The following is a 72,089-nucleotide window of genomic DNA, read 5'->3' as shown; positions in this document are numbered from 1 at the left end:
GTCTACACTCCTTGGAGTAGAGCAGACGTTATGGCTCTTAAAGCTGCTTTGCCCGACCCACGGAAAAACCCGGACGCTTTTTATGAAGAAGTGGAAGGAGCTATTAGCTCATGTACTGTGAGTCTGCCAGATATTGACATGTTTTTTGGACTTATTTTGCCTCCTGATATGTGGAGATCAATTCGGAAGGTAGATGATAATGTAGCCTATAGTGATACTTGGGTGCATTTAGAGCAAATAGATGTGGCTAGAGAGCCTGCGCAGAGACCACAACAGGAGATATTAGATCTTCCCAAAGCTATTGTGAATAAATTGAAAACTCTTATACCCCCTAAGAAAATAGATTGGATTACATTAGCGTCTTGTAAAGAGAAAGTGGATGAGTCAGTTTCTGATTTCTATACACGATTTGAAGAGACATTCCATGATTTTAGTGGGCAGTCATTGACAGATGACACGGGTAAGCATCTGTCCGTCGACACATTTGTCGCTACCATGTTGCCAGAAATAGCTAGTCGCCTACAGGCCAGAGTTCATGGACTACGTCTTCCCCAGTCTCCCTTTTGACTGTGGCTCAGTATTATGAGCAACAGGAATTGGAAGTAAAAGGCAAGGAGGATAAAAAGGTTAAGGATTTAAAAACGAAAGTTATCTTGGCTCAAGTCTATGGTCCCTCATTTAGAGGTGGTGGTAGAGGTGGACGTGCAATGTATCACCCTGGTGTACCCCCTTTCCCTCGAGTAACTTTGTCTTCTGATCAGTGTGCTTATTGTAAAGAAATTGGACATTGGCGTGCTGCATGCCCCCTTTTGCAAGGTCGGCAGTATCAGCGGGGTAGAGGAAGTGTGAGAAGCCGCCCAGGGAACATAGGAAATAGGGGAGGCATGGATAATCGTACCAGAATTGAGGCAGTTGAACACAATCCAAATTCTTTTAATACCAATACCAAATGTCTGATTATTCGGTTGATGGTCCTAATGATTCTGATTATGCATAGGAATGCCTAGGATGGGGTAAGGAACCGGTTGAGGTCCCAACAGATCAGAGGGGTCCCTATGTCGATGCAAGCGTCTTGGGTTCTACTGATCAGTTTCTGGTTGATACAGGAGCTACTCGTAGTGCTCTGTCTAAACAATTGGTTCCTAGGGCTCCCTTGTCTGGCACAATGATAACATCGATAGGACACCTACACTTAGCCCACTGTTACAGCCACTTGCATTTAGTCTTGATAAAATCACTGCAACATGTCCATTCCTGCTTTCCCCTAACACGCCGGATAATATTGTGGGTATCGATATGCTTAAACATTTTCGTGCTACAATACATTGTTTCCCAGAGGGTGTGCGTGTTATTTTAAATGATAACTATCCAATGGTTGAAAGGTCTTCTCTTATTAAAGAGGATATTGCTTTGGCATCGTTACCTAGTACCTTGTGGGCTACATCAGATACCGATGTGGGACAAATGGTTATCCCACCAGTACATATTCAAGTGAAATAAGGTGCTTCTTTGCCTCGACTACCCCATTATAAAATATCTCGGGAAGGCAAAGAAGCATTGATACACATTGTTCAGGATTTGATTAGGGTGCGGGTTGTGGAAGAAGTCCCTTACAATACCTGTAATAGCCCTATTCTTCCTATTTTTAAAGAAGACACAGATTCTAAAATTTATAGATTCATCATTGACTTGCGATAGGTTAACAAGATCGTAGTGCCCCAATATCCGGTAGTCTCTGACATCACGACACTTCTTACTATGGTTCCTCCTACTGCAACTACATTTAGTGTGATCGATTTGAAGAATGCATTCTTCTCGATACCTATTCATCCTGACAGCCGTTATTTGTTCGGCTTCACTTTGAATAATCGATCATTCAGATTTTGTAGAGCTCCACAAGGGTATACAGAGAGTCCTAGCATTTATAGCCAGGCATTGAAAAGGCAGCTTGATTATTTCCCTGTGCCAAAAGGGGCGGCTCTTATTCAATATGTCGATTACATCTTGTTGGCTGCTGATACCCCTAAACAGTGTGAAGAAGGAACACTGTTATTGCTATCATACCTTGCATCTCATCATCACTAAGTCTCTCGGAAGAAATTGCAATATTGTAGACAGCAGGTTATCTATCTAGGTCACCTCCTGTTTAAGGAGGGACGTGCACTTACACCAGATAGCATTCAAGCTATTTTAGACACGCCTGTGCCCCGTACTCAGAAGGATTTTCGTGCACTGATTGGCCTTACTTTTTTCTGTAGGCAGTGGATCCCTAGCTTTTCTCACATTGTTAAATTCTTGTTGGCCCTTTTGACTAAAGACATTCCGATGCCCCTCCGATGGACTACTGAATGCCAGCACGCTTTCCAACAGTTGCGTCAAGCTCTTTGTTCTGCACCAGTATTAGGAACTCCAGACTACACTAAGGCTTTCACACTCTATGTACACGAGAGGGACGGTTGGACTCTCTCAGTTTTAACCCCTTCACTGCTTCTGTCGGCCAACGGCCGTCGCGAGCACTACCTCCGTAGTGCTGCGCATGTCTGTTTGCTGACATGACCACTCCCACTTGATCCAAGCGCCGCACCGCGGCGGAATTTTGGCCGAGGTTAAGCGGTTACCACAGACACACAGTGATAAGCAGGGTCCTTGTGCATATTTCTCAGCTGTCCTTGATCAAGTCGCCCGTGCATTGCCTGGGTGTTTTTGAGCGGTGGCGGTGACAGCTAAGTCCATACATCAGAGTGAAGGAATAGTCTTGTCACATAGATTGCTTGTGCTAATATCCCATTCAGTTGATGCTCTTTTAAATCAAACAAAAACACAGCATTTGACTAGTGCCCGCTTGACCGGATATGAATTGACACTTTTGGCTCCTCATATCACACTGAAAAGATGCTCGACTCTGAATCCTGCTACATTATTGCCATTTCCAGCCACTCAGTCTCAGTCACAGGAGTTACGTGATTGTATATCCCTTACTGAAGAACAAACAAAGGGTTGTGTTGATCTACAAGATACGCCCCTTTCTAGTTTTGATGGGAAACTGTGGGTTGATGGGTCCTACTTGAAGTTGCCTGATGGTACAACATCCACTGCCTATGCAATCACAACACTTCAGATAGTAGTTGAGACAGCTCGCATTTCACAGAAGTCAGCTCAAGCAGCCGAGTTGATAGCACTGACAAGAGCATGTGAGCTTAGTACAGATCTACTTGTTAACATCTACACCGATAGCCGATATGCTTTTAGAGTGGCTCATAATTTTGGGCAACTCTGGAAGGAAAGAGGCTTTCTTACTTCACATGGGATGCAAATAGTACATGGGGAATTAGTACACAATCTCCTTACTGCCTTGACATATCCGAAGAAAGTGGCAATTGTTAAGTGTAGCGCACACAAGAAAGTGACAGATAAAATAGGAAAAGGCAATGCTTTTGCGGATCACACAGCTCGTGAGACTGCAATGCAGCGAAGTACTACACCCATGTATGTAGTTAAGTCACAGGCTGAGTGTTGGCATGATGTCTGGCAAGAGGTACTGAATATGCAATGATCTGCTTCTGTTGAGGAATTAGACCAATGGTCTAAGGAGGGAACATTGGATGATGAGGGCTGTTGGAGGAATAAAGAAATGACAAAATGGAAGTTACCCACAGCCTATTTACATCCTATGATTCACATGGCACATGGGCCGGCACATGTTGGAGCGTCCTCAATGGCAAAGCAACTTATGCAAGTTTGGGATCATCCAGATGTTGCCGGCATAGCTAAAAAGATAGTCCAGTCTTGTCTGATTTGTCTCCAATATAATCCTGGAAAGGCAACACAAACTCCAGCAGGAGGGTTTGCCATACCTACTACACCTTTTGAGGTCCTGCATATGGATTACATAAAGTATGTCTTGGTAGTGGTTTGCGCCTTCAGTAAACGGGTGGAGGCATACGCTACGAAAGATAATACAGCTTTTACTACAGCAAAGGAGCTCCTAAAGGAGTTTTCCCCCCGATTCGGCATTTGTCGAGTTTTGTGGAGTGACAACGGACCCCATTTCATTGGGCAAGTTGTTGATTACCTCATGAAAGGGTTAGGAATTAAACAGAAGTTCCATGCTGCTTTTCACCCACAATCAGCAGGGCTAGTGGAACGTTACAATTCTACCCTCAAGCAAAAATTGGCCAAAATACAGGCTTCCACATCTTTGAAATGGCCTGATGCACTGCCATTAGCGTTGCTAATAATTAGATTGATACCACATACACGATCTGGCCTCACACCGTATGAGGTGGTTTTTGGAAGGCCAATGAATATTTGGGGGATTCCTAAGCCACGACCTATACGTGATGTACCCTATGTATTGATGAACGACTACATGTCTCAGTTGACTGACAGTTTGTCTTCTATTTATCAACAGGTTTGGGAGACTCTTCCAGACAGGTCGCAAGGTGAGAGCCATAATCTATGGCCTGGGGACTTTGTCCTAACAAAGTCCTTTCAGAGGACCAGCTCCTTGGAGCCTCATTGGCGTGGCCCTGTGCAGGTGCTCTTGGCTACCAGGACTGCAGTTCGAGTGACCAACCGGAAAAACTAGGTCCACGCAACCCATTGTCGGAAGGGGTTGCAGGACCTAGTGAGCCCAGCTGTGTTGGCAGATCATCGCGACATCCTGGACACAGAGAAAGGACAAGCCAAGACACCTGAAGGACCTGAGGAAGTCTTCCCGGACCACACGATCCCTGGTACATCTCGATATCAGCTGCGACCCCGGAAAAGAGACACTTTGTTGCTGAAAAAGACTGTTTGAGCCACTGTCCTGGGTAGTGAAAGACTGAGTTACAAAGGGGGGTACTCTTTTAGTGGCTATTCGTCTAAACCTCATCCAAGAAACCAACGTCTGCCCAGGACCTATGGGCACCATCTGTTCTGCTGTTCAACGGCAAGATGAACATGCCTGCTGAGAAGAAGTCAACTGCTGCAAAAGTTTGTGATCGAAAGAGTATGTTCATTATTGGACTCACTTTGATTTGTGTCATCATTGCTACAATAACATGGGTTGAAGAGGGAGTAGCTCCTGCTCGACAACTACTAACTGCTACTACTCCTGTCCCCATTGAGCACCAATATTTTACTCTTCCCTATCATGAAAAGAAGCACCGAATGTCATATCTCAATAACACTTTCATACAAATGTTGCATCATACCCATAATGCTACGAACATTACCAACTGTTGGGTGTGTGGAATGATGCCAACTCATCGGAAAAAGGGAGGAACGCCTTTCATTCCTTTGCCGTTTTCACACAATGGCTCCTGCAGAGCCTGGTTTGCACTATTGTGGGCTCCTCATATTGGTAATATTATCAACTTTGATGTAGGAAGACTTAACGCTCAGTTAAATAGAGTCTGTTACCCTGATGAGGAAGGAGATCCACAAGCTAAAGGAACTGTATGGGAAATGGAGGAGTATCGCTATGGAAATTCCTCCACGCACTATGTTTTCCCTAACACTTGAACTGTCAAGGGTAATGGGCCTCCTGTTATAGCTGTTACTAGAGCTCGAGCAGACCTTTGTGTGAGCAGTATTGGCAGTATCCCTGTGGGAAAAAGTGACTGTACTACAGTGCTGAACATTACTGGAATAAACAATAGTAGTCTTTTGTCATCACATAACACCTATTTCATTTGTGGAAGTAAAGGCTATTACCAACTACCTATTGGGTGGTCAGGTAGCTGTATTGTGTCCTTTTTGCTACCTCCTGTGTTTTAGGCACCTGCATCCTACCACAAAGACTATAAACTGTTTAATTACATTTCTAAGATCCGATTTAAGAGGACAATAAATGATGATGAGGTGGATCAAACTGATACTGCATTGCAACAGTATATTGACTTTAATTTGGGACTATTCTTCTTTGTTGGTGCGGCCTTAAACAACAGAAAAATAAGGTGCTTAACACGTGTTGTAGAGGCTGTAACCAATTAGACAGCCATGGCACTTGGAGACATCACGGAAGAACTACAAATTGCGAGAAATGTGGCACTCCAAAACAGGATGGTTTTGGATGTGATCTTGGAAGACCGTGGTGGAGCATGCCACATTATTGGGAGCGGCTGCTGAGTCTACATCCCTGACCACGCCCCTTCAGTTTTTGCAGCAATTTCTAAACTGCACAAGATAGTTACTGAAATCCATCAGGATTCAGGAACGTGGACTTTGACTGGATGGCCATGGACTATGTTTACTGTGTGGGGCTAGAAACTATTGTCAGCTCTATGTATATTTGGTGCAATCCTTTTTATCTGTTGCCTATCTTTCCAATGTGGCCCGATGCTCTGTTCCCTTTGTGCTTCTACCTGTACCTCATGTATACCAGCTAAACAAAATGTCAAGAATGTAAATACCCGACTAGTAACAGACCAAGAAATTAGTGAGTTAATGATGATGTCCATGATATCTTCCATGCTTCTTCTAAATCATAGAGATGTCTTCAGTTAATGCTAAAAGGTCCGTCTGTGGAAATCGAAAATAATTGCTGTTAGCATGAGTTTGCAGCATCCATTTTGTTAGCCTTATGATTCTGCCGTCGTCACTGTTGCCTGCTTTTCTACTCTGCTAGAGTCATCAACCTTAGTTAACTCCTTTTGTACTAAGCCAGAGCAATGTATGAGCTCAGAAAGGCCTGTAGCTGCTAGAATGCACCTGTTTGAGAATGTAACTGTCTATCATATCCTTCTGATGTAAGCAGTTCTGTTTCCCCTCCCACTTTGCTGACTAAGTGATATTCATCTGCCCATGTTTGCCAGTATCTATTCCTGTGTAGGCCTGTACCTTCTATTTGTAACTACATGATTACTCTGCAACAAACTGTATATAAAAGGCCCATGGTTTCTGTATTCCATGTACTACCTCCTACAGCACCTAAGAGTGTTGTATTGATGTAGTCCCACTCATGAGTGATTAATAAACTTGTTATTTTGAATTCCAGCTTCAGTGCCAATCTCTTCTTTGTTAGTATAAGGACCTGTGGACAAACTTAAGGGTGAACCCTGCCCCTGAAAAGGCACATTTCCACACTTGCACTATCGCTCTCGGCTGTCCGAGGTCCGGTACTATTTCTGGAGGCACAGCCTCTGTCACCTGGCGGCTGTAAAGTATATCCTCACCCCAGGTCGACACTTCCCAGACACGTTTGCAGTCCAGTTTACACCGGCACACTTGAGTCCTGGGCCAGCTCTCCTGTAGGTTCTGTTGAGCCCCCATCTGGAAGCAATCATGCACACAGTCACCACTGGTCACCTCTATGTCGATTCTGTTCCCGGGGGCATAATGGCGGCGTCTTACCGCCTGACGTGCTGTCTCGCCTCCTTTCGATCGCTGCTCCACCGCTCCAGCACACGCAGTCTCTTGGGGGTCCTAAAATGGCTCAGACGTCACCGTGAGTGCACGCAGGTCCGAATCGGTCTGCTGTCCGCTGCCTCCTTCTTCGCTGGAGCAAGATCGTCACCTCATGGTAGGGCTTCGATAGCGAGTCCCGCACCGCAATCTGCATGTCTCGTGTGTCCGGGCCGTGGGCTCCGACTCTGGGCATCTCGGCAACGCAACTCCGCCCCACGTCGTCGCCGCTTTCCAGGGTCTGCTGAACATGTGGGCCCTGCTCCGTCACACACCAGCAGACACTTCTCCGGGCACTATTTTCGGTCTTCAGCCTCAGGACGGTGCTCCGGCATCCTCGTTGATCTTTTAGGAACTACAGCTGCCGGATTTTATACGGAATTTGCAGGCTTTCCAAGTGGCCCCGGCGGAGCTCTCACACTACGCAGCCACCTTGGCAGATGCCAAGCCACACCCCCTACCCAAAGTTATTGCCTGACATTTGACCTCTGTTTTTGAAGCACAGCAAAGGCTAAAAGCTGAAAACAATACGTAAAGGCATCTTTATTGCTTATTCCCCTTCTTAACTCCAGCATAATTATTTTGGGGGTGCTGCAGCACACCCAGCACCCTACTTCCAGCACCTATGTTTCTCCCAACCACATCATAGCCATCACCTCATACAAATATTGCTATTGTAAAGTGTTGAAGGCTTTCTTGACATCTATCAACTATATTAAGGTGTCTGGGTGAGTGTTTGATGAGGAATCTAATACTTGAAATAGTCTCTTAATGTTGGCCGCCATGTTGCACTCTGGGATGAATCCATGCTGGGAGCAGTCTGTTTGCTGGAATTTTGTTAACTTTATAATTGTTGTGAAGCATTAAGGGAGATCTGTATGATGTCTGTAGGATGATATTTCCATTCCACCTCTACCCTGTTTGTGGAGAGATATTATTATTAGCACCTCTTTCATGGAGGGTGGAAAGATGCATTCCTTTTTAGGTCGAGCCTACACAGTGCTTACGCTGTTAGGCGATCTGTTGTCTGTACTTTGTGAGTTCTGACTCCTCCCACGCTTTGGGTTGGCTCCTGTGTCTGTCATTGAAAAATAGTAGCCTTCAAATGGCTAATGGTAGGTGTATGTCCCACCTTTTTTAAAAGTTCACTCCCAAGGAGTATTGCTGCAGGTACGAGCAGCGACACACATGCAGTCCCTACGTGCAGTCTGGTGCATTATTACTGCCTTTCAGTTGAACGGACTTGCAGTAAATTTGCACATGTGGGGATAATGTTCACTCCGATGGAGCGTGCACTTTACTGTACTTATGCTGGGCTCTGCATGCTTTCAAGTTTGCACGTGCTATCTCTTATACTGATTGGGCCACGCACTTTGCGCTGCAGTATCGTGACTCAGGTCTGCAACTTCCTGTTTTTTTAATCTGCACATCAAGAAGTTTGTAACGATTTTATGCCATTTGTTATTTATCTGTGATGAATTCGGTATTCAGTCACATAGATAGGAAAGTGAATGGAATGCAACCGCCACTATTAATGCGGTTAACTGTAAAATTTTATTTATCATGAAAATTACAAATATATTGCCACTATGCAAACAATCAGGTCCTCTCCTCTTACCATCCCCGACTTCCATCATGACTCACACTACTCTAAGATGGCATCTACGCCAATTTCTCACATTTGAAAATATACTTCCTTGACAACATTCGGGTCAAATCGTACTTCCTTTATAAACTTCCGACTTTACATTGACGTCCACATTACACGTGTTTGGGGTCCGCAGAAATACTAATTCCCAAAACAAGTTGCTGCAAGCTGCACCTCAGGTGCGTACTCCTCTGATGGCCAATATGGCTTGCATCTCTTTTTCCTTGTTCTTATCCTGCTAGAGGGTTTCCTTGGTGCAGTTGACCCTTCCTTTCCTTTTCCTTCCCGCTGCAGACCTTTCCACAGCACAGGAGCGCAACATCCGACCCGTCTATATGTGGGTCGAGAGATGTAGTAAGCAAAGCTTGACTCTTCTCACACTTTTTCTCCAATACCAAGTGTGTTCATAGTATAATTATGTACCTAATTCCTTTTAGGACACATGCGCGTTTCATTGCTCATAGTTTAATTAGGACCAGACTAGAGACATGACAGACTAGAGACATGATGGTACTCTCCAACTTGATTTAATGATGCATGCCTATGGTGCCCCTGGGGTTGACTTTAACGCTAGGCTGCACGAGCGCAGGTGGTACCATGTACTTCGTCCTACACGGGATATTTAGCACACACCTTGCTTCATGATATGCTCCACCACAATATGGTAATGAAGACCGACTTGGACCCCCTATCCTCCATACGGAATATGCACAAGGTACTGAACACACCAGCATTCAGGGTCCTCACTATTACTAATCTGTAGTATCCTACTCGTTCTTGTTATGCCTTTAACATCCCCTGCTCAGCGAGTGTGTTTGTGTGTGTGCCCACGGAATGTTGGAGTGATGATGCATTTGGAATGTTGTGTACCTGAGAGGTTGGAAGTGACAGTTGAGAATGGACTGAGCAGCATTAAGGCTGTTCCTGATGGGGCTGCTTCACAGAGCTTTACTACCTGCTCTACAGAACCTATCTACCTACAGTTCTGGAATTATCAACATGTAACTATCTTCAGTAAAGCTTCCTGAGTTTCATCCTTCCTGCATGGTCCTCGTTAATACATTTATTTGGCGAAGAGTTGATGACAAACCTACGTGATACAGGCGGATCTCAGGGACCTGGGGAACATAAGAGGACCTGAAGATGGAAACAACTACAAAGACTACATTTTCTGCCACCGCAAACAACAGAATGAGGTATCCACAAGAAAGGAAGTACTCCAAACAAGGAACACGGGAGTTCTACTTTGAATAACAAATACGTCTACAAGAAAGAAAAAATGTCCTCACAGAAAAGAAAAGAAGACAACAAGATACAGGTAGAGATGAAGCACTACGCCTTTCAGCCCCACCAGTGTCCTCACCAATAGACAGTCCCAGCCCAGGCATTAAGTGCTCATATGAATTACTACCCATTGACTCTGTATTTTACCACCTATGTCTTTCCATCAGACAGCCCCTATCTAAGTGTGCTGCACTCATTGTCATTTTGTCTCGATCTGAGAATTTACCTTTGCAGTCTGTACTACTTTTTCAACGACTCTCAGACAGCTGTCTATGTTTTTCAAAAGGACTGTTTCAGTCATCAAACATGCCTGTCTACATCTGGTAAATCCTTTTGACCCTGTTGACTTTCTATAACATTAAGGATAAGGGAAGATCGGTCCTGTCAACAAGTGTGGGAAGTGTGGCTACTTCCCGCAGAATTTCACTGCAAGTAACACAGCGTTCGCTAATGCTGTGTACATTGGTGTGCTTGGTGCTGGCCGTAATCTGTCTTTTCAGTGCCTCGGTGTTTGGATATGCACAGCTGCTCTTGGCTTATTGTGCTTTTTTTCACACTCAGTGCAGGTGACTGTAGCGGGAATGGGAGCCTGGGGGGCAGCCGAGCACCGCGAGGTCTGCCGCCCGGAGAGGTTGGGAGGGAGGAGAGGGGGGCGTGGCCGACCGGCCATTTTGTAGTATTTTGGGCTACATTTGAGGGATAGCCCAAATGTAGCCCAAATCCAGGGACAGTAGCCCAAGGGGTATATAGGTAAAACGCGCGATAACCCAGCCACCATTTTAGACTTGGTGACCTGGTGGCTGGGTGCGCTAGTTTAAAAGTTTTTTGGCGGTTTGTGGTGTAGAGATAGAGAAGTGTTGAAGTACGTCATGTCGGTAGGGGATTTTCGTGTATTGGAGGCGATTCGTTTGTTGAGCGAGGCGGGGAGAATGGACCTGCTGGTCCAAGACTCTAATTGGACGAGGCGCCCGGCGAGGCGCGCGTCCGCGGGGGTGGCAGCCGCCGTCGCGGCTTGTTCGCCACCCGGGAGTCCGTGGAGAGGAGCGGTGAGTGACCGAGGCGGCGCGGATGTCAGGAGCGCCGCCTCCGGGTCTGCGGGGGTAGCGGAGGGGGGCTCGAAGGGCATGGAGGCGGGGAGGGGGCGGGGTCGCGCGGCGCGACGGGGGAAGGCTCCGGACGCCTGTCAGGCAAGACCCAGGTCGTACGCGGGCCGCTCCTCGAGCCGGGGAGCGGCCGTTGCCACGGTGACGCCGGGAGCGCGGGGACGCTCTGCGGAGGGCCGGGAAGGTCAGAAGGGAGGCTCGCGGAGCGCGCGGGGGCGGGAAGAGAGATCCGACGTCGAGGAGGGGGAGGGGATTGGGGAAGGCCCCGGGGAGAGAGCAATGTTGGAGGGGATATCTGGGGCCGGCACAGCGCGGAGGCGCGTGGCCCCGTGGTTGCAGGCGACGGAGCGGGGGAGGGGAGAGATGCGGGGGGGGCGGGCGGCGCGGGCCTGGAGAGGGCAGGCTTTGATGGGCAGGCCAGTCAGAAGGTGGTGAGCCAGGTAAAGGAGGGGAGCGCGGCCTTTATTGGGGTGGCGTTCGCGTCAGGCCACGAGGGGGACGAGGTGGAGCCGGGGAGGGGCGGGGGGGGGCGAAGAGAGGGCATGGGAAAGGAGAGCAGGGGCCAGGGGTTTGGCGGGGCGCGGGGACGTCGGGTGGGGGCAGGCAGAGGGGGCCGTGGGGGGGGAAACAGCAGGGGGTGCATCCCCAGTGTTATTCGAGTCGGAGGGCAGCGAAAGGGACTGGGGTGGCCTGGATATTTTTGAGTCATGGGCGGAGGGGTTGGGGGGGGCGTCGGGGGTAGGGGGCGGGGGCATGAGATTGGGCGAGACGGAAGGGAGGGGGGAGAGGCGTGTTGGGGGTGGCACGGACGGGGGGGACCGAGCAGACTAGGTGCAGGGTGGAGCAGGCAGGGGGAGTGGAGCGACGGGGACGACGGCGATGGGGAGGGCGACGAAGTGGCGGACATGAGCGCGGTGGGCAAGGCGTGGGTCGCGGAGGCGTCGGGGGCTGGCAAGCGGGGATGGGATGGCAGGAGGAAAGTAGGTAGGCCCAGCACACCAGACCATGCCTTTTCCTTGCAGGTAGCGGAGCGACAGCTGGATCAGCGCGGGGTAGCGGACTTGGCAGGGCTGGGAGCGGCCTGGCGACGCCAAGGAGAAGGGAGGGTGGAGCCTCGGGCGGCGTGCCCAGTACCTGCGAGGGATCCCGACGCGGCTGGCACAAGTAGGCCCGAGACGGGCTCGCCAGCCCCAACACCCACAGGGTTACAGCGCCCCGGGGGTCAGAGACGGAGGAACACCGATAGGAAGGTTGTTTGTTTTCCTAAGCAGCAGGTGGCATGTCCAGCGGGGAGCGCTGGGGGTGCAGGACAGGAGGAATTGGACTATGAGGAAGAGAGTATGGAGGAAGGAGAGTTGCGTGAGGTGGGGGACGGTAGGGACGGGGGGCCGAGTAATGTTGTGGCTAGTTTCTTACAGGTGTCACGACGCCAGGCGCAGCCCACGGGTCGGACATCGAGGTGGGAAAGCAGCTCGGCCCCCAGGACTGGACGACGAGAGGAGCGACGGACGGAGACATTGGCGCCAGGTAATGCACATTTGCTCGGGCGGCCAAGGATGGTGTCGAGAGGTGTGGGGGGGGGCGGGGGTGGAGGGGGGGGGGGGTGGGGGAAAGATTGCGCAAAGGTACGTATGTGGTAGATGTGGCTGTGGGCACGGACGGCGTAGGACAGGGTGACAGCGGGCAGACTAAGAAGGAGGGGACAAGCGAGAAGGGGACAGGGGACGCAAAGGCAGAGGAGGCAAAACTGGAGAGTAAGGAATTGAAGATAAAGCGGTTACCATATATGGGAGTGACCAAGCCCTTGGGGGCGCACTTGATGTTGGCAACGAAGGAACGGATCTGGAAAGGGGAGTACGTGGAGATACTCAAACTCCTGCACAGAGAGGTCAGGGCAAAAGAGGGCTCTAAGGAAGAGGAATTTGAGCTCGCAAAAAGGCCTAAGGTGCCGCTGACAATAGAAAACTGGACAGCGGCTTTTCTGATATATGCCAGCGTGTATTGCGAGAAGTTTCCGGAGAGGTCAGTGGCCATGTTTAAATACATGGACGTCATTAGGAAGGCACAGATTACGGGGGGTGGATATGCCTGGGCTCAGTATGATGAGGAATTCCGGGCGCGCATGGCATGGGATGCGGAGGCAAAATGGGGAGAGTTGGATACGGATCTGTGGCAGCATACCATGGGCCTGGCTGGGTCGGCGAAGACTATATTTACGGCCAGCGGGCTGCCGCTTGTGTATCAGCCCTTTCGAGGGGGTCCCACCCGCGGGGGGGTGGGGGGAGCCGGCAGAGGGACGACAGGAGACAAGGGGGCTTGCTGGGACTTTAACAAAGGCCTATGCACGAGAGAGTACTGTAAGTTTCGGCACGAATGCTCAGGCTGCGGCAAACGACATCCGCTGGTCAAGTGTTGGGGGACACCAGGTCCGGGACACAGCGGTCAGCAATGGCAAGCGGGAGCCCCTAAGGCTGGAGCCCAGCAGCAGTCACAGCAGGGAGGGGGAGGGAGGGGGGCGAGGGGGTCTGGGGCCAAAGGCTCGTACTCCGGTTCGGTTAGAACAGTTGGTAGGGGCACTGGGGGGCTATCCGGACAGGGCGGCGGCGGAGAAGCTGAGATTGGGGTTTCAAGAGGGTTTCAGGCTGGGGTACGAAGGGCCAAGGGTCCGTAGATGGGCGGACAATTTGCGATCAGCGAGAGAGCATCCACAGGTGGTGCAGGCGAAACTAGATAAGGAGGTACAGGAGGGCCGCATGGCGAGACCCTTTCGCGAGTGGCCTTTGCCCAATTTGATTGTGTCGCCCGTTGGCGTGGTACCTAAAAAGGAGAGGGGCCAGTTTCGCCTTATTCAGCATCTGTCATGGCCGGAAGGGGAGTCGGTCAATGACTTTATTGCGGACAGCGCGGCCACTGTGTCCTACTCATCTGTTGACGTGGCTATGGCACTGGTGGTGTCCGCGGGCGCAGCAGCACAGATGGCAAAGTGCGACATCAAATCAGCTTTCCGGTTGCTGCCAGTTCATCCAGATGACTGGGATCTGTTGGGCATACAATTCGGCGGTCACTGGTATGTGGACAAGGCATTGCCGATGGGCTGCTCCATGTCCTGCGCACTTTTTGAATGTTTCAGCACGTTCCTACAATGGTTGTTTACGGAACGAACGGGTCACCAAGGCGTAACGCATTACTTGGATGACTTCTTTTTTGTCGGCACCTCAGACTCCGCGGACTGCCAGCAGGGTCTGGACAGATTCCATGAGATCATGGGGGACATGGGCGTGCCGCTGGCCCCGGAGAAAACGCAGGGCCCCAGTACGGCACTGGCTTTCCTCGGTATTGAATTGGATTCGATCCAAATGGAGGCGCGCCTCCCGGACGACAAGAAGCGAAACATGTTGAGCTTGCTGACCAGTGTGTTAGCGCGACAGAAGGTGACGGTCAGGGACATACAGGTGTTGCTGGGACATCTCAATTTTGCTTGTAGGGTGGTCAGAGTAGGGCGGACTTTCTGCAGGCGACTGGGGCGCGCTTTGGAGGGGCAGAGGCCTCCACACCATCATGTGCGGCTGTCAGCAGGGGTGAGAGAGGACTTGCGAATGTGGCAGTTTTTCCTGCACCAGTTTAATGGGGTGCCTTTGATGAAGGAAGTGGACATGGTATGGGACGTACAGATTTTCTCGGACGCAGCGGGGAGCAAGGGATTTGGTCTGTATTGGCAGGGGAGATGGTGTGCGGAGCCCTGGCCCGAAGAATGGTTGGAGGGAGGCAGGAGCATCGCGTTTTTGGAATTCTTTCCCTCAGTGGTGGCAGTTACACTGTGGGGGGTTCTGTTGGCCCACAAAAAGGTCACGTTCAGGATCGACAACATGGCAGTGGTCCAGGTGGTGAACAGGCAGTCCGCACGGGATGCGCAGGTGCTTAAGCTGTTGCGGGTTTTTGTGCTGGGGTGCTTGAGGCATGATATTGCGTTTCGCGCGGTGCATGTGCCAGGAGTGGACAATGACATTGCGGATGCCTTGTCTCGTTCACAGTGGGGGAGATTCCGTGGGCTCGCCAAGGACGCGGACGTGAACCCGACCAGGATGCCGAACCAACTATGGTTCGGTTATGGGACCCCTGGCCCGAGAAATGTCTATATGGATTGTGGGGCACTCGTTTGTGAGGAGGGCCCAATTGCAGGCGCAGGAGAGCTATTTTGGGGAACAGTTGGGTTTCAATAAAGATGTGTTCTCTGTGGGGTGGAGGGGTAGGAGGGGGATGCGTTGGAAGGAATTGGTGCCGGTGTTGAACGGGATTTTACGGGCAGGTCGGTGCCCAGATGTATTGGTTCTCCACTTGGGGGAGAACGACATGGTGAAGGAGACATGTTTGGCACTTATGCGGGCAATGAAGAAGGACCTGGCTTTGATTAAGGAGAGATGGGCGGGTTGTTCTATTGTGTGGACGGAGTTTGTCCCCCGGAGGAGTTGGAGGGGGGCGGTGAACCCAGGTGCGGTGGATAAGGCGCGGCGCAAACTTAATACGGAGATGGTGAGGTTTTGTCGGCATGTGGGGATTGGCCGAGTGGCACATGGGGATATTCGCTACGATGCGCGGGAAATGTTCAGGGATGATGGGGTGCACCTGTCCAGGATGGGAATGGACCTGTACCTTTTGGAGTTGAGGGAGGTGTTGGCGCGTCTGCTGGGAGTTTACAGAGGTTAGGTCATGCGGGGTCGCGGCGCGTGGGGGGGGGCAGAAAAAGGGGAGGAAGAGGCGCAGTCGCCGACACTTCCCCCCTTTTCCTGGGTGGCGGGGTGGTTGACAGTTGGCCGGGATTGGCTAGAGTTTGTTGTTAGAGTTTTGGTAATGTGGGTCCAGGGACAGGTAAAGGGTAGACAGGTTGGATAAGTTTAGATTAGAGGTTGGATAGTTACAGTTGCATTAAAGGCAGGTAGGGGTTACGGTCAGGGGAGTTTGGGAGTTGGGAAAGGCTACATGGTGTAGGATTGGGTTATATGTTGGTTAGGAATGTTATGTTGTATTTTTGGGGGATGGGGGAAATGATGGGGGGATCGTAGGGGTGGGGGGAAAACACAAGGGGTCAGGAGGTTATTGTATAGCGAGGCGTTAGTTTTGTAAGGCAGTGGCCAAGGAGTTAAAATTGTGATATGCACCTGTTTCAATAAAGCGGCCTTTTTCACACACAATAAAGTGTTTGGTGTCGGATTGCCCCCCTCTCCCCCCTTAATCTCCCAATGGGAGCCTGGGGGGCAGCCGAGCACCGCGAGGTCTGCCGCCCGGGCAGGTTGGGAGGGGGGAGAGGGGGGCGTGGCCGACCGGCCATTTTGTAGTATTTTGGGCTACATTTGAGGGATAGCCCAAATGTAGCCCAAATCCAGGGACAGTAGCCCAAGGGGTATATAGGTAAAACGCGCGATAACCCAGCCACCATTTTAGACTTGGTGACCTGGTGGCTGGGTGCGCTAGTTTAAAAGTTTTTTCCCACCCACCCTCCCTATGGTTTGTGGGGTTTCAGGGGTCATGGTACCGGGGGTTTTGGGGTTGCATTTTTGCGGGTTTGGGGCAGCATTTGTTGGAACAGGTACATAGGGGCGTTTGGATGTATTGTCGCTTGGAGCAGGTGCAAGCGGGGTGGTTGACAGTTGGCCGGGATTGGCTAGAGTTTGTTGTTAGAGTTTTGGTAATGTGGGTCCAGGGACAGGTAAAGGGTAGACAGGTTGGATAAGTTTAGATTAGAGGTTGGATAGTTACAGTTGCATTAAAGGCAGGTAGGGGTTACGGTCAGGGGAGTTTGGGAGTTGGGAAAGGCTACATGGTGTAGGATTGGGTTATATGTTGGTTAGGAATGTTATGTTGTATTTTTGGGGGATGGGGGAAATGATGGGGGGATCGTAGGGGTGGGGGGAAAACACAAGGGGTCAGGAGGTTATTGTATAGCGAGGCGTTAGTTTTGTAAGGCAGTGGCCAAGGAGTTAAAATTGTGATATGCACCTGTTTCAATAAAGCGGCCTTTTTCACACACAATAAAGTGTTTGGTGTCGGATTGCCCCCCTCTCCCCCCTTAATCTCCCAAATGCTAGTGAGTACGTTTCTTTTCATTTCAGTTTGTCCCATCTGAGTCATGGCTCAACGTGGCAGTTAAACCGCTGCTTTTTGGATTGGTATCCTAATGGCACATCAGAAATAGTGCGCGCATCTCACCTTATTTTAGATGCCGTGCGCGTCACCTCAAGAATCCTCAGTGATGTTGAGATGTTCATCCTCGTCAGTTTTGCCTGCGTGACTCAGTTTGGCGCATTTGCACACCAGGAGCCATCTGGCCTTGCGCATCGTGCGTGCCACCATCTTTTGGTTGGCGGCAGCACGCACCCAGCAGAACTCGGATCCACTTATTTGTTTTTGCCTTTCTCTACAGCGCTGTGTTTGCGCTGTTTCTTTGTCCTCATCCATGGAGGTCATCAATGTTTGTCGGTGTTCTCTGTTTACTGTCCTGAACACTGGCACATCTTAGGACCAAGAAAATGGTACTTACATGGTCGAGTGCTGAAGTCTGACCCTTCATGCTCTTTGGAACACTTATTTCAGCTGGCAGTGCATGAGGGTGACAACGACACATTGCGCTCTTTCTGCCAGTGCACGAGGGTGTTACAAGACATTGTCAGCTCCTGGTTTTGTCTGCAAAGCGTGCTTGCTCACAAACGCTGGTGTGTGTCACAGCATTACGGTGACACGCACACCCTAAACTTTAACTGTCTCTTTCAAGTCTCTGTCAGCCGTTTGCTACACCTGCAAACCCTGTCTGCTTACGAGCTCCAATGTGTGTGACACAGGTCTATGGTGACGCACATCTTTATCTTTGACAGTCAGCAAATGTTAATGTGTTTCAGTATTTAAGCCTATTGTATGCTTTGCTGTGTTTTCACCATATGCATTTTTATTCTGGCTTTTGGTACATTTCATGTAGGAATTGTCTTATTCACACGTATCCACCATGGTATTGTGTTTTACGTTCTTGGACTCTGGGTACACACTCAAAGTGGTTCATTGGTCATTTTACAAGTGTATGTTCTACACTTTACGTTCCCCTACATAGGGATGATAATGGGTCATAGTCCCATTTGTTCTCTTTACATTTGCCTTTTATGGGTGTTTCCCCCATTTACTCTGGTTCTTGTTTTCAACCCTCATACAGGGTACATGCTTATGGGTTTTGGCCCCATTCTCTCTGAGTACATTTGCCTACATGGGCTACTTTAGGTTTCTACCCTCACACAGGGTGTGTCTGCTTGGGGCTAGTCCCATTCACATTAGCTTATGCCCTCAGGTCGGAGTATCTCATGGTTTTTAGTCCCATCTACAGCGCTAACCTTCCCTATGCCTGGGGATAGGTCATGGGTTTAGTCCCATTTACGTTAGCTCTTCTTACACTTTTACCCTCACTCAGGGTGTGTTTAATAGTCCCATTACAACATTTCACTCATGTGACCTCTACACGGGGGTTGTCCTTTCACGGGTTTTCACATTATGGGTCACAGTCCCATTTGCTGTCATTTAATAAAAATGTCATGCTTACATAATTTTACATTGTTGTACATACAACGTTATTCTCATTATCATTTTATTATTATTATGAAAGTAGGGAAGTTGAATTATACTTATTTGTATTTTTATTCTTCTCCTCTGTTTTCATACTTGTTCAGTGATCCTCGTGATGTTCTATCTTTTCCCATCCTTGGAACCTGAACTATACACTTTGTTAGTTATTCTACCTCTGCCTTTAGTCTTTCTTCTTGTGTAGCGTTTTTCTTTTTCTTCCTTGTTCAAGAGGAGATCTCTCCCTCTCTTGTTCGTGTGTCTGTGTGTCAGTCTTGTGTCCAGTTTGCGTCGTGCCTCGTCTTTCCTTCCTTGCTTGCCTGCCTGGCAAGTAGGTGTGTTTGGGGGTAGTCTTTGGTGCGACTATGTCATTCTGCTCCTTGTTGTTTCTTTTGCATGTTTATTGTTTTCTTCTCTTTTGTTATTCGTTGTTGGAGAGTATGGGTCATTTCTTTTTGTGTATACTTACCCATTGCTTCCAATTAGTTTTCCTCCTACCATCTCTTCACCCTCTCCTTTCTGTCGTCTTCTTGACCTTACTTTCTTTGTTACATTTTCATTCCTTACTGCACTGGGTTATTTATTGTTACATCCCCTTTAGGTATCGGACCTTTGCTTCCGTTTTGTAAGAAAGGGGGATATGTAGTATCCTACTCGTTCTTGTTATGCCTTTTACATCCCCTGCTCAGCCAGTGTGTTTGTGTGTGTGCTCACTGAATGTTGGAGTGATGCTACGTTTGGAATGTTGGGTGCCTGAGAAGTTGGAAGTGACAGTTGAGAATGGGCTGAGCAGCATGCAGGCTGCTCCTGGTGGGGCTGCTTCACAGAGCTTTACTACCTGCTCTACAGAGCCTATATACCTACTGTTCTGGAATTATCAACATGTAACTATCTTCAATAAAGATTCTTGAGTTTCATCCTTCCTGTGTGGTCCTCAATACTACATAATCCTTTTATATTGTCAAGTGTCCACACTAAATTGGCTTCTGTTAGTACCTTTTACCTGACCATTGTTCCATCTATCCTTTCCCTGATCCTTTGACATATACCATGTTTGGTTAACCCGGCGCCGTATGGATATTTGACTGGACCTACCTCAATCCACCGAATCTGTATGTATGATATGTAACTATATATTGTATGTTACTTTGCTCCATGGTAATTTGATGGTCTTGGATTATTCCGTATCTAATGACTGTGTCTTTTGATGTTGAACTTTTGTGACGTTTATATTTTTATGCTTGTTTTGTTACACCTGTCTAACCCGGACGAAATTTGGGTTATCTCATTATGTGACTAATCCTTTTTAGGTTGCGCCTACACAGCGCTTGTGCTGTTAGGCAATCTGTTGTCTGTACTTTGTGGGTTCTGACTCCTCCCATGCTTTGGATTGGTTTTTGTGTCTGTCATTCAAAAATAGTAGCTTGCAAATGACTAATGGTGGGTTCATCTCCCAACCTTTTTTGAGAAGTTCACTCCCATGGAGTATTGCCGCAGGTACGAGCAGCGATGCGCACGCGGTCCCTATGTGCAGTCTGGTGCATTATTACTGCCTCTCAGTTGAATGGACTTGCACACGTGGGCATAATGTTCGCTCCAATGAAACATGCACATTAGAGTGCCTCTGGGACACAAGCAGGGACCAACTAGTTTTAGGACTTGTGTCTAATGCCTACTGGAATTAAACACATATATATATTATGTTTCTTTCTGACCGTCTGACATAAAAGCACCATAAAGATATTTTCTCTTTGCTAAAAGCATCTTATTACGCTATGAAAATGGACTTCTCTAAATACTGTCCTCCATTGGCACCTCTTATTCTCAAGCACCCCTATAGTCTTCACAACAGCTTCTTTCCGCATTGCCCCATCGATCGTTGGTATTGTATCCCGCAGTGACCTATGGGTTGCCTTGCACTTCTCCCCTACAGTGCAAGGACAGAGATGAAGCCAAGACTGGATGTACGGACCGTAAGCGTCTCTCTTACCGAGGCTCTGCATGTACTGATGAAAACCTGCGTTGCGGCACAGCTTTCAGGTCCCAAGCATATTGTCCGCCATGGCAAGGTGTAAAGGAACAACTCAAGCATCCAAGCACAGGTGGCGAGGCAATTCTGCGTCTCGGCCTTTTAAGGAGGAACTGGCTCCCGGCAGCTTGCCTCAGCCAATGGGCGGCTCCCGACCTCCCTCGAACCAGGATGTGCTGGGTCAGCATCATGAGCTGTAGAGCCAGGAGGCACTAGGGCAGAGAGAGCGGGCATGCCCCTGCTGCCCTGCTGAGCACCCAGGCACCCTCCCCAACTTGCCTCGGTCCCGTGCCTCTGCAAATGCCTACACACAGTCTTCCCACACACAATACCAGATAATGCACACTAGGAATTCAGATATAGCTGACAGCACACGGGCCCGAGATTTAGATGGCACCCGACCCGATAACCCTAACCCTTAACTGTGTTAAGATGTATCTGTATATCTCACTCTGAGATGCTTGGTGTTCTGGAATGTCAGGACCAAGCTAGATGTAGAATGTTGAAGGGCAGTGAGATCATTAACCTGCTGAAAGTTGGGTGGATGAGCTGTTTGTACCTACAACTAAGAATAAACTAATGACTTCCCATTTCAAGCTTCAGCATCATTCTTCACCTCAAGAAATAACTATTTAACACTGGCGACGACTGGGATCCTCATCATCAGCTCAACTCCAACTCTCATCTTCCTCTGATGAAATCAACAGAGTTCATCTTCTATGCTCAAGAAGAAAATTACATCAAGTAAGAACTTTCCTTACTTAATTTCTCTCAAGAAAAGCATTTACTACTATCACTGACTTGGCTCTACATAGCGCTACTTTCTACCCTGAGACTTTATTGATCAGATTGCTGCCTCGAAGTTCTGACTTTAACATCTTCTTCTTCGTGAGACAACCGTGGTAGTGTTATTTTCATTCAATATCTTACATAGAAACAGGGCGTATAACGAGTTATCCTTCTCTTTTGGTAACATCTTCATATTTTTTTTTTTCTTAAAAAGAAGAAGAAGAAAACTCACGTTAATCCTCGTGCTGTCACGTGCGCATCTTCGTTTGTTCTCCTACGTGATCTCCTTCAAGTTATTGCTGTGACGCTGCAACGTTCCGACTGTCTCTCTTTCGTCACTTGCCAAGTCACTTGAACGCATCGTCACCTCTACGAGGGGTGGAACGCAACGCTGATACTTTTTCAATACCTGTCCTGGATTGGCTACTGAACAAGCTTTGCCCTGATTGGCTGAATCCCTGGTTCATGAGGCGAACTGTATCTTGATTGGCCGAGGCGCACGGTAAACACAATAATGGAGTTTGGACATTGCTGGGCAACATTACCTTAGCAATCGCACAGTGTCTCCTAATGCGGAACAGCGATAAATACTCCCGGTAACGTTAATTTTTCAGCAAGTATAACTCTGACAGACTTGGCGTACAAGAAGGTCAAGCATTTGATCTATTTGCTTTTGAACACGGACTGTTTGATCTTCCTTACTTAAGCGTGTCAATTCTTTAGGGCTCTCAGCTGTAATAACGGTGCTTGCTTACATATACTTATATCACTGACACGCACAGTCCCAGATTCCTTTTACTATGCAAGCAGGTTAATGATCCTCTACTTTACAGCGCTGACATGCACAGTTATTTATCATTACGTTTTGCGTGTCAACAGCCATTTACTGTACAGCGCTGACACGCACAGCTGTTTCTCTTCAAGCCTTAAACAATGTACAGCTTATCAAGCAGATAATCTACCTTAATGGACTTCTACAGTGTATAGTACTTCTTGCTGCTACTTGTGATACATTCAGAGGTACATTCAGAGATACATTCTCATAATTGCAGGTACACTCAATCAGCACAATGGCTTTGTGTGGTATGTGCATTAATATTAATTTTTTTGGTGCGTTCCCTGCAATTTTTGCACTTTTTCTTTGATTTTGTCTTATTTTGTTGAATTCTTCAAACAATCTTTACCATGCAAAACGTCACAGCAGCTCCTTTCTTTCTACAATCCCCAGGTGAGCCTCCCATTAAATGGTCCAAATGGAAGAAGGTTTTCGAGCGCTATGCTCGTGTATGTGGTACTTCTCTTAGTGTTGAGAGGAAGATAGCTTTGTTGATGCACTGTCTTGGGTCTGAGGGACAAGATGTCTTTGACCATTTGCCTGATGTCCCTAACGGTGCAAAAAGAAGAAGAAAGCATAGAGAATTATATAACAGAGCTTAGACGCTTAGCGTCCAGTTGTAAATTTGATGCCCTAGTGGATGAAAGAATACAAGATCAGTTTATGCTTCGTTGTGTATCTGAGAAAGTACGTGATGAGCTCTGGCTGAAAGACGAACCATCTTTGGACGAGGTTCTAGTAGTGGCAAAGAGAATAGAACACTCTCTTCAATGTGTAAAGGTGATCAAAAAAGATCTCAATAAAGAGGTGTCGGTAATTAATACCAATATAGATTTAAAAAAGGAAACAAATAAGGGTGACTCTCAGGCAAAGTCACAATTTAAAGAAAAAAGTGCTAGTAAACATCGTAACAATCCTAACAAAGGTGGCAAGTGCTATAGGTGCAATAGCACTTCACATTGGGCCAATGACAAGTCGTGTCCTGCTTTAAATGTTACATGCTCTCATTGTAAAAAGAAGGGTCATTTTGTAAGTGCTTGCAGGTTCAAAAATATTTTAAAAAATGTGAGTGAAGTTTCTGATAGTAACATATCTGATCAACATGATTTCGAGTGTGGACAAATTGTGGTCCAGGTTGGTGGTGAGGGACCCCTTGATTTCATTATTGTGGAAGGTCACAAAACTAAGGTATTGTTTGATTCTGAGGCTAAGATTACCATTGTTTCTAGTAAAGTCTTTGAAGATAATTTGTGTGGGAAAGTCAAACTAATAAAACCAGACATTCGTCCCACTGCATATGGCGGAGATCCCATTGAATTAAGGGGATATTTTAATGGACTAATTGAGTATGGAGAGCGTTTCACTCCTGGGAAAGTTTATGTTTCTAAAAAAGGTGATAGCATCATCAGCTGGTGGCACCAAAAAGATCTTGGTGTCATGTTAGACCCAAACAATAATCCTCCCATCATTCTTAAAGAGAGAGGAAGCGTAGAGTCTGTGGTGGAGAGTTCTTTGCTACAAACTCTTTTGATAACTGAATATCCACAAGTGTTTGGCGATAAGCTAGGCTGTCTTAAGGGCTACTGTCATAAGATTAAACTTTCTCCTGGTTCAATACCAGTATCCTGTAAAGTCCGTAATGTTCCGTTCACTGTCAAAGAGGATATGCTCAAAGAATTTAATATACTAAAGTCCCAAGGCATTATTGAAGAAGTAGAAGGAACATCATGGCTTGCCCCGGTGGTGGCGGCGAGGAAGCCTGACAATTATTTGAGGCTCTGTGTTGATCTCAGACAGCTCAATAAATGTGTGCTGGTGGACAAGTATCCCCTCCCAAACATATCTGAGCTGTTGAGTATGGTGGGTGGGGCAAAAATATTCAGTACCATTGATCTGACGTCAGCGTACCACCAAATTTTGCTTGATGAGTCCTCAAGGGATCTGACTGCTTTTATCACGCCGTTTGGAACATTTAGATTCATTAGACTCCCGTTTGGGTTAGTTTTTGCTGCCTCAGTTTTTCAATGTGTCATGGATAAGGTTTTAGTCAACATCCCTGGGGTTTGTGTGTACCAAGATGACATCTTGGTACATGGGTCTACTTTTGCTGAACATGAAAGAAGGGTTAGGCAAGTGCTGGACAGGCTTACTACTCACAATTTGACTATTAAACAAGAGAAATGTAGATTTAGCCTCAGTAAAATTGATTATCTGGGTCATACTATAAGTGCTGATGGAGTTGTTCCTAAAGCTGATATTGTAAACACCATTAAAGACCTTGTGGTTCCCTCTTCCAAGGAGGAGCTCATGCGATTTTTAGGAATGGCCGAATACTACAATAAGTTCATAAAGAATTTTGCTGAGGTCACGTTCAACATGAGAAATTTGTTAAAGAAAGGAGAGAAATTTAGTTGGGATAGTTTGTGTGACAGAGAATTTAATGACATAAAATTGAAATTACAGAATGCTCCTAATCTCAAGAACTTTGACCCGAGCAAAAGCTCTATCATTTCTACTGATGCAAGTTTGAAAGGGATTGGGGCAGTCCTGTATCAAGGGGGTGTCTTGCCTGAGAATACCATTATGTTCATATCTAGGTGTTTGAAAGGTGCTGAATGTCGATATTCGGTAATTGAACGCGAAGCCCTTGCTGTATATTGGGCTATTAAGAAATTAAAAAAATTCTTGTGGGGCACATCATTTGTCATAAGAACTGATCACAAACCTCTTTGTGAAGTACTAACTAATAAAGGCATTGACTCTCTATCTCCTAGAATCTCAAAATGGGTGGTTGGTCTACAGGGGTTTAATTTTATTGTTAAACATGTTCCTGGTTCAGATAACATTGTTGCAGATACTCTTTCAAGGTTAGTTCCAGATAATCAACCAGACATATTGGGCACGAATTCAGATCCATCTTTTAATCATCCTCATGATTTTGTTTGTGGGGTGGATTATAAAGTGATTTCTCGTGAGCGGTGGCTAGATGCTTGCAAGAATGATACTGTCATTCAAGAGGTCTCTAAATTGATTTGTGATGGTTGGCACCATAAAGGACAAGGTGGTGATTCTGTGAGAGATTTCTGGTTAGTTAAGGACCAACTTTCAAGTTGTGAGGGGTTTTTGTTGAGAGGTCACAGGCTAGTACCTCCGATCTCTGTAAGGAAGGAGATTTTAGATTTAGCACATGAGGCACACTTAGGCATATCCAAAACTAAGGAGAGGGTGCGTTCTAGCTATTGGTGGCCAGGTCTTGACACACAGATTGAACATTTGGTTAGGGAGTGTGTCCAATGTTCTCTCAGCGAGAAGGTTTTGAAAACTAGGACACAGCCCATGGAGAAAAGAACTCGTCCGTGTGGCCCCTGGAAGGATACTGCTCTTGATATTTTAGGGCCTATTCATGGAGATGGTTCGGACACATTTATTATTGTTGTCATGGATTTGTTTTCAAGGTGGCCAGAAGTATCCTTTGTAAAGAATATAAATACCAATACGGTTATTAAATGTTTAAAAGACATCATTGCCAGGGAAGGAATTCCTGAGACCTTACTCACAGATAATGGTGTACAACTTGTTTCTAGAGATATGGAGACCTTTCTCAGTGATTGTGGTATTGTTCATAAAAAAATTTCTTTGTATCACCCGGAATCCAATGGAACAGTGGAAAGATTTAATAGGGTCCTGAAGGAAACTGTGTCTTTAGCAAAAGCAAATGGTCTCAATTGGCAGGATGGGGTTTCAAAAAGGGTGTGTGTGTATCGTTTTGCCCCACATACCACTACAGGGAAGTCTCCTTTTCTGTTGTTTCGAGGAAGAGACCCTGATACTTTCTTAGATCCACCATGGGTAAACTAAGTTTCTTTCTAACAGATCTCGAGATGTTGATTCTACATCGTGGCAAGAGAAGGAAGACTTGAAATGTTCTAAGAGTAAAGAGAACTATGATGTTCGTCATGCTGTTAAGTCCACAAAGGTTAAGGTGGGTGATTTTGTTCGGATTAAAAGACCAGGTTTTGCTGTTTCTGGATCTAAATTCTCTAAACCTTTAAGGGTTACCAAGGTTTTCAACAATGCTATAAGAACAAGTGATCACAGAGTATGGAATCTGGGTCGTGTTGCCCTGTGTAATACAATCAAGGGATCAAGTTTTTCTCACACCATCACGGAGGGAAAAGTGGTTCCTGAAGTCATCATGAGGCCCAAGAGAGTTTCATGTCTTCCCTCTCATTTGAAGGATTATGTCACATGATTAATGTCACATGATGTTAGATGTATATATAGAAGATGTATTATGTGTTTTGCTGTATAGTGTAAAGGAGGGAGATATGTTGTAATGGCTTTCTTCTTCTGTGTTAAGATGTATCTGTATATCTCACTCTGAGATGCTTGGTGTTCTGGAATGTCAGGACCAAGCTAGATGTAAAATGTTGAAGGGCAGTGAGATCATTAACCTGCTGACAGTTGGGTGGATGAGCTGTTTGTACCTACAACTAAGAATAAACTAATGACTTCCCATTTCAAGCTTCAGCATCATTCTTCACCTCAAGAAATAACTATTTAACAATAACCCTCTGTTTTAAGTTACTCTCCTAGTGTTGGAAATTATTTTGAAGGTGGAAATGAGGCCGTTTTTAAAACGATCCTATTATGGATTTTGAACGCGAAAAAAGTAAAATGCATTTTCATGCTTTGCAAAACGCCTGTATGCTATACTTTATTATTGCTGAGGATTGTGACTGCATGGTGTGGCTGGGCCTCCAGTTCACTGACTCCTACAATATTTGGAAAAAGTGCAGTTTTTCCAAAATGAGGCCACAAGTTTAATTTACTGTTCAAACACTGGCACTATAAACTTTTGACGAATAACTCCTCCCAAATTTTGGGAATAAGTGTTAAAATGTGAATATTGGCCATAGGTCATTGGGCACTGTGCTGCAAGAGCAGATGCAGCAGTGCATACTGCAGCCTGGATGATGTCTTGTGGCATAAGGAGGCAGCGAGCTGAGCACGCATCGACGGTAAGCGCGAGCTTACACAGTCTGGAAAGTGTTGATGGTGCATAAACACTATGAAAGGTCTTACTGTGGCTAAAGAGACCACTCCCCCTCTTTACATTGCTTGTAATGACACAGGGAGTGAAAACATGGCACCCTCCCACCTAAAGAGTAGAGAGGATGTCTTCTCTGCATATGCCCTGCTTTAAATTGCAGGCGACAATAAGATATGCTGCACAGTATCCTATGAGATCAAGTATGTTCTGCACTCTTACATAAAGAGAAGCTGAAGGGGGCACCTTGCCAGTCTCCTCTGTCAAGACGAAGGCCAAGTCCTTGGGCACATGCAATTCAAAGAAATCCCTGGCTGAAATGTTGGTATATTTGTAAGAGAACCTCACAATGTTTGCAGTGCCCATCCAAAGAAGATGACCCTCTCGTACAATTTCGACTTCAGGCTGTATGGAATTGTGCTTTTATTCCTGGTTGCCCTAACCCTAAAAATCACAGTAAAGCACAACGGTTTGGCCAAATGCCTCATTTGCTGGACTATTGTTTCCTCATTTTTAGGTCTGAGCAAGATGTTTTTAACGTCAAAGTGGTAATTCCGTATTCTTAGACCTCGAGACAGTGCTGCTAGCTGCTTCTCTGGTCCCGTCAGTAAGTCCCCCAGTCTAAGTCCTATAGGCAGTGCTGCAGCTGTCTCCCTGGTCACAGTGGTAAATCCTAATTCTAAGTCCTCTGGACAGTGCAGCAGCTGCTTCTCTGGTCCCAGTGGTAATTCCCCATTCTCAGTTCTCTAGTCTAGGAAGTGCTGCAGCGTTGTCTCTGTTCATACATCCACTACACTCCGAACCTAAACACATAGGTAAAAGACATTGTCTTATACACCGCCAATAGCTCTAAGTCTGACAACTGCGAGCCCTATTGCATTGCAAATGCTTGTTTGCTGTGTTATAAATCTCAGTCAGGACCGGTGCAAGCTGATCTAAGTATGTTGTGTAGAACTCCACCTGGAGACCATCTTTGTCCAGTGTTTTCCTCTGGTCCTGCTTTTAATTGCTATCCTAACCTCACTTTCTGTGATTTCTCTCCCCCAAATCTCTGTCTCATCTGGGTTCTGTGTCAAAACCCACCTCATTTAAGTAATTTTGTACGTAGTGTAAGTCTGTGTCCAACCATGCTATATAAAGTGCTTTCTAATGATCTGCTAGGGCATTATTGATCGCAAACTGTGAGTTTACAATACCCTTGTTCTTTGTACTGATTCCCAGAATGGGGGTCCCTCCTCTGTCAGGATTCGCAGGCAGGAGAGTAGTGTCCCTGTTTTATCTTGCTCATCATGAGCCCGAGCTAGATACCATTTGAAGTTATAGCATCTACGGGGCATATTATCAAGAAATGGCGCTAAAATTATCGCCGCTTTTTTCTGCCGCTAAAGCGGCGATAATGGGCTTGATAATATGCCGCAGAGAACCTGGGCTTCTATGGGAATTCTCTACGGCATATTATCAAGCCCATTATCGGCGCTCTAGCGGCAGTTTTCTGCCGCTAAAGCGGCGATAATTTTAACGCAGTGCTTGATAATATGCCCCTAAGTCTTTCTACTTAGTGTGCAAGTTTCTCTCTCTCTCTCTTCTACCAAGGGTTCCTGCAATTCCTTTCCTTAAAGTAATTCTGAATCTCTTCCCTTAATGACTGCCTGACCGCCTGGCCATCTAGTGCCTAGATTTTCATTTTCCAAGTGGGAAGTGTTGCTCTGTATCTGCCCCAGCCTGTTGTCAGGAGTTGGGGGTTATGGTATGACAATGCTCATGACAGATATTCCACTTGAATGATGACATCGGTGATGGCTGGTGGAACGTATCCATTTCCACATCTGTTTCAAAATTGAAATCCCCTCTCACTGTCATTGGGTAATGTGCCAAGTTTGCCAGGTGTGCAGATATCTCCTCCAGGAATGCAGGCCGCTCTACAGTTGTGGCAATAATATTTAATCAAAGCAATATCTTTGCCATCGGGCTATCAGTGAGGACCACGTATCCGCCCTCTGTCCTGTATCTCTGCCCCTAAGTCACGGGGCACTCCTGGTCTGATCCAAATTAACACCCATCTAACGTATGTCCCCCGCCATCACTTGTGTAAAGCTAGTCCCTCTGCTTGTGTTAAATGCGTCTCTTGCAAAAAGGCTTTTTCGTCCCCTCCTTCTTTTAAGGTAAGGCTGGGCCTTGTAGCTTTGCATGGGATTATTAAACCCTCTTATATTCCACATTAAGAGTTTTAGCTGCTCAATGCCCATATTGTAATGTGATTAAAATACCAATGGCGTCTCTCTTAGGATTCCCATCATGTGTCTGATGTGTTCGGAGCTAACGTGCCCCGTCCTGTTTCTCTGTGTTCTTAGACATGTCCTCTATTGAGCCTTTGATCATTCAGTGCTCTGGGGCACATCTTAGAGAACTGTACCTGTACCTGCCCATTCAGGGTACCTCCAAGTGCGCGCTAGAAGTGCCTGGTGAACCCGGACTATTGTGAGATATGCATAAACTCCCTCACTCTCTTCTGAGCAATTGATTAACAGTGACATCCGGAAGGTGGAAGGTTGTTTAATCCTCCAGCAAGGGGTGGTGGTAGTGGTGCCCGGCTTGCCGTCACAAATCTACATCTCTTCTCGCGCACAATCAGGCACCATCGCCAGCCGATAGTTCAGAAGCGTGCCTTAACACCACTCAAGAAATATCCAACCCCTCCTCCCCCTCCCCCGGAGATATTATATATGCTTCCCTACCTCTGTCTTTGATCACGGGCGTGCGCCATAAGTTTCATTATTATTTTCATCCGTGCCTGGCTGTGAAGCCAGGCAAGAGTCGCTCGCTTTCCAGCCTCACACGATTTCATTTTCTGGTAAATGAATGAAATAAAACGAGAAAAAGGCGCGGGGACTCTTTGTATTCTAATTCAGCGGCTTTGTACCTATAGTTAGAACACCGTAGGCCGCCAAAGTGCAACGGCAACGAGCCGACTCGTGCGCGCTCTTCTTCCCGCCTTAATTAGCCAGCCTAAGAGCAGAACCACCGGTTTCAAAGGCCGCTCTCCGCGCAGGCCTCAGTAGAGTTAAAGGAGACACATTTTAAGCTGATGAGCTGACACTTGTAGAAGCAAATATATTAAATAAATCATGATGCGTTTTGGGGAGAAAAAGCCCGAGTTACATCAATTTTCGCAAGAAAACCCAGGCGCTAATGAGTGACAGTCGAGTCGGTTCTGTCACTTCCTGCAGTAATGGCCCCGAGCTGACACAGCTCCGTGGGAGCCGTCTACTTCTGAACAAAAGTTTTCTTGGAGCGAGAGAGACAAGGTGGAAATCCCAAGGTGACTGCACGGAATGACTAATGATTTTGAAAGACATATTTACTGGCAGCCTGTATGTATGCGGTGACAGTTGACAAGGCCTGGCTGCAACAAACGTGGCTGATGAAGGAGAGGTTGACAGGTGGCTGGACGGGGGGAGAGAGGGGCCATACTTGGGCAGCGGCCTAGTCTTTGTAAAGAAACCCTCTCATGAAAGAAAGTGAATCTTGTAAACCAATGTCGAAGCTTTAAAAATATTCGCTTTGACTTAGGTAGTAAAACATTTTTTCATATTTTGGTTAATGGGAGCAGGCTGATAGTCGCATGAAACTGAGGCTGACAAAAAATGAAAGTGTCGAAAAGCATTTTCCCCATTGGTTCAAGTCAAAAGACATGCTCGTGGTTACAGATCTTTTTACATTGAGACCTGGGTATTAAAAGACAAACTTCTGCGCGGTTGATTGGCATTATACCAAACTAAACCTGCAAGGAAAACCAGGCTGGGCAAAAATTACGTTCAAACCAGCCTTACTCATATTGTACCCAGCAAATGAGCCACTTGTAAACCTGACTCACTCCAGTGGGCCACAGGGAGGGATCCTACTCATAAAGAAAGTTTCTGAAAACATTGGTCCAAGCGGTTCATAATATGGCAGCTTTTTAGGGTCAATCCTGCAAGAGCATGCACTAGAGCATGCATCTAACTTGTGACACACTGTTGTTAACAAAAAAGGGCTCTGGCCCTGCGTGTTGCTTACCATTTGTTGGCTTGTGTGGCATTCTTCTTTACAGCTTTGTAATTCGTCAAGGCAGTCCTAACATCATTTCCGTTCTTCTCTATGGAGCAGGGACCAAGCACTGATTGATTCAACTTAATCAGTGCCTTTCCGCTGCTCCTGGCGTAATTGAGGTACTATTTTGTTCTGTTTAACTTTCAGTGCCCTTCAAAAGAAGGCATGTGACTGGCCAAAATGTGCTAAGCAGGACAAACAAAATTGCAAAGATTTATATTCTATAGCTAACTTTTACTTTACCAAGTCTTTTTCTCTTACTTTCCACTCAAGTTTTCTTCAGTTTTTGCTCATGGGCACTGTACTCAAAAGATGAGGATTATTTTATTGCAAAGCCACATTGTTTCGCTCCTATGTATAATTTCTGAATTTATGCTTAACACATAATTGTATAGTACACCGACATCCACCAGATTCCAATCTGCCCCACTGTTATCCATGCCAATCCAGTCTAAACGACATACCCCAATCCAAACTACTCCAATTTTCACAACCCAACCCATCCCACCCCACTCAAGTATGTTCCACTCCAATCCAAAACAATCTGCCCCATTCCAGTCCAAAACAAAATGCCCCACTCCAATCTTTTGATGCCAATTTGCCCCACTCCAATCCAAAATAATATGCTCCACTCCAAAACAATCTGCCCCACTCCAGTCCAAAATAATCTGCTCCACTCTAATCCAAAACAATCTGTTCCACTCCAATCTGCCCACTCCAATCCGCCCTACTCCAATCTGCCGCTCCCCAATTCAGAACAATCTGCTCCACTCCAATCTAACCCACTTCAATCTGACCCACTCCAGTCTGCCCCACTCCAATCCACCCCGCTCCAATCCAAAACAGTCTGCCACACTCTAATCCACCCAACTTCAATCTGCCCACTCCAATCCAAGACAATCAGCCCCATACTAATCCATCCCACTCCAATTTCCCCCAATCTGCCAATCCAATCTGTCCTACTCCAATCCGCCCCACTCCAGTCTGCCCCACTCCAGTCCAATCCACATCACCCCAATCCACACATTCCATCTCAATTCAACCCACTCTAATCGACCACAATACACCCCACTCCAATTCACCCCTCACCAATCTCATCATCCCAATCCAATCTACCCCACTCCAATCCAATCCAATCTACGTCACCCCACTCCCTCCTCATTCCACCTCACTCCAATTCAATCCTCCCCGCTCCAATCCAAAACAATCTGCCCCACTGTAATCTGCCTCGCACCAATCTGCCCCATGCCAATCTGATCCACTCCAATACAAAACAATCTTGCCCACTCAATGCAAAAAATCTGCCCCACTCCAATCCACCCCACTCCAATCTGCCCCACTCGAATCCAAAACAAATTGCCCCACTCCAATCATCCCCACTCCAATTCAAAACAATCTGCCCCACTCCAATCAGTCCCATTCAAATCTGCCCTACTCCAATCAGCCCCACTCCAATCCAATCTAATCCACCCCACCCCATTTCAAACCACATCAATCCAATCCACCCACCCCAATCCAGTTCACCTCACTCCAATCCAATCCACCCCACCCCAATCCACTTCACTGAATCCAACTCACGTCACTGCAGTCCAATCCACCCCACTCAAATTCACCCACTCCAATTCACCCCACCCCACTCCAGTCCACCCACCCCATTTAAGCCACCCCAACCCATCACATTTCAATCCACCCACTCCTAGCTAGTCCATCCCATCCAGCCCACTCCTCTCCAATCCAACCCACCCCACTGGAGTCCAATCCACTGCACTCTACTGCAGTCCACCACAATCTATCCTAATCCAATCCACCCCACCATAGTTTAGTCCACCCCACTCAGTCCAATCAATCCAGCCCACCCCACTCCAATCAACCCTACTCCAATCCAACACACCCCACACCAGTCCAATCCAACTCACCACACTTCAATCCTATCCATCCCACTCCAGTCCTCCAATCCAGTCCAATCCCCCTCCACTCCACTCCATTCTAATTCACCCCACTCCAAACCACGCTCCTCTAATCCAATCCACCCCAACCCAGTCTAACCCACCCCACCCAATTTCAACCCACCCCACTCCATCCATTCCACCCACTGCAATCCACCCCACTCCACTCACTCCAACCCACTCAACCCTAATCCAATTCACCCCAATCTACTCCAATCCAATCCAACCCACTACCTAAATCCACTCTATCCTATTCCACCCCACTCTACTCTACACCACTCCACTCCACTCTATGATACTGAACTCTATGATACTGCACTCTACGATACTCTTTGCCACTGAACCCCTGAACTCTACTCCCCTCTACTCAACTCTACAACACTCTACTTCCCCTACTCTACTCTGACAAATCCAGTCTACGACACTCTAATCCCCCACTCTGCACCACTAACATTTAGCCATGCTGAAGAGCAGCCACACTGGTGTACAACATAGCAAAACCACATTGTCTAAGCCAATAGCTCTTCTATATGCGAGACTTACTTGCTTTGCCAATGCTTTCAAATATGTTTTCTACATGCTTTCAGGGAAGCAGCTAGGAAGCTTGTCCAGTCCAAAAACTAGCTTCCTAGTGTGCAGACAAGTGCTTTAAATGGGCAGGTACTGTCCGGTACGGAGTACTGGCACTTTTTAATTTTGAGAGGGAGAGTACCAGCACTTCTGAAGAGAAATGTAATACATTTAATTGGAGAGTACCGGCCCTTCTGAAGAGAAATGTAATATATTTAAATGGAGAGTACCAGCACTTCTGAAGAGAAATGTAATATATTTAATTGGAGAGTACCGGCACTTCTCAGAAACAAGCAAATACTCTGGTACAGAGTACCTGCACTTCTATTTTCCGCCCATTTCAAGCACTGGTGAACAAAATGGGCAGTTCAGCCATGCATACTATTAGCTTGATGCTTGGATTGCTGGTCTGAGACCAGTTACAACAAGTCAACAGGAGGAAGGAACGTGGTAAAAATATAGAAGCATCATTAAACTGAACTAAAGCACTGTACGGCTGACTCACTGCTGGGGAAGACAGCACTGTTTTTGCCCTTGTGGTATCTGCAGTGTGTCCGAAATGTTGGAAGTAGCGCTGGAACCACCGCTTTATGCAGGGGTCCTGCACCACAAGATGGAGAATGAGCAATAAAGAGGCCTTTCAAGTATTTTCCTTCTGGCAGCACTTGTGTTTTCAAAGACAGACTGTCAAATATCACGCAATTACTTCTGACAAACTGCTCCTAATTATTTTAACATGGAGATGTATGTGTGATTTAGTTTTCTTTAGCTGACTGCAAAGTGAGTGAATTTTGTAACTTGAACCTGGTCACAATATACAAGAGTCTGTGAAGGAAAGGACTACAGCATATCAAAGCTTTTTTAACACACATGCAAAAAAGGTAATTTTTTAGCTTTACAAAGGCAACATGTAAAATGAGCATGAGACAGCAGCAACTCTTTTGGCAGGAACCACAAAAGGTATCTGCACATGTCAGTCTATCGTAAAAGCAGAAATAGATTGACTTGTGAGTATATACTCACTTTAGAAAAACATAAAACGTGAATTTGCATGCACAAAATTATTTACTCATGCATAATTTTATCCTAATATGGTGTAATATTTTGCATGAGTAAACTTCTAGGTGTGTGGAGTGGGCATGTCAGGGTGAGATGTCTTGGCAGTTTGTGAACACACACAAACTCACAACTGTGTGAGTATTCATAAACTACTCAACATCCCATACCTACTCTTGAAAAGAGGTTCAATCTTGTTATTTCCAAGAGTAAATCCATTTCAGGGATGGGATAAGAAGAAAAATGTGGTGGGACATGGGAGAAGGGTTTCCTTCATTAATATAATGCTGCCTAATCGCATTACAACAATTAGTACATGTACAATTGGTCATGTGGAACTGCTTCCACGCAGTGCTTAATTTGTAAAATATTAAGATCGGGTGTTCAAATTTTTATAGGAGGCCACACCCACTTCCCATGGCTCCACCCACTTCCTCCAACCACATCCTCAACTGGCGTAGAAAAAAGATTGAGAGACCCACCAATCCTGAAAGATACGACCAGAAGCCATATTACAACAGAATGATGTATAATAATATAGCACCGCTTTAGATCCTCTCTGTCTACACCTCACACACTTCACAATGTTGCCTACTGCAGAAATGTACCTCTTCTGAATCTATCCCGTTCTGCACATAGATTTAATTGTCAATGGCAGCACAGAGTAGAACAGTGCACCATATCCTTAATGCAGACCCTGGGCTGTATAATCTGCATGAAGGAGGGCATCACTTTTACTTTACATGGGCACATCCTTAACCCAGTCATTCTCCCCATGGGAAAATTCAGTGGTGTAGAGACAAAATTTGGACAGAAGCCCACGCGCAGCCCTGTCCCACCCCCTTCCATGTCAAATAATAACTAAATAACTAAATCCCCTCCCCAGGCCATGGGTACTGTTATTGGGGTATCATCGTACAAAATACTAATTAAAGATATCAAACCCCTGTCAATCCCCAACATTTCCATATTTTGGCAACCGTTCTGAAGCCTGGGCAATCTCAAGGAATACTACATACAGATGTAGGTTTTGTTGCTCTTCTCATTTAGTAGCGAATCCTTCTAAAAAAACGGGCTTGATTAAACTAAAGAACTCCATTTCAGCAATCTGTTTCTGGATCTTGCCCAAGATCCACGACAGGGCTCGACAAATCTTAAAAATCGTACTTGACCTGCAGGTCTAGTGACTAGAATTTTCTACTCGACCTAACATCACTGTACTCGACCCACAAATTGGTTGCATACACATTTTCTTGAAAACACTTGCAGCGCAGTTGATCTATGACCAGTAAGACATGATCACATTTTTTAGCTTAATTACCATTCTCACTGCAATGTTTTGAAAGTTACGAGCATGGCCTTGGATCCAATCGTAGTGCAGTAAAGGGGACACAACACAAATTGGTGGTCTTGCATCAGCCATTTCTTCAGTATTTACAGAAGAAGTGGCCGGGGATGGGTGGAAAAGCAATGATGCTGCAGATCTCTCCCCCACTAGAAAGCAAGGGATGGTAGTCGATGCACGTGTTCTTTCTCTCTCGGTGCATGACGTAATTCACTCTTTATCAGTGACACCTACGGCTAATGCACACTAGGGAAATGAAAACAAAAGGGAGCTACGCACCAGTGGCCATGTAGACACTACCCCTGCCCTGTAAATCATCACATGTAAAAACTCTGAACACCTGTCACCAACCTCTCGGGCGTTTCCCTGACAGGTGCAGCAGGATTAATATGATTGCAATCTCCCAATGGGGTTTAAACGCTATGCCTTTCATGGAAACACTGATAAGATCTGCACGTTGCTAGATTCTAGCGCCTCGCATGAGTGCGGGGCAGATGTGTTCACTCTGCATGGACTCTTCCAGACACAGAGACACTGGTATGCAATACTGAGCTCGCTGTACGTCTCAGTCAGGAGCCTTATGAGCGCCTCACACCAACCAGTCCATAGTTTTCTGTGACTATAAAGTAGCTCTCGTGAATGGATTGTGTTCGTGCTCACGGAGACGCAAGCATTACTCTTCAAGAAACCCTATATTGAGAATGTACTTGCACAGATTAATAATCATTGGCAGACCGCTCCACACTGTAGGAATGAGCCACATTTATAGAAGTGTCAGCATCCCCTCCCCCTTCCTTCCCGCTGGTACTCAAATAAAAGGAGACAGGTGGCAGTCAAAAACAAAAATTTGTAAAAATACCAATTGTCAAGCGATACAACAAAAAGGCAGCGATCGGTAGTGTATGTGCACCTCGCTACCACGGCAGGTTTAAATTGCAATACATTTTTACTTTGCAGCAGCGCTGTTAGGGATTGAGGTGAAACTGCCCTGCTTGAACGTGACATGATATGGTCATTCAGGTCGCTGACGTGGGGACCTGTCTGTCAAGCGACGGTGAAGCTGTGCGTCAATCCCCTTCAAAGCCACTCTCCCCAACAATCGGAGCAAAAACCCCTGACCCGCGGCGGTGTTCCCATCCAAGCGCACCTACCGTAGGGTCCCCTGCAGAGATATCGAGCTGTCCTCGGCAGGCGCAGGCTTCCATCACGGGCAGAGCTCCACTCGCAGGGCTCCCAGAAACATGGTTTAACACTCAAGGTACAGGAGGAGAACTTCTGCTTCGCTAGGGCACCAGTGTCGTTCATGGCCTGCCTCCGGTCAAGTAAATTGGGGGGGTTGGCAAAGACAGTTCACACGCTTCTCCGTCAGTATATCCTGCTGCGGCTCATTGTAATCAGCCAATGAGCAGCGTGTACACCTTACTGTGCGGAGATTAGCTACGATCTGATTGGTTGATTGCAACTAGGCCTCAGCAGACCGAGCCCGCGTGGCAATCGGCCAATCAACACCTTTTCTTTTCCCGCATTTTGTCACGGCAGTTCCTGAACATTTCACCCAGCTGCCCTCTAGAGCCTTCAACCGTCACTGCACTTTAGCACAGCGACAAAGCTCACTCGCCAGGCCGGTCAAGTAGGCCTGAAAACTCTCTCGCCCTGCAAGAAATTGACTCGCATTTGCGAGCGGGCGAGTACATTTTTCGAGCCCTGCACGAGTAACACATTTTGACACATATCATGAGGAGTTTTGAGCCTTTATGCATCCAGGTCACCTGTCTCTTTTTTTTACATGATACAGACTAATCTAGTGTCAATAAGTGACTGTAATCCATCATCTGATAGGTAGAAAAAGTAACACACTCTCCTAAGGAGGTCTAATAGTGTTATATAAATGACCATGCTGGCTAAACAAAAGCTGAGGCGATGCCCTATTGTGAATCAAGCATATTGAACACTAAAGACAGATACTCTCCATTTTTCATCCTCAAGCTTTAAAAGACCTGAAGGAACTCCTAGCACCACAAAACCTTGTGATACTCAAAGTAGCCCAGAGAGTGGCAAACTCACATCACTGTGGCAAAGTCAGACCATAATCTGAACTCAATACTCAATGCTACTGCCAAATGCAATGTTCTTCTCAAAGCTTTCATGCACTCCCTAAATGCCCTCACAGCCAAAATTCCTCACTATACATATAAATTGACAAACAACAGTACTTCATGGACAAAATAAGCACTGCAAGTCTCAATGTCAGTAGCACATCAAACTCACACTGACAAACAATAACACAGTCTTACCTCACAGTATTACCTCAATACTTCAAAAATATCACTTCTGGGAAAAAAATCTAAATTATTTCTTCAAACAATAACAACTAATGTTAATATAATTTGTGAGTAAATCTGCTCTTTTTTTCTTGCAGTTTTATATAGCACAAACTTGACCCAAAGGTATTGGAGCGCTTTCCATGAGCACCAGTTACATTACACAAGGACACATACATTTTTGATAGACACAGGGAGATTAAGTGATTAGCCCAGAATCATAGGGTGGTGAGCAGACGCCTGAACTCGAACCTGGTTCCCCAGTACCAAAATAGGCAACACTGGCTGTTATACCAAAACCTCTACCCAAATCTGAGGGAGAAGCCTGTAGAGTGGTCGTTCAATGGCAAGAGTGCCTTGCAAACTATGTGAAGCCCCACAAACATGCAAGTTTGCAGGCATTCACTAAGGTACAATTTAACGTTGATTTATTTTTGTCGAGAAAAAAGTATATAGTTTTTTAAGGACGCACTGTAGAAGGAATAACCAGAAGATTCGTGAGGTGTAGGAGAAGGGGTTTGTCTGAAGGAAAATCAGAATCTCCCTGAAAGAAAAGGTTATGTGTGACCCCCTTTTCATAAGCGTTAAAGCAAATGTGTAACTCTGCACCATGCACATTAACTAACGTGTATGTATTTCTGGAAAACTACTGTAGTGATAATTGGTGCTTTAAATGGGCAGGTACTTTCAGGGATCGAGCACCTGTACTTCGTTCATTTTCAAGTGAGAGGACCTGCACTTCCCAGCAGAGGTTCAGTATGTTTAATGGGAGAGTACCAGCACTTCTCTGTAGCAAGAAGGCACTCAAGATTAGTATATACCCACACTTTTCCATTTTATGCCTCAGCCATACGGTCACTGGAGTGCTCCCTGATGTTTTGTTGAATTACAAATTATAGGCCATATTCTCAAGGAGCTATCGCCGAGTTAACAGCACGTTAGCTCAACCAAACTCGCGATAAATTTATCACCCCATCCACAAGCTGGTGCTAACACCCCATAGCACCAGTTTACCTGCGATAGCAGCCACAAAAAGCATCACCACAGATGACGCCGGCAACTATCGCTAATAAGATGCAGAGTAGGCATTCCCGTGCAAAAAGCCGCGACAACACCACTCCGCAACATTCTCAACTACCAGCCAGATCACCGAAAAGACCACAAAACATGCGATACGGCGCGTTAGCAGCAGAAAATTAACACCTGCTCTGACCTGGTGCAAAGTCGGACAGCAGCCTGCAACAGAAAAGGGAGCCCAGCCCAGAGCAACACCTGAAGAACAACAGATGTCATGGAGCCACTGAACATGCGTGCCTGACACCCAAGAGGGCCACTACACCCACCTCTACCACCCCCAGGACCCCCCTCCCCTGCACCCCCCCCACGGCCATAGACATGCCACATCAACCACATGGTATCCTGTACCAAATAATCTGGATGGTGTCTCACAATGACATCTGGTGACCTGCATGTGCCGTCACAAAAATGAGCATCACACATTCACCTTCGAAGCAACAAATGAAAATGTACTAAAATAAACACAGAACAGAAATGAAGACACATGGCGGCTCCCCTCGGGACATTCCGTAGGTCACAGCCTGCAAGACAAGATCCATGATGAGAAGGTGTGTCCTGCGCACATCAAGGGACAGAGAGAGAGCGAAGGAGAGAGAGAGAAAGAGGGAGAGAGAGATAGACGGACAGAGAGGGAGAGAGAGATATACGAACAGAGAGGGGGAGAGACAGATAGACGGACAGAGAGGGGGAAAGAGAGATAGACGGACGGAGAGGGGGAGATAGAGATAGGCGGACAGAGAGGGGGAGAGAGAGATAGAGAAAAGAAGAGAGGCACAGGGAGAGAGTGCCGACACTGCGCACCCAGGCCACACTGCTCACCTGCTGCCACCGGTGTGTCTCCAACCACGTGCCGGTATGTAGTGCAGTTCACCAGGTCCCACATCTGAGACAGACCCGTCATCTGGAACGGAGTCCAGAAACATGAAGGGCACAGTACATACAATTGCACACAACATCATCGCCTGTCTGCCCCTGCGCACCCAGGCAGCTGCACCCCGGCCCCTCCCACCGTCCAGCGGTGCATGCCCATCTCTGTGCACCCAGGCAGTTGCACCCCAGCCCCTCCCGTCACCCAGCAGTGCATGCCCGCCCCTGCTCACCCATGCCTCACTGCTCACCTTCCGTCCTTGGCGTGTAGCAAAGAGGGCCCACCACGTGCCGCTGCAAGCCACGAGCCTGGGGTCCACGGACATGGCACCCTCCACATTATGCAGCCCCGCTCCGCAGGCCACCAGGTCTCACGTTTGGTGCTGGGTCTTGATTTTGCCATGGCAGAGGACATACCAGTGCACCCAGCCTCATCGCAGGCTGCACACCTGCTCAGCACTTAAGGTGCCCCTACCTCAGTGCACCGAAAGTCACCGTCCCTTGGCGGTGTGCCTGTGCCGGACGTAGTGTATCCGGTGCCACCAAGTCTGTGCCCCCACAGTCATAGACTCTCTATGATTGGGTATCGTGGTGCGGACGCCATCATGTCCCCTCCTGGCCTGCGAAATGTTATGTCGCAGGCCCCTGGGCCCCCATGCCTACATGCACACCACACTGATACACCCCGAGAGAGGTTGGAAATGGCGTCGTGCACGTGCGTATGGCCCAATTATTGGCAGGGTCACATGTGCTGTGACGCGTGTGCTGGATGGGTGTGGTGTGGTTGTAAACCAAATTTGAGAGGCTACACTGTCGATACTGAGTCAACAAGATCTCAAAATATCTTTATCGCACACACATAACGTATTAATAAAGATAAAGAAGGAAAAAAGGCTAACACTACATGCATAGAGGAGACCGGTACATCATTGATTATTCGTAAAATGGCTGATTAATCCACAACAGATTGTAAAGGGTTTCCATCAAATTAGACTCAATGATCAGTCCTATCATTTGGCCAAACCCATGTGCAAATGAGGCTGGTCCCCTGATCAGTGGGACACTCAGCTCCGCACCTTATTGTTGTATCAGGATTTGGTCCACCAAATACACAAACCGTCCATGATGACTGATCTTTTGATGGTAAAGTAAGAAGAAATAGTGCAACGAACAAAAAAGTGATTTAAAATAGGATGGAATGTCCTCCTTCTAAATACTTTATTCTACGGGCTGGACACGCCTCCTAATTAAAAAATAGAACAGTGCAAAAGAAGACAGTGACAATTATCTGTCTACATAAGGGCCAACATGTTTCTGCCTAACGGGTATTTAATCCCTTGGCATTCGTCAGGGCCTCTGCTCATAAAATAGTTGCACTCCTAATAGTGAAATATAGAATTCACCACCATCACCAAAAACAAATTATAATAAAACTGGTTTGAAACGGTACAACCTGTAACAACCATGGACATTAACCTTCCGATTCACAATGATTACTGTGAATTCTGTGAAGGAAAACGTTATATCATTAGTACTGTATTCGATGCATCAGTCTCATGTGCATAGTGTGTCACCAAACCAACCAATAATGTGTGTCAGAAAATTAATTTTTATGCTTACCCTTTGTGGTAGGGCAATAGACCTCACCTCACCTGGACACTGCTCAGGTACTAAGAGGCCCCGCACTACAAAGATATAGGGAAAACAAAAGAATGTGGCAAAGTACTATAAATAATTTTTTTTGCTTTATACCCTGCCTATGATCATTCCTATAACCAAATGCCCTGTATGTAGAGGCAAAACATGTGAGGTAGATAAACACCCCAAACTCAGTGTACTAAGCCTCAAAATGACCCAGAAACTCGACTAAGACACCAAACTTTAAGGAAGATTAAAACTCCCTTGTATGCTCATTCAGGAATTTTACAACATACTGATCTACAAAACCTGTGATTTGCTAAAGTTTACAACATAGTATAGCTAAAAATATTCTAAAAATATTCTGTGGTAGCTGCTCACCTTTCCGTCGGTACCTCAAGCTCCCATCTGAGACTTGGGGGAGGCACCGATCTGTAGGAGATGCTAGTATAAATAGTCTAGTGAGGGTTTGTTAGTGAAGTATCCCTCCACCTTTAGGATGTATACTAGATAGTGGCGATCTTATCATGTGTCCCTTCAATTGGTATATATTAATGGCAAGGACACTATTATCAGACATTTATTGTGAAGTAAGCCTTATTGGTCTTTATTTTCAAAAGAAAACTAAGGGCACTACTTTACGCTCGAAATCTCGCGAGATCTCACGAGAGGAAGTGCTCAGAACTACCATATGATGTCATATCGGCCATCTTTGTAGTTCCTAACACAATGATCTGGTAATCATTAAACAGTCATTATTCCTCACGTGCATATGAGGTTAGAATGCCCCCAGTGTTGTGAGTCACTGCCTATTTTTCTCCATAATAAGCCTGCTTGAGCTTGTTTTCTTAGGAACAAGAGCGCACTACTTAGCGCTCGAAATCACGCGGGAAGATGCGCTCAGAACTACCCGATGACAACATATCGGCCATCTTTGTAGTTCTGAAGGCTCCAACCTGTATATCATAGAATCACGATTGACCATGTGTTGTTTTTGAAAAAGTACCAGTCATTGGGCAATGACAGCTGCCCAATGATGTCATTTCGGACATCTTTGTAGTGCAATGACTGCAACCTATTGGTCCGTGATATTCCAATGTTGTTTTTGGGAACACAAATGCTCTAGGTAGTAAGCCAAGAGTGGCCTCAGAGTGTATTCAATGGGCATAACTATGCAGATGCTCCAAAATCTTAAAATGTGGGAACCATCCTAATGGTTGTGCATAGCTATATGTCACCCTCCAGTGTATGTCAGAAAACTCCCATAATCAAACCTATTTGTGATATTATGAGAAGAGTGTGAGCAAAGTAATTCAGGCATGAATCAATATGTACAACATGTTTATATAGACCCACCCTATTACAGTCAGTATATCCCAGTTATTACTCACTAGTGCCAAGGCTACAGGGAGGTCCAAGGAATATCATAATTTAATCCTTCTGTATCTGTCCGAAGTTTATAAATCCATTTTTGCTCTTTTCTAAAAAGGTAACCCGACACATCACTTATGTGACTGGGTATATATGGCTTCTCCAGGACAGTCCATTGGAAATCCGTTTCTAGATGTGCATGCTCCAGGAAATGTCTCGTAAGTTTAGTGTTGTTTTTCTTGCAACGAAAAGAACTCTTGTGTTCCAACATCCTGGTGCGGACTTTGCGGGTCGTCATACCCACATATCGTGTGGAGCAAGGACATGTCAGCATATAAATCAGATTGGTACTATTGCAATTACTATAGTTACTCTGCAACCAAGGTCTCGTGGTGCCTATATCTATCTCCTTCGTATGTTTGGTCAGAGGGCAGACTGAGCAAATGCCGCAAGGGTGATGCCCGACAGCTGGTGGAAGGTTCCACAGTGTTCCACCAAGTTTCCTAGGGAGCTCTTTTGGGCGTGTGTGAACAAGTCGATCCCGAATGCTGCTTGCACTTTTGAACGCAAACAAGGGTTGGGCAATTTTCTCTCTCCCATGGTTCAGAAGGCGCCAGTGTCTTTTGACAATCTTCTGGATGGCATTGCTTCTAGTATTGAAGGTGCTCACGAAAGTGAGTCTAGTCAGAGGTGGTTTGGGATTGGAGCTTCCAGGAGGGCCTCCCTATTGTTGTTAACCGCTCTCTTGTTTGATCTTTTTATGAGTGAATTAGGATAGTGTCTGTCCCGTAATTGTCCACAAAGATTCCTAGCATGCACCTCAAAGTCCTCTCTATTGGAGCAGTTCCTGCGAACCCGTAGGAACTGGCCATATGGTAGATTCTGGCGCAGGGACTTCGGGTGGTGGCTCTCGTAAAGGAGAAGTGAGTTCCGCGCCATAGGTTTCTTGTACAGTTCACTCTGCAATCCTGCAGTAGTGACATAGATCGACAGATCTAGGAATGCAATTCTTTCCTTATTTGTTTCCATGGTGAATTTAAGAAACTGGTTTCTACTGTTTAGCCATTGGTGGAATCCACCGTGCCTCTCCACACCACCAACACGTCGTCAATATAACGCTTCCACCACCTAATAGAGGTGTGGCTGTTAGACCCCCTGTGTTTCGTGTGTTATACATTCAGTTGGTGCTGGGGATAAAATCAGGTATATGTTCACTTTCATTCCTTTCGACAACACGCATGCTCTTGTGAGTGCAATTGATTCTGCTGCTTGAGCCGAATTATGTGGTATGCGTGCAGTTTCAACAATCGTGTGCAGAGTCGTGACAGCATACGCAGCAGTCGTATCACCATTCGGAAGCTTGAAGCATGAACCATCCACCCATAAGGTACCATCACATTCAACCAGGGGAGTATCTTTAAGATCAACTCTCCCTTTTGTTTCTTCTTCTGTTCTGAACAGACAATCATGCTGTTCAACCTCATCTGTGTCTGCTGACATCGGTAATAATGTGGCTGGATTCAACGTATTGCACCTCTTTATGTGCACATGACTCGCTAGCAGCGTCAACTCGTAACTTGACAATCGAGCATTAGTTAAATGCTGTGTCTTGGTCCTGTTTAACAATGTGTCCACTGCATGAGGAACCATTACAATCAATGTGTTATTCATCACTAATCCGGCAGACTGTCGAATAGACGCAGCTGCTGCCGCTGTGGCTCTTAAACAACTTGGCAATGCCCTCGCTACAGGGTCCAAAGTCGATGAAAAATACGCGCATGGGCGCGGTCTGTCTCCAAAAGGCTGCGTTAGCACTGACAATGCGCTACCGTCCTTTTCATAAACATACAAGGTAAAAGGCTTACTATAGTCGGGGGTACCCAACACAGGAGCTGAACATAATGCCTTACGTAATTCCACAAAACTTCTCTGACACTCTTCAGACCATGGGACAGGATTTGGTATATCCTTATATGTTAACGCTAGCAATGGTTTTGCCAATAAATAAAAACTCGGAATCCAGTGCCTACAATATGAAGTAATGCCCAGGAAAGCACGCACTTCTCTCTTTGTTTTTGGCACGCTTAATTGTGCAATGGCTTGGATTCTTTCTGGGGTCAGCTTCCTTCCCTCCTTCGAGAAGAGATTACCTAAATAGGTCACTTCTTGTCGACAATATTGCAGTTTAGAGAGAGACACTTTGTGATGAAAGGCAGACAAATGACGCAACAATGATGATGTAGCTCCCTTGCAAATCTCCTCAGTATCTGAGGCGATTAGTAAACCATCAACAAACTGGATAAGGGTAGCACCGTTAGGTAAAACAAGGGCATCAAGCTATGTTTTCAAAGCCTGACTGTATATTGATGGACTTTCACAGTAGCCCTGTGGAGCGCGTTTAAAACGGAAGCTCCGACCTCCTAAACAAAAGCCAAAAATATCCCTGCTCTCCTCTGCAATCGGGATGCTAAAGAAAGCATTCTTTAAATCAATTACTGAGAACCAAGCAGCAGAAGCTGGGATCATAGTTAACAAGGCAGTTATATCAGGGACCACTGGAAACTGTGGCACGACCACCTTATTGACCTCTCTAAGATCGATCACAAATCTGTAACCAGGTGGCTGAGAAGGGTCAGTTCGTTTAAAAACAGGCAGAACCGGACTATTGCAAACGTTGCCTCTAGTCTCTTCAATCACATCCTTGTCAATTAAATCATGGATAATTGCTAACAACGCTTTTTCACCTTCCTTAGAGATCTTGTACTGGGGAATGCGGGGCAATCTAACATTGGCTTTCAAAGTGACAACATACGGCGGTATTTCTAAAAGGCCCACATCATTGGGGCCAGTGGCCCAAAGGGCATCAGGAAGAGACGACAATTCAGCTGGTAGTTCATTCTTTGACAAATACATGGGAGAAATCACTTCCTTACCTAGCGTAAGTTGTACTCCCGAGGGGGAACAATATAATGTCGCATGTAATCTCTTTAATAGATCCAATCCTAACAGGTTTTCATTACATCCTGTCGTTAGGATGAGGGGTGCTTTCAGCTCACAAGATCCAACAGAAAGGGTCATAGGACTTGAGATCGGGTTCCTAACCGGGGCGCCAGAAAAACCTACGGAAATATTCATTTCGCCAGACAAAGGCGCGCCAGGGAGTTTTGAGCGCATAATAGAACTCTTTGCAGCACCAGTGTCCAGCAGAAAGGGCTCTGTTATACCCGCTGTAGTCACCTTAACATACGGCCCGCTCTGATCCACTGGCACTGAAACAACTCCCTCTCTCTGTCTACGGCTATCCTAGTAATCATTACTTTCCGTATTATCATCTTCTGCATAGTAGTCATTATTATAATACTGCGCTGTTTTTGCAGTCGCATTGGCTTGCTGATCAAAACTATTCATCGTAGTTTGAGGCGGGAGAGGACGCGTGTTCTGGGGAACATTTCCATGCCCTCTACCTCTTGGGGCTTGCTGGCCACCTCTACCCCTCGCGCCATAAGCATTATTCGTGCGCTGCAACAATCTGAGGCAATTATTCTTAAAATGACCTTCCTCCTTGCAATACGAACACTGATTGGGACCGATAGGGACACGTGGTTGATAATACCCATACATTTGTTGGTTATTCTGAAACTGTTGGGGTTGCTGATAGATACCCTGGGTTTGCCTATAATTATTCTGACCTCCACGTGGCGGATAAGCCTGCTGTAAAAGAACCTTCGTTTTCAACTCTTTTGTTTTCTTGTCTGATCTATCCTTCTCATCTTTATCCCTATTTTCATAATACTGTGCAGTAGCCAGTATTTGCGCTGAAGAGGAGACGGCCCAAGAACTCTCCGAATCTTTTAATTTCTTACACAACTCTGGAAGCAAATTATGCACAAATTTATCAACAAATAACCGTTGGCCACCTTCTGTACTCATGTCCTGACCACTGTGGTCGATAAATGTTTCTTCAAACCGGGTGAAGAAATCGGACACGGTTTCATCTTTCTTCTGTTTGCATGCGGATAATTTATCCCAATTTACACGTATTGCGGGCATTAAAGTTTTCATATAATTAATTATTCTACCAGGGAGTTCTGCTACCACGGGCTGACGTCATCAGCAGAGGATTGCGGTCGCGTGAGTTATAGTTGCCTGCACTAACTATAACGGGGGAATTTCATTGGTTTTTTACGAGAGAAATGTCCAGCTAACTATAACATGTGTGAAACCTATGGTTTTTTAAGTGAATTATATATATATATATATATATATATGTATATATACATATATGAACATTAAAGGAGGGGGGTACCACAAGTAAGTCCTCCACAGCAGGATTGCTCAGACCTAGTGAGAGACCCTGCCCCCTCTCTCAACCACTCTTCAAAGGGGCCTCCTGGCACTCTACTGGTTGGGGATGAAGCCTAAGAGCACGAGCACTGGAAAGCTCTGCTCAGCCAGTGGTTGGTGGAGTTTTTGTAGAACTCTGTATTCTGAATGGTGAACAGAGTGGCAAACGTTCGCAAACTCCACTGGCACAGCGGAGTTTACCACCCGCCCCTGTCAAAGACTCACACACCCACTCATATACCCACTCAGACACTCATATACCCACCTAAAAACCCCACTCATGCTCTCTAACACCCACATACAAACCTACTCTGACACTTATAGACCCACTGAGACACTCATGCACTCACTCACACAGTTAGTATCAAAAGTTAGTGGTTAGACTAAGTAAATACAATTTAAAAAAACTTACAAAGCCACTTTAAAAAATCAAAGGTTACAGGGGTGTTATAGTTAGGAAATAAAATTTAAAAAACCCTAGAAATTCACTGAAAAAAACAAAGTTTACAGGGATGTTATAGTTAGGAAATAGAATGAAAAAAACCTTTGAAATTTACTGAAAAAAACAAAGGTTAAAGGGACGTTATAGTTGGGCTCGGATTTCACTCATACAAATCATTGGAATTCAGCAGTTATAGTTACCTGAGCTGATTCTAACTACACCCCCACAATGCACTGCTTATGACCTCACATTTTACATCACTCATAACATGGTCAGTGACATAACTGATGACTTCTCAAATGACATCACTGATGACATCATCCACAAAACCACTCACACCCCCATTTAACCTCCCATACGCCCACTCACACACCCACACTACCACTCACATACCCATTCACAGACCCATACAGGCATTCAGACACCCGCTCACTCACCCATACAGTCACTGACAAACCTATTCACTCACCCACCCATGCAGACACTCATGCAGTTTCCCATGCTTCTTTTAATTTAAGCCCATGGGTGGGCCAGGTCCCAGGGGAATGCTAGACTATAATGTGGGGGGCCCGTGGAGCCCTGGGGACTGCCACCTTCCCGGGGCTATGTTAATAAAAAGCGGGGGCCATGTAGCCCCCCTCAGCCCCAGGGACGGCCACCTCCCCGGGGCTTTAAAAAAATGCATGGGGGCCCCATGCAGCCCCGAGACCACCACCTCCCCGGGGATCTAGTTCTTAAAAGCGGGGGACCATGCCGCCCAGCCCCAGGGTCTACCACCTCCCCGGGGCTTCATTTTTAAAACAAAGGTGTGGGGGGCTTCTAGCCCCCCACGCAGCTCTGGGGACCACCACTTCCCTTGGGCTGTGTTTAAAAATTAAAGTGTGGGGAGACTCGAGTTCCCCACACACACCCGGGGACCACCACCTCCTCGGGGCACCAATTAATTAAATGCAGGGATTTTTTGTGGACCTACGGCCCCAGAGACCACCACCTCCTCAGGGCTACAGGAAGCCTCAATGGCCCTGGGGACTGCCACCCCCTAGGGCCGGCTCCAGCAATGCCCCGGGGTGCCCATCCCCGGCACATTGCAGTTTGCTATGGCATGGCGGGAGCAGTGCTCCCACCATGTCATAGCAAACACTGCTTCTCTTCATGGAAGCGAGAGCAGGAAAATGCATGTTAGCAGCTCCCTCTGCCCAAAAGCAATGCTGGCTCCCTCAGGAGGCCGGGAGCTGACAGGGACAGCAAGGGCCTTGGGGCTCCCCCGAGTCCCCAACGAAGTGGCCATGCCTTGGGGGATGGGGTTCCAGGCCCATAAAAGGCACAGGAGGGTGGCCACTGGGCCCCCCTCCCTTTTTTTATTTATAAACAAATGCCTGGGCCCCAGGGGTTGGGGTCCCCGGGGCCAAAATCGGCCTGGAGAGTGGGGCGCAATGGCCCGCCTCCTTCAAAAAAAATATTAAGAAACAGCCAAGCCCCGGGGGATGGGGTGCCTTGGGCAAAAAATGGCCTGTGGGGCCACTCGTCCCCCCTCCCTTAAAAAACATAAAATGTAATAAAAATTGGCCAGACATCAGGGATGGGGTCGCTGGGGCTGAAATCAGCCTGGGGAGGGGGGCCGCATGGCTTCCTCCCCTTTATAAAAATTATTGAGAGGCCCCTGGGGCATATATCGGCCTAGACCCCTCCCTTTTTATTTAATAAATAATTTTTAAAAAGGGTTAGGCCACAGGGTATGGGGTCACCGGGGCCCAAAATGCCAAGGGAAGGGGGGCCACACAGCCCCCTTTCCCAAATGAAAAAATATATATTGGAACCGGCAACTCGCCAGAGGCCCTGCCCCCTTTCTGCAATACTCTGGTGCGGTCTTGGTTGGGGGATGAAGTCCCCGTCACTGCTGAGGGTCCTTAGGGCCCAACTAGCCCACCAGGTACCTCCAGTAAGCCCCACACAGTGGGATTGCTGAGAGGTAGTCGGAGGTCATGCCCCTTTTTACACCACTCTGCAAATGCACCTCTTGGCGCACTGCTGGTGGGGCTATGAGGTCCCCTTGTAACTAAGCCTGGGCGTTGAACTACGCTCCGTTCGCGGAGCTTGAGAAGTTTAGGTAACTTCGCGATTCGCGTAGAGCGCGAAGTTGCAGATTGCTTCGCAATCTAGCGCGTAGCGTAGTAGTTTTGCTTCCTCGCGCGCTCAATATTCATTCTCGCGAGCGCGGTAACGTCTTACTGTGATTCTGCGATCACCAACTTACTTTTCTGTCCGTTCACGAGCGCCACGAGATTTGTAATATGGCTGCCCAAGCCTGCGAGAGTGTGCGATCGTGAACATGTCATTCGGGCGCGCGAGCTGGCTTCTGGCGGCTGTCTTGGTAAGATCGCAATCCCGAACATGCAAAAACTACAATCTGGCGAAGAATATCTTGCGAGCTTCATAAAACCTTCTCTAAAATGATAATTTTGCTCAGGAAAACTCCTCAGATTGTGATTTTGCTGTAGTCTTTTGTGTAAGGAGTCCTTTAATTTTTTTTACTCTTTTTTTCAAGAGGAAGGAAGTGCCCCTGAGTCTACAACTTCCTGTTCCTGTCCAGCAGGCTCCTGCTCGTAGTCCCGTTCGTAGTCGGGAACTGTGGATGCTGGCAAACGCTGAGGACACCACGGAGGAGTGACTGAAATCCCCTTTTTAATTGCAGTTTTATTGGAGCTTTTTAAAAGGATTGGAAGAAGCGCTTCCCTAGCGCAACACACTCTGGAACTACATATCCGTCCTGGGACTGCGAGGCCCAGGCTGCCCTGCAACGCAAATCCATAGCGCACCTGGTGCCTCTTCCCGGCCCCTCCCCTCGTTACCTGGCTCTTCAAAACGACTCACGGCCCCCGCTTCGCGGGCGCCGTTCGTAGTCGGGAACTGTGGATGCTGGCAAACGCTGAGGACACCACGGAGGAGTGACTGAAATCCCCTTTTTAATTGCAGTTTTATTGGAGCTTTTTAAAGGGATTGGAAGAAGCGCTTCCCTAGCGCAACACACTCTGGAACTACATATCCGTCCCGGGACTGCGAGGCCCAGGCTGCCCTGCAACGCAAATCCACAGCGCACCTGGTGCCTCTTCCCGGCCCCTCCCCTCGTTACCTGGCTCTTCAAAACGACTCACGGCCCCCGCTTCGCGGGCGCCGTTCGTAGTCGGGAACTGTGGATGCTGGCAAACGCTGAGGACACCACGGAGGAGTGACTGAAATCCCCTTTTTAATTGCAGTTTTATTGGAGCTTTTTAAAAGGATTGGAAGAAGCGCTTCCCTAGCGCAACACACTCTGGAACTACATATCCGTCCCGGGACTGCGAGGCCCAGGCTGCCCTGCAACGCAAATCCACAGCGCACCTGGTGCCTCTTCCCGGCCCCTCCCCTCGTTACCTGGCTCTTCAAAACGACTCACGGCCCCCGCTTCGCGGGCGCCGTTCGTAGTCGGGAACTGTGGATGCTGGCAAACGCTGAGGACACCACGGAGGAGTGACTGAAATCCCCTTTTTAATTGCAGTTTTATTGGAGCTTTTTAAAAGGATTGGAAGAAGCGCTTCCCTAGCGCAACACACTCTGGAACTACATATCCGTCCCGGGACTGCGAGGTCCAGGCTGCCCTGCAACGCAAATCCACAGCGCACCTGGTGCCTCTTCCCGGCCCCTCCCCTCGTTACCTGGCTCTTCAAAACGACTCATGGCCCCCGCTTCGCGGGCGCCGTTCGTAGTCGGGAACTGTGGATGCTGGCAAACGCTGAGGACACCACGGAGGAGTGACTGAAATCCCCTTTTTAATTGCAGTTTTATTGGAGCTTTTTAAAAGGATTGGAAGAAGCGCTTCCCTAGCGCAACACACTCTGGAACTACATATCCGTCCCGGGACTGCGAGGCCCAGGCTGCCCTGCAACGCAAATCCACAGCGCACCTGGTGCCTCTTCCCGGCCCCTCCCCCTCAGGTGATATATCTGACACCCATTCCCGCGTACGCGGGACGCGAGCGGGGCGCAGACCGGGGCTAAGCCCGGGCAAAGGGCGGGCCGTCTGAGGCCGTCCGAGGACGATTGAGGACGGGCCGGGCTACCCCCCTAATATTTCCACTACGGTCTCTGAAAATGTCTACATGCCCTGGGAAACCGCGAACCCTAGCGGTAAATACCTCTAAAGGTGTGGTGACAGGTACTATCGATCATTTTTTCAAACGTGTGACTACTGTTTTGGAAAAGGAAATTGCGGACACGGAGAAGAGACTCTCACTAGACTTGTTAACGGGTAAACGATCTTCCCTGGGGAGAATTGGGAATGTTCCTTCCCCCGGGGCGGTAGCAAAGGAGATAAGTGTACCTGGTTCCCTCTCCATGTTTGAACGGGAGGAATTGAACACTGAAATTAATTGCTCTCCTGTGATTGTTAACCCTGTCCATATACTGAGTTCAACCTTGTCTGGGTTATCTGACTCTCCAAATTTGGACATATCGTCCCCATCGAGTGTAGGCCCCTCTGATCCTAGGCCTAACGCAAGAAAGAGGCGAGGCTCATCTAGGACAAAAAAGGAGAAAGCAAAATCGCAATCTAAAAAGCTAACATCCCTAGGGCCCACGGATCTGACCAATCCACCTCCAACCACCACTATCACTGGGTTCACATCTGGTCAGGATATCGTGGGCGAATTACTTAATAAAATTGAGATCATGTTTAAGTCTCTTTTACTCCCTCTCCTAGAGAGAACTAGATTAATGACCCTGCACCTTGATAACCTGGGCAAAAAACAGCAAGAGAATAGCATAGCTCTAACCGAACTAGCTAGAGTGCAGACAAAAAACATCTTGCCTGACTCAGAGGTCTCTCCCATCAGGCCCTTACAACAACCATCAACTAGTGGTACCGTGGCAAACAGGCACAACGTTTTGGGTAAAAAATCATTGGGAAAGTCAGTTAAAGACAATAAAGGCAAAGGTCCCACCAATCCCCGTGGTAATGTATCAAGAAGACAAACAGAGAGGGCTGATATCACTAAAAACGATGAAACAGGAAATGCTGAAAAAGTAGCAGGGAACAAAACCCCTACAACTATTAATAACATCCCTCCAAATAATAGACAAGAGAAGGTAATTAGTGAGGATCCCAATCAGCCACCTTCCACCCCCCCGAGTAGAAGAGTGGATCTACCCCCAGAATCAGCACCATATACCATCATAATGACGGGAGTACCACAACTGCCAGAAGGAATAAGGGAGGACTATTACGCCCTAAGAAACAAAACAATATATTGGTTAAAACAAAACAGACCCCTACCAGCGCACATAAACGGAGAAATTTTAATGGTAAGACGCACGTCTTGGGTGGGTTCAAGACCAAAAGACAAGAAGGGGGATGTTATAATCATAAATTTTAGGGATCATAGAGCTGTCAGATATGTTGGTGACTGGTATGAAGCTAGAGGGGGGGATGGCATTCTTACCCATTATGTTAACTATTTTTACCCACAAGAATTGATCTCTCACCTGAAACCGAAAACCGTAAGAGACCATTTTGTAGGCTGGAAGGAACCCAATTATCAACCCGTTTTCTCTCATCCTTGTAATTTTATTCCTAACCCACCTCTTTTCAGGGGTCCACAGAATAACGCCCATTACCATCAAAGGCCCCTTGCACCACCTCATAAAGCGAACCTTTATCCCTACCAGGAATATAGCGTCCCTACCTCTAATTATTTTCTCCCACTTTACGATCTGGAAAGTGTTGATTGACTTATTGATGTTGAGTCCTCGACCCAAAAATCCACTTTTCCTGCACCTGTCATGCCCAAAGAGTCAGTCAAAATAAGTGCCGACACAGATAGGCAAGAACCTGAAAAAGGCAATCACCTACAATCTCCTAGCTCACCCTTTATTGGAGGAGCCGATATAATGACTGACGGCAATAGTTACCGTAGTGGATCCTTAGATCCGGGAAATTGCTCTCTGGAAATCCGGGAGATTTTACCTGTAAAAGAGATAGGCAGTGTTAAAAACATTAGCGCTTCCAGTAAGGACGCCCTAACATTACAAATTGTGTCCTGGAATATAGCGGGTTTACGTTCGAAAATAATGGACGGAAGTGCAATGGACTTTCTGCAGGAATACCACGTTATAGCCTTGCAGGAGACGTGGACCACTAATGAACTGCACATGATAGGGTATAAAACATATTTCTCTCCAGCAGTTGCAGGGTCATATGGTAGGGCCAAGGGAGGCCTAACGCTATATATAAAAAACACCATACCAGGATTAGAAGTCAAGGAACTTACCCTACAGCCTAATTATCAAATTCTGAGGCTATTGTTCCCAAATAAAAACACGATCTTCCTGGTTAATACCTATGATAATTTGCCTGTCTCTGAGAGAATAAACACTCTTGGGGCCCTTCGGAATAAACTTTCCTCCCTCCAAAAGAAAACACAAGGCTCAAACGCCCCAACTATTGTTTGGGGAGGTGATTTTAACCATCACCCCTGTGCCGTGGAAAATACTAAGATCTGCGGCATAGTGGACGAAACAGAAACTCACATCACCCATTTTAGCCATTCCAGGGTAGGGGATTTTTTAAACGACCTACTTTCAGAATTAGGATTAGTCATTTTAAATAAAACGGATATTAGTACCGGACAATTACAGCCAACTTACGTGGGTAGGGGATGGGAGTCAACTATTGATTATATACTTGTCTCAGCTGCCTCCGTGAGCAAAGCGCAGGAATTTAGATTAGTTGCTAACACATTAAGTGACCATGTTGCCTTGGCCTTTGATTTAGTGATGGATTTGGGAAAACTAACCCCCCATCTGTTGTTGGCTGCACTTGCACAAAATAACTTAACCTTAACTAAAATTAATGGCTATGCCATAGGTTGGGGCAAGATAGACCCAGCAGATCTGACAAAGAAGGTGGTACACGCGGTATTTCCCGCCGTAATGAAGTGCCTAGAGGAGGAGATAGATGAGGAGGAAGTCCTGGAAAACTTCAGTAAAATTCTGGTTAAAGTAAATGAGTGTCTAAAACATAAGAAGAAAGGGAGCAAGGGAGGGAAGAAAGGATGGTTTAATAGAGACTGTACTCTGGCCCATAAAGCCCTAAAAAAAGCCCTGACGAACTCTGTCAGAGACAAAGAGGAGATCCGTGCCCTAAGAAGGTCATATAGACTAGCCTGTAAAATAAGACAACAGGAGATTAAAAAAACACTTTGGGATCAATTATATGAGTCCGCCAGGAATAAAAATAGTGCAGAGTTTTGGAAGGTAGTGAAAACACCCTTTCTGGCAAATCTAAATGATCAGCCAACAATAGAAGTAACAATAGAGGGCTCTGCATGGGTCAATCATTTCTCTAAAGTCTTTGGTAGGCTACCAGGAGTTGAACAATCAGAGGAGACTAATCAGAATTCACAAGATAATTTATTTCCCATACCTATAAATTTTGAAATCACCGAAGTGGTAAACGCTGTTAAAATGAGTAAAGGCGGAAAAGCACCAGGACCGGATGGCGTCCCAGTGGACTTTTTTAAATTTAACCTAGATTTATGGGCTCCAATTTTAAAGAGGGTCTTTGATGCGGCTATGAAATGTGGACTAATGGAAACTTGGACTCACTCCATCATGGTCCCTATTTTTAAGAAGGGAAACAGGGAGGAGGTCACTTGCTACCGCCCAATTTCATTACTGGACTCGCTTGGAAAGGTACTGGGGAGAGTCCTTCTCCAACGCTTACAGGAATGGGCGGATGACCAAAAAATACTATCCGATATTCAATATGGCTTCAGGGAGGGTTTCGGAACCACGGAACAGGCCCTGAACCTTGCCCTCATATTGGGAAAATACGTGTCGGCAAAGCAAGGAAGACTATATATGGTCTATGTCGACCTTTCGGCAGCTTTTGACTGCGTCTCCCATCAAAAACTCTGGGCAGTTCTCACGGATATAGGTATTGATCCAACCCTTGTAAACCTCCTCCGTGCATTGTATTCTGATGCCTCCTCTAGGGTTCGTTTTGGAACACGGGGAGAAGTATCAGAATCATTTAAGGTGGAGCGGGGCGTTAGACAGAGTTGTGTCCTGGCCCCCTTTCTGTTTTCACTCTATACTAATGGCCTCGAGGCAGAGATGCTGAGAGGCTGCCAGGACCTCCCTCGAGTAAACAATCGTCCAGTCCCCGCACTCCTCTACGCGGATGACGCAGTGATCTTGGCACGCACCCCGCGGGAACTACAAAAAGCACTGGACAGATATGCCAGGTTTATGGGTAGTTTGGATCTGAAAATTTATATTAAAAAAACTTACGTAATGAGAGCAGGCAAGAGACAGAAAGGGGGGAGGACTATATCCCTTGATAAAGAGAGGCTAGAACAGACTTCCCAATATCCTTATCTAGGGGTAATGATTGATGACAAACTCAACTGGAAAGCGGCAATTGAGGCCCGTAAACATCAATTACTGCGAGCAACAATTGCTCTCATAAAATTTTCCCAAAAACTGGGAAAGAGACCACCAGCAGAGCTCCTTCGCATTTACAAGGCAAAGTGTCAATCTACCGCACTTTATGGAGCAGGGTTGTGGGGGCACAAAAACACAACCCCACTACAGAGAGCAGAAAATAAGTTTATGAGATTTCTTCTGATGGCCCCTAAGCGGGCTTCGACCTATGCCTGCCACGTTGAGCTTGGAATCCCTCACATTGAGGATCTGGCAAAAATCCAACCCCTAATGCTGTGGCGACGTATTTGGACAGCAACAAAAAATACACTTACAAAAGAGATAGTGGCTGATTGTATGTCTCTGGAGCAAGTGAAAAAAATAGAATGGCTGTTGTACGTAAAAAACCTCCTTACAGATCTAGGCCTAGACAAATACTACACAAATCCCGAATCTATTGCCGAAATCCCAAAGAAAGACCTTAAAATAAAGGCCTTGTCGCATATGGAAGAACTCCGGCTGAGTAGGGAGATAAACAAACCATCTGTTCAACACTCCCTGGCAGTCATGACCACTTTGGAGATGGAACCATATCTGACTTATGTCGACTTTCAATTTGAGCGGTTCCTTCTAGTACGCTTTAGACTTAACTCTTTCCATAGGTTGGTAGCCTTCCCTACAAGAAACAACTGGGATGACTCGTTAACTTTGTGCCCGTGTGATGAAATATCACAACAATCAACACTGCACACAGTCCTTTTTTGCAAGTACTACATTCCACACCGTAAACTATGGTTAGTACCCTTGCTTAGAGCGCTTGGTTTTAATAGATGTCGCCCTGCAATGCTATATCTGCAATTTTTGAATAATCCCCTAGTTACAAAAACTGTTAGCACCTTCTTAAAATGTATTTTTAAACATAGACCAAATCTTGGATGAATTTAACCTCAAAGTGTACAGATTGGTATATGATTATGCTGCTATGTTTTTGATATAGCTTCTATTTTGGAAATTGTCTTATTGTAGTTGTAAGTTGTTATCTTATGTATGTCTACTTTTATGGTTATCACTGATTATAACCGAATAAAGATTTACTTACTTACTCCTCCCAGTGCTTTGTGCATGTGCTGTTCACTTTCATTTGGATTTGGAGCTGGAAGGTTCACTTTTTGTGTCTGTCTGCTGCATCATACCATTGGATTGGATTTGAGGACTTTTTGATTTGAGTTTTAATTTACTACAAGTAAGTTGGAGAATTGGTGTGTTTGTTTCATTGGGGCTTTTTTGTGTACCTACATTTTTCTGGGATTTTCATTTTTTTTAAAGATTATTGTTGTGGCAGGTGGCCTGTACTTTCAATAGGGGCCTAGTTGTTTTTCTCTGCAATTTCTGCCAGTAGGGTACCCATGGGTCCATGTTTCGTGGTGTCTGTAGAATTTTCAACATCATGTAGGGCATGGATGGCATAGGATTGAAATGCTAAATGTGGCTGTGGTGTATTTGACTGTTGGTGTGTGTGTGTGTGTGTGTGAAATACCTTTGTTGGATGTGTGTGCTTGATGTGTAACTTCTTTCCAATCCTTTCGTAGCCCTGTTGATTTTCATTTTTGGATTAAAGCTGTGTTGTTTAGCAGGCCTCCTTTGTCCCGTCATCTATTATAGGCCTGCTTCAGTTCTTTTTTTTCCATGGCCTGTTGTGACTGTGAGTGCCCATGTGGCTTGTGGCGATTTTGTGGTGGTAGTTTAGTAGTGTGTGCTTCTTTTTCCATAAAGGCCTGCATTTCTTTTCTTTGTTCCCCTTGGCTTATGCTTGCTGTTGTTGTGTCCTCCTGGCCATGTGTGTGGCGGCCATTTTGTGAAGGCAGGCATTGTGCTTTTGCCATAGGCTTACATTGACTGTTCCAAGCTTGTGGCCTAGTCTGCCAGTAGGCCCAGAGTTAGTCAGCCTGAAATCTTTGGTGCGTTATTTAAATTTACAGTTTGTGTTGTCTGTTGATTTTTTTTTACACCATGGATGGCTTTGGATTTTATTGCAAAAGGTGTTTTTTGGGGTGGGATAGCAGTTTTCGGGTGTGTGTTAAATAAATAGAGCTTTTCAGCCAGTAGGTAACCCTAGGGATTCAGCTCGCGTACTTTCGGTAACTCTGCAAAGCGCGACAACGCGTACAGTTTTCGGCATTTTCGCGCTCTCAATATGCGTGTTCGCGCACGCGATAAAGCATTTTTGTACAGCTCGCGAGCCCGAACACGCAGCATTTGCAATCTGGCAAACAATATCTCGCGAGCAACATAAATCCATCTCGAAAACGCTGATTTTGTGCATTTTGCTAAAAAAACTCCTCAGGTTGTCATTCAGCTGTAGTTTTGGCGCACGGAGAAGCTTTTATTTTTTTTCAAATATTTTTTATGAGAGTAAGTAAGTTTCACTGACACTACAACTTCCTGTTCCTGTCCTTTGTAATCACTTTTTGGTTATTATTGTGGTGGGTGGCTTGAGCATGTGTGTGGCGGCCATTTTAGGAAGGCAGGCATTGTGCTTTTGCCATAGGCGTACATTGACTGTCTTCCATTTCTTGTTGTTGTGGGTGTGTGGCGGCCATTTTGTGGAGCCATCCAAGCAGAGTGCTTGCTTTTGCCATTCAGTTCCAAGCTTGTGGCCTAGTTTGCCAGTATGCCCAGAGGTAGTCATCCTCAAATCTTTGGTGCATTATTTCAACTTACATTTTGTGTTGTGTGTTGAATTATTTTTTTACACCGTGTATGGCTTTGGGTTTCATTGCAAAAGGTTTTTTTTGGGGTGGGATAGCAGTTTTTGGGTGTGTATTAAATAAATAGGGCTTTTCAGCCAGTAGGTAACCCTAGGGATTCAGCTCGCGTACTTTCGGTAACTGCACAGCGCGACAACGCGGACTTACAGTTTTCGGCATTTTCGCGCTCTCAATATGCGTGGTCGCGCACGCGATACAGCATTTTTGTACAGTTCGCGATCCCGAACACGCAGCATTTGCAATCTGGCAAACAATATCTCGCGAGCAACATAAATCCCTCTTGAAAACGCTGATTTTGTGCATTTTGCTAAAAAAACTCCTCAGGTTGTCATTCAGCTGTAGTTTTGGAGCACGGAGAAGCTTTTATTTTTTTTAAAATATTTTTTATGAGAGTAAGTAAGTTCCACTGACACTACAACTTCCTGTTCCTGTCCTTTGTTATCACTTTTTGGTTATTATTGTGGTGGGTGGCCTGAGCATGTGTGGCGGCCATTTTGTGGAGGCAGGCATTGTGCTTTTGCAATAGGCCTGCATTGTCTGTCTTGTATACCTGACCTTTTCTTGTTTTTGTGAGTGGCCTGGCCATGTGGTGGCAGCCATTTTGTGGTACCAGCTACTGTGCTTTTTCCATAGGCCTCCAAGTTTGCGGCCTAGTTGTACAGTAGGCCCAGGGGTACTACTCATCAATCACGGGTGCATGGAATTTAAACAACTGTTTTTGTGTTGTGCGTTAAATGTCAACATCATGTATGGCTTTGGATGGAATTGTAAAATGTGGCCTTTCATTTTTTTCGGGGGTAGATTTCACTTTTTGGGTGTTGTAAATAAATGCCTTTAGTTTTTATGTGTATATGTTCGTTGTTGTTACTCCCTGATGCTGCATCCATCCCATAAGATGCACAAATTTTTATTTAGGGCAAACAGGCTAGACTACATTTATGTTTTTGTTCTTTGCTATTCTTCTTCCTGAGTGTACACAGAGGAGGTGTGTCATCATCATCAACCGTTGTGGTGCCAGACCGACGTCCTGCTGCTGTACACGAGTCACACGACGTGACGTGTGAGTGACCTGACCAGGCATCTCTGCAACTTGTGCAACTGAGTGCTGTTTTGATATCTGAAGAAGATGCCCCCAAAGAAAGCAGATAGCAGGTCCTCCAGTACCAAGAAAGTTGCCATGGAGAAGAAGGAACAGAAGAAGAAGGAAGTGTTACTTAAGTCTGGTGTACCTCCCAAAACCTTTTTTGGAACACCAAAAATGACGCCTGCAGCAGCGGTGTCGGGGGCCAAGCTGGGGGCAGCACCTCCACATCAGTGGGCCCAACCCACCAACCCAGGCCCAAGAAGATGAGTGTGGAAGAGGTAGCCAGCCTTATGGTGGAAAGCAGTGATGTTGAGCCTGAACTAAACTTATCACTATCTCAAAGTAGTACACAATCAACGCAGGAGGGGACACAGCAGATAAGTGGTCAACAGCCGCAACCACTGCCTGCAATAGTACCTGTAGTTCCTCCCGAAGTAGGGGCAGTTCAGGAAATTGAGCCTCATGCAGAGGAAGAAGAGGAAGCCACTCCTTTAGAAGTTCCATTGGCTTCCAAATCAACAGCAAGGAAAAGGAGGGTTAGTACATCAAGTTCTTCACCAAGCCCCCCTTCTGATGATCTAGATGCCACTTGGAAGCCACAAACTGAGTCTGAGAGGGAAACACTTTCACAAGAGCAGGCATGGGAAAAGGAAGGTTCCAGAAAGCCTTACACTTATGGAGGTTGATGTAGAAGAGCAGGAGGATGATGATGATGATGATGATGATGAGCCAGTCATCACGAACATCACTCCCGGGCCTGAGGAGATGGAGACCAACATTTTTACACTATCCAAAATGGCTGCGAGGGATGTAGCACGCATACCTCCAACACAGGTAACACCAACACGGCCTCCAGCTTCCATATTTACATTAGCAAAGGGCCGGCAGCGTCCTACATCCAGCACAAGCACCACCTCAGCAGAAGTAGGTAGTGTACTGCACAGAGTCAAATTCAACACACACCCTCCAGTTCATCCGGCATTGGAAGTGGGAGTGGCACCTCCAGCAGGAGACAAAAGTTAAGCTCCCCAGTGTGGGACTTCTTTACGGTTAGCGGAAAGGAGGAGAACATTGCTATATGCTCCGTTTGTCATACCTCTGTTAGTCGTGGTAAGCTTGGTACAAATTATGGTACCGGAGGCCAAATGACCCATCTGAAAAACACAACGCAATCCAGTGGGAGGAGCACCTTAGTTGCATGAAAAAAACTGGAACCATTGCTGTTGGGCATAAACGAGTAGAAAGTCCGCTCATGGTGGAACAGGAAGAAGAGGGAGACATTCTCTGTGCTAGTGGTACACAGAGTAGCCCTGTCCCCAGCACTGCAGTGGTAACACCCACATCCTCAGCCACATCTCATTGGCAGAAGAGTAAGAGTCAGCCTGAGACACCAAGGAGTACTGCTGGCCCAAAAAGTGCGACGTTGACCACAGGAAGGAATACCATGCAGCCTACCATTCTTAGAATGTTTAGTAGGCCGGAGGGGCAGTACGAACGCAACCACCCAATAGCACGTTTGTACAATGCGAAGCTGGCTAAAATGTTAGCACTGGACCTTCTCCCTTTTTCTTTTGTTGAAGGGGTGGGTTTTCTTGAATTTGTGACCACCATCTGACCAAAATGGAAAGTTCCCAGCCGCTACTATTTCGCAAGAGTTGCTGTTTATCACGACGTGCTGGAATTGCTTGGAAAAGCCTTAAAACAGAGTGCTGTTCAGAGTATACACCTGACAACAGACATGTGGACCAGTTGCCAAGCCACTGATTACATGTGCATCACTGCACACTGGGTCTCTTTTTCGGGTGTTAAAGATAAGATATCTGACGGTCTTGTTGACACCGCTGAGATTTTTAAAGACACTCGCAAACATGCAATCTTTAGCCATGTTTGCCATGGAGAAATCTCACACTGCTGCAAACATTTTGGATGAGTTTAACAGCAAGGTGTTTGAGTGGCTACAACCAAGAGGGCTTACCATTGGTTTTGTTGCCACCGACAATGGCAGTAATGTAGTTAGGGCCATGAAAGATGGTGGCTATTTCAGGGTCCCATGTTTGGCACACTGCATTAACATTTTTGTTCAAGACTTTCTGAAAAATGGAAGCAAAGTCAGCAGCTTACTGACCACCTGCAGAAGAATATGCACACATTTCAACCATTCTTTTAAAGCCCGGAAGCAGCTGAGGGTCATTCAACGTGAGCATAAAATGCCAGTCAAAGCACTCATCCAGGAGGTGCCAACACGTTGGAACTCAATGTATTACATGCTTGAGCGTCTGTTTGAGCAGTACATACCACTTAATGCTTATGTCATGAAAAGGTCAGGGGATCCTACTGTGAAAGGCATGAGAGTTGAGATGGCCCAATGGGACCTCGTCAAATGCCTGACAGAGATGCTACTTCCTTTTGAGGTCTTCACACGTGAAGTGAGCAGGGAGGACTGTACTATGGGCCAAGCTATACCATTGTTGTACATGCTAGAGCAAGAGCAGAAGGAGGTGTCAGTAATGTACGCAGGTGTGGATGACAAAGTAGACGCATATTATTTGGCAGACACCTTAGTCGCTTGCTTATCTGACAATACAAGGATTCAAAATAACATTGTGTCACATCCACATTTCATCACTGCCTCAATTTTGGATCCACGTTACAAATTATTGCTGCGCAGTAATGAAGTAATTCCTTTTTGAGAAGTGGATGTTGCCCAGTACAAAACTTTGATAGCTGAGGAAGCCACTGACTTTGAAAATGAAAGGATCTTAATTAGAGGCCCGCCCCCCAGGGCAGAAAAAGTACTGCAGGGCACCCAGAGTCAAGTTCTACTTCAGAGGCTGAGAGCAGTGCGTTTGCCTCCCAGCAGTCAACAACACTGCCAGCAATAACATCAACCGCACCAACAGGATCATCAGGCACATTTAAAGGTGATTGGTTTCTACGGAAAGGGTTTTGTACGTCCAAGACTGATGCAAAGGCAAAAGAGGCCAAACAAATCGGAGCACCCCTGAACATTGAGCGGATGGTTCAGGCCTATCTAGATGACACAACAGAGGTCTTCATGGAGCAAAGCCCATTGGTGTATTGGTATGGCAAAAGAAGCCAATGGCCAGTGCTCAGCAGGTTGGCGATAAAGTATGTGGCTTGCCCTGTTGCAAGTGTCTCTTCAGAGCGTGTTTTCAGTGCTGCTGGTGCCATTGTTACTGTCAAAAGGACCAGTCTCTCGCCCAAAATCATTGAGAGGTTAACGATGATCAAAATGAATCAACACTTTATACCACCGGAGTACAAAATACGTGAATCACAGCAGGAAGAGGAGAGTGACTTCGATGACATAAGTAGTGGGTTGTTAGACTTACTTCTGCTCGAACCACCAGAGTTTGAGGACGAGCTCCTCTTCCCTGACAACCAGGCTTTCAAATTGTTCTCCCTTCCTTCATTTGTGTGTGACTGTGTATCTGTTTTTCTGGTTCAAATTCTAATCACAACAAATCCATCAACAGTCTCCTCTTTATATTTCCTTATTGGAGTTGCACGTCTGTGCATAACTGTCCACTCCACTCCTCAGGGTCCTGCTCCATCTTCCTTACTCTCCCTAAGTACATTTCAAGCAAGCCAGACATTGGATGGAGATGGAGAATAGTACAATACATGTTGCCTCTAACAGTCCCTCCATAAGAAGTGAAACGTGACTCCAGCTATATTCCATTTTGTTTCCAAGCCGAAAGAAACTCATCACTGACTGCCAGAAGGCTAGGCAGGCATCAGATCAGACAGCCAAAGAGAACACCAAGACAGGTAATGAGTGATTATTGTGAATGATGGTGGCATGCATTGCATTGGATGCTGGCTGACTACGAATAATTGTGCATGAAGTAGAACTATACTAGTTTATCGACAAAGTAAAAGTGACTCAGGTGTGGTGACAGTTAATGTTTCCTTGTTGTTTAATAATAACCACATTGGACTCCTACCACTGCAGGTGCCGGCCAATATCCGTTGCAATTTTGTAATATGGAATATATTATAAACTTAATCAGTCACTACAGACTGAGTTGGTGTTGGAGAATACGTACCACACGGTCATCATCATGATGCTGCTGAGCATACTATCTTTGCACACAGTCAGTTGGATTGGAGAAAATTGATGGAATAACTGCGTTTCATGGGCTGACTTAAAAAGTAAACAGTTTGAACAAGAACCACAGCAGACCTAGGCTAGATGTCCGTGTAGTGGTGTGGACTGGAGTAGAGTGTAGTGGTATGAGGGACAGTGGCGCATTGATTTAGTCACTTCATTTGGAAAATGCTAGGTTGCTGCAGTGCATGATATGACATTTCTCTGGCTCGGTCAAAATGGGGTAGGGTGCCTGGCCTGTGCCGCGGTTCCCCGGTTCTGTGGCAGTGCTGGCTCCTGAGTCCGGTCCCGTTGCTGTTGTACCTTAATGCTGTAGAGTAGACACTATGTATCCTATCCAAGCTGCCTCAGTCTGAAAGTGTTCTCTCCAGAGTGTTGTCTTCTCGTCTTGCACTCCACTGTAATTGAGTTTATTGTTTTACATGCAGTAATTTTTCAATACCCCATTTGTTTTTCCATCTACACTTACAGGCCGGCCTTTAACCTGTGCTATAGTGGGAGAAATGACTCACACTTACCTTACCAATCCGCATCAGGCAGGCAGCGGTACCCAAGATTGATGTGCGGAGTGTCCATGGAAGGGAGGACCAAGAGGAATAACGAGAATGATGCAACTCCACATTTGGACCAGGATAATACAGTAACTTTAGTATCATTCATCATTCGTCTTTAAATTTATTTGATTGCTTTTTTCTCTTCAATCATTACAACTGTGTGTAGTGGTTTGTTTGGTAATTGATCCCTACAACTATTTTTTAATTTCCTTTGCTAGCTTGAAAAATAAAAGTAAGCCCGGTACAGCATGTAATTAGGTTCGGTTTGAGCTCTGAGGGCGGCAGACAGGCAAGGCAAATTTCAATTTCTTCCCTGACTGTACTGTCTCATTGGGTAATAGTAATTATAGTAAGTACAACTCATTATCATTAACCATCAAGTTCTCTTCCTCAGCATGCATGCATTTGCTTTTTCTCACTTTATACTTTGATTTCTTTGATAATGGATCATGGTCGTCTTACAAGATTGTGTTTTACTTTTGTTGTGTCCATGCATACTGTCTGTTTTTCTTTCTCAAACCTTTCCCAAAACCCCACTTCCCATCCATTCATCAATCCCTAACCCTCTTCCCCCGGGCTGTGTGATTTATATTGAGGTGTGATGTGATGAATACATTAAATGTACACCAATTGATCACACGCTTGCTGGGGCAGATGTGGTGAAAGCAACACTAATTGAATTTCAACTAAGGCAGGGCAAGGATCTTCTTCTGCTTGCCCACCCATGCTGTAGTTTACTTTGTGTTCTGTTCTACTACTCCTCCCACAGTTTCTCAGTCAAGTGACTTTCTATTTCTTTTTTCAAATGCTATTGCCAGTGTCTACTACTACCACCACAATAATGGCATCTTGTCCGTTAATTTGGGAAACCAACCATGCAGCCATCAGTGTGCCGAACTTCATCATCAATCACAGGTAAGATAAGTTTGGTGGGAGGTATGGACTAGGAGGAGAGACTGACAGTACTATTATGACAATTAAAAATAACTCAGTGAGGGGTACTGCATCTATCGGTTTGTGTGTTACAAAATCGGCAGATCTTTTAAATCAAACACTGGCTGTGGGCATGCAGCAGCACGGAAACAAAGTAACAAACCATGTAACTTAGATTGAATTCGGAAAACTGTAACCCACCACAAAACATTAACTTTGTATATGTAAATAGTAAATAGTATATAATTTAATATCCCCAAACAAAAATAAACTATCCCACTCAGACCTAACCCACCCCCCTCCCTAACCCCAACCAATGTCCAAAAAGAAACGAAAGTTGAAGAGTCCCAATGTCCGAAAGAATCCCCAACGCCCAAAAACCCACCCACCAACAAAAGGAATTAAAAAAGGGGCAAACGACGAGGTCCTCTATTGTCGGCGGGCCTTATGGTGTTTGTCCACCAGGATCTTTACCCGCTCCTCCATGTTCTCCTCTAAGCGGGCCATCCGATGGAGCAGCTGGCGGAGAAATGCCCTGCAGTTACATGCAGGGTGGGGGGCAGCAGTGCTTGAAATCGAGGTGCGGCGGCGGGCGGATGCCGGACCACGGCGCCGTGAAAGTGGAGGCAGGGTTTGACTGGGGCCCGGGGCTTTGGAGGAGGCTGCAGCTGCAGCCGCCTCCTCCTCCTCCTCCGCCTGAGCCACCAGCTGGCGATAATGTTTGCAGATGGCCTCCAGTTTCCGGCGCCGGGCCCTAGCGGCCAACTCCTTCCTTGATGGTTTAGTGGATGTGGAAGGAGTATCTATATCAAGAAAGAAAAAGAACATGTTGTAGCCAATACTCTTTGCAAAACAGAAACACTAAAATCATTCAACACATAGTGTCACAGTATCACTAGCAAGCACAGTTCATAACATTTGTGATTTGGTGGTAAGTATCTCTAATCCTACTTCCTTGGACTCTAACATTTGTGGGAGTTTTCGACATTATAAATATAATTGTACTATGTACTACGGTACACCAGTCGTGTTGTTCTTATCTGTAGTTTAGCCCAATTACATAACCTTGTTGTAGCCGGCATGCCAGCTCCGTCAGCTAAGCTTGCACCCAAGAGAAACAGATATGAGCCACATGATGCAGACTCACGTTAGTTTTATTTACTACTACTGTCTGCAGGTGGGGAAGCTCATATTTTTGTATGACGCCTTACGGCCGTTGGCACTGGTCATACTCTGTTACATGAGGGCAAATGGCATGCACAATTTCACTTACAGCCTGCCATGGGTACTACAAAAAGGCTGATTATTTATCTGATCCAATGATCATTGCTTATATTCATATTATAGATGCTAATACGATACGACATCAGGTCGGTAGCGGTCGGTGGTGGGAGTGCTGCCGGGCGGTGAGTCGGTGACGTGGGAAGGTGCAGGTGTTGAAAATAGGACTCAGCTAGGCCTACCAGTGCAAGGGGTTCGCCCTTCTCTGCACAGAGTCCTCAGACTATTAGAAAGAAGTTGGCATAGAAACTGAAATAGAAAATACAGAGTTTAATAAACCTCATGAGGTTGAACCACATTCACCCAGCACCCTGTGGTGCTGAATGAAGGTAGCACACAGAGTAGAAGAACCATGGGTCTTTTATACCCACACAGGGGCTAAAAGAAGATGGTACAAGTATACTTGAGAAGAGTTACATACATAGATGGTCATACAGAAATGCACAGTCGACAGTAAAGGAGGAGCTAGCAGTTGCTGACTCTGGTAGAAACAACCTGATAGTTACAGACTAAAAACAGATGTATAGACAGTTAGATATTCCTGCGCATGTGCAGGGTAGCAGAGTCTAAGTATAGCCAGTCCTTTAAACAGAGCACAAGGGTAAACAAAATGGCTGCCAGAAATACAAAATGGATTCCATAAGATGTACAAGATAGCCTCTAAATACCAGATGGATTCTGCTAACGCTAATTTAATCGCATCCAATTTACGACACAGGGTGGGGATAGTAAACTATGGATTAAGGACAATCGCAGGTAATTAAACAATACATAAAAACATTTTTTTAAAAATTGTTGCACGCACTGCATCGCATTCGGCGGTGCAGTGCGCACATTGAAAATAATTTTATTTATTTTTATGTTGATTACCTGTATTTAGCCGTAATACACAGTTTACTTGCCAGTGCCACCCACCCGTCCCCTCCCCATGTCACCACCCGCCAACACTCCCACCACCAACCGCTACTGCAGAGGGTACTTTGCTTTCATTGATTGTGTAACCAATAACCATAAACAATAGATAGGCCACCCTTTGCAGGCTGGCTGCCCCAATCGAAAATACATTAATAATAATAGGTAGGGAGTGGTCCCCAGAGTGAGAGGAAGGGGCTTCCGCTTGATAATATAGATATATATAAATATATATGACGTGCTTGCAAACTACTGCAAGTGTACTGTATTCTGATAATACTACCTATATTCCCCTAGGCTTTGCTACTGTCGTGCAGTTTCTTTTACATTTTCTTCAAAGTAAGAATCTCCAGTGACACTTTCCACCTATACTGTCTCTTGATGATAGTACATCCAGGCATACATCCATTAAAGTAAACGTTTATCCTTCTTTTTTATATCTCTCATACTTAGTTGGTTTCACCAACAACCACCCATGCTTCCGCTCCTTCCTTGCTTGCCTTGGCTTTGAATTTGAACCAAACAACGCTGATTTTTGCTATCTAGCACTATCCACCCATACTGTTTCGCCCACCCAGGCAGGCATTCTTTCACCTTCCACCCATCCTTCAACAACACATGCATCTGATCTGATTACTATCAGCCACCTATGCATGCTTCCAACAACATATCCTTCTCTGCCAGTAAGTCATATTATTTATCTCGCCCGTCCTTCCACCCTTAGTTCTTTTCCTCTTTGTTCAACACATCCATCAAGGTAATCTGATCTGAGTTTGTCTTCTACATAAAACATTCACAGCTGATTTTGGAGTCAAATAGAAGAGGCCATTGGTTACTCTACTCACGCTGCTAATGCTAAGTAAAGGGTGTCTTCTTCAACCGTTGTATAATAATAAGTCGCACAGTACAGTGAAATAGTGAACACACTTCCATCTAGCTGTAATGTCAAGAAGTAATGAATATAACTTACCGCCGCCGGCCACTGCTGCTGGATCCCCCCTGTCTCTCCTGCAGGTGCCGCCAGTTCGCCTGCCCCCTCCGGAATGGCCGCATCGCTGGCCCCGAGGGCACTGGTGGATGGTAGTGTGCCTAGAAAAAAACATCACAAATTTTTAGATGCCTGGAAACCTCCCCCTATTTTAAGTGTTCACTTGGAACATTGAAAAAAAAGTTAATGCAACATACATCAGCACTAGACAGTAAGTACAGTCAGTAGACAGACACTAGTAGTGATATGGTTCCACTTCCTAGGGTCATCTAGTCCTACTCTACTCTTTTGAAAGTTAGCCTGAGGCATGTGTAACCCTTTTAGATTCATCATGTCGACTACTACTCTTTTGGCGCATATTTAATTATACCTGTCAGCTTATTGACATGGCCAGTAGATGCCTTTGAGGCCACTTGACTGTTGCGTACAAGTGAAGAGGTCGGAAAAAAAAACACTTATTGAGTTTGTTTAGTTCATATTTCTTAGCCATCACATACATGTTACACTTTTTGCCATGACTGCAAAATGCTTGCATTCACCAGTATACTATCTAACGGCTAACTCGCAGTATTTTTCTCATATAATAGGCGGAAGATTTCCTTCTACAAACCAGAGATTTACAGAACATATTATGATGCAAGCTGATGTAACCAGTATTTCTACGTTCTACGGTGAGGGGTCTTCCAGAATTCTAAAGATCTTGGCTCTTGTTCTTGTTGTCATGCACTTGTAAATGTTTACTGTTTTAATCTTAGGCTTTTTGCTGGCTTATTGACTATGGCTGTAGTAAATTAAATTTCATATTAACGATGTACAGAGTTTGATACTTGTTTCAAATAAACCTTTTGAATTAACACATAGACTCTGTGGTATTTGGTGTGGTGGGGTGGACTTACACAAGTGAGTGAGCAAAATGGTGTTATTATGTTCTGGGTTGTCTGTCTCAGTCATCATCAACATTGTGTATCTTCTTCGTGGGGGGGGGTCGGGAGTGGGACCCTAATGTGAGACACTATAGCTAGTCGGTCAGGGGATCCTGGGTTCTTCGGACTGAGGTGTGATCAGTAAGGTCCAACCTCCCTTCAGCAACATACTATTTTGTTGTGCATAGTTCTGTATGTGGCTCTGCAAAATCACTAGACAATAGTAGTATCATGTACTATCCGATCAAAAATACTAGTCAAATATCTGGTTGGCCATTTTGTTTGTGGTAATTGTCAAAGCCTCAACATTGAGAAGACTTGAAGAGGACAACCCAAAGGACAGGACACAGTGGCTAGAGCTATTGGTCAATCAGAGTTTTATTATTCCAAAGAAAACCTTCTATAAAGAGTGGGCAACTGTGCAAGCTTCGCTACACACAGAGTAATAATAGTAATAGTAGTAGTAGTAGTAGTAGTACAGAGAGTCATAGCAGAGGCAGTTAGAAGCAACTTAGTTAGAGGCAGGGATAAACAGAATTTGGAAACAGATAGTCAAGGTCAAAGAAGTAAGCTTTTGTAAAAAATAAAATTAGAAAGTAGAACCATAATTTATAGTTCGGAAAAAAAAGATGCAGTAAAATTTAGGGAAATATAAATGTCAATATAACCACTGGAGGACTTACTGGGGCCAGCAGCAGGAGCCTCGGTAGAGGAGCGGTCCTGTGGTTCCCCCACCGACTCCGACCCCGTCTTCTTGCCCCTGGGTGGTGCTGATGATCATGTAAAATATAATAAAGAAAGAGACAAACATTAAGGAGTGCTGTGAAACAAATAATAAATCATTTGGAAAAATAAGTCAAACAACATTTTAGGAAACAAACAACAATTGCAATAAAATTGACCTATCTAATCAGATGGATCGACTACTGGCTTCTTCCTGCATTCACGGATCATCTACTTATTTATGAACACTCCAGTGTTCCATAATCATTCTAATTACAATACGAAGCCTAGTAAGTACCACCTGACCTACACCACCTATTCCAGACGGGCCAATTGTTCACTAAGTCTGCATTTCCATTTTTGTCAGCCATCAAATGCATAGATGAAATGGAGGAAACATGCATACATTAGTGCATACATACATACAACAAATTGTGGGTTGGTTGCATGATTCTGATCTAGTTCTGCTACTGACTGACCAGGCTAAGCCTACCACTCACTAAACAACGTACAAAAGGTTCGACGGAGGACTGGGGTAAGCAGCAC

Source organism: Triturus cristatus, chromosome 1_2 (genome assembly GCF_964204655.1).
Source record: "Triturus cristatus chromosome 1_2, aTriCri1.1, whole genome shotgun sequence".
Classification (NCBI taxonomy): domain Eukaryota; kingdom Metazoa; phylum Chordata; class Amphibia; order Caudata; family Salamandridae; genus Triturus; species Triturus cristatus.
The sequence above is the reverse complement of the archived record's forward strand: the minus strand, read 5'-3'. Positions refer to the sequence as shown.